This window comes from Aptenodytes forsteri, unplaced genomic scaffold (assembly GCF_000699145.1).
Source record: "Aptenodytes forsteri isolate BGI_AS27 unplaced genomic scaffold, ASM69914v1 Scaffold438, whole genome shotgun sequence".
Classification (NCBI taxonomy): domain Eukaryota; kingdom Metazoa; phylum Chordata; class Aves; order Sphenisciformes; family Spheniscidae; genus Aptenodytes; species Aptenodytes forsteri.
This window is the reverse complement of record NW_008795673.1, coordinates 763,996-832,544: the sequence shown is the minus strand read 5'-3', so window position 1 is coordinate 832,544 and position 68,549 is coordinate 763,996. Positions and strand designations below refer to the sequence as shown.

The 68,549-nt window shown below is 41.1% G+C and overlaps 1 protein-coding gene across 1 annotated transcript; it reads left to right on the top strand.

Moving 5' to 3' along the window:
• The first annotated feature begins 12,663 nt into the window (after nt 1–12,663).
• Nucleotides 12,664–63,578, top strand: FGD3 (FYVE, RhoGEF and PH domain containing 3). Its single transcript, XM_009282572.2, has 18 exons — nt 12,664–12,703; nt 18,214–18,382; nt 19,525–20,122; nt 27,932–28,021; nt 29,458–29,594; nt 31,324–31,480; nt 34,643–34,781; nt 35,631–35,689; nt 38,657–38,803; nt 39,347–39,439; nt 39,899–39,978; nt 40,412–40,442; nt 40,963–41,064; nt 45,068–45,130; nt 51,153–51,275; nt 53,257–53,409; nt 55,987–56,127; nt 62,597–63,578. The coding sequence occupies exons 1-18, from the start codon at nt 12,679–12,681 to the stop codon at nt 62,819–62,821; spliced, it is 2,532 nt and encodes an 843-aa protein (XP_009280847.1). The 5' UTR covers nt 12,664–12,678; the 3' UTR covers nt 62,822–63,578.
• The last annotated feature ends 4,971 nt before the right edge of the window (nt 63,579–68,549 follow it).

The window sequence follows — 68,549 nt, the reverse complement described above, 5'->3', positions numbered from 1 at the left end:
TCATAGTGAAAAACCTGTTACCCGTCAAGGGAAAAGAAAAAAAAAAAAAGAAAAAAAAAAGAAAAAAAAAAAAGCAAGCTCCGTGCTCATCCCAGAGGAAAGTCTCAGGAATTCTGAATAACGGTTCTGCCTGCATCCCTTCATCGGGGATCCAAGCTTGTGCATCTTCCCAGAGGAGAGGCCGTGTTGCAGGCATCTGGCGTCAGTGAGGGCTCTGAGGTTGTCAGATAGACAAAATGATAGCTTTAACTTAGGAAATCCATGGTGAAAATGCATTTATAGTTGCAGCTACATACTGCACTTCGCCCTCGGTGGCCTTTCAGCTGATATTTGAGGACACTGCGTATAGGAATCAAAGGCAGTGTTGTATGGGGTGTCCCTTCTGGGGGACCAGGGGTGGTCCCCGGGTAAGCATCCTCGTGTTGTGCAAGAAACATCCAGGCTAAATCTGGAGACCACAGCTAAAGTGAGTTAATAACCAGAAAAAGATGGGATGGGAAGCCAGTTTGAATTGTGAAGAGGAAGAGGGAGGGAAAGGTAAGCTGAAATTCTGCTGCTCTGCTGCAGGACACTGCAGTGGTGGTATGTGGGACTCAGCCTGTGAGTCAGAGAAATGCCCCTTCTTCTTGTCACCTTGCTAGAACGAGAACGGTAAAATTATGATAAGAAATGCTTGTCTATCAATAAGACTTCTTTATAGAGTGTTCTAGTCTGTGTCAAGTGCTTACCTTAATTTTTTTCTCCAGGCGTATTATCTGCCCAATACTATATAGTACCACTAAATGTTTTTGTAATAAGAAATCAGGAATAAATTAGGGAGAGGGGAGCATTATCTTCCATCTTTAACGACTCTTTTTGCAAAAGAGAAAAACAAAGCAAAACAAGGTTTTCTGAATTAATGAATTCTGGGTTTCATTATAATTGTAATGAAATATATGAATGAAAATCCACTTCTCCCTCCCTTTTCTAAATTAGGCACCTGCCACAACTTACGCAGGACTTTTGATATCTGGATGTTGCCTGCTGCAGGAATTAAGTCTGAAATCTAGTGCTGAAGTTAAGCAAGTTGCTTTGCACTTCAGAACACAAAAATAAGACAAGACTCGCATGCACCGAAGAGATGAGTCTGGCTGCTCTTCTCTTCTTGCCTACCTTTCTGTTGTAGAGGAACGGCGTTTGACATCCCGGCTTGATGGCCGCATCTCCTGATGTGCGCTGTGAGCAGCGCTACTGGCAGGGCTTTTGTCACCTGCAACGTCAGGCTGGCTGGCATCTGCCCCAGGCTGCTTCTCCGTTACTTTGTCACTCTTCATGCCTCAACCTTTATACATCATTTAACCTGCTTTCCTTACTAGATGGAAGAGTCTCAGGGTTTTTTTTCTTCTGCCTTTGATCTTGGTGTCACAGAAAGTTACTGTGCTTGCTATTTTAGCCTAGAGTATAAATTCAATTATGCCATTTGTGGTGAAAAGTCAGCCAAATGCTTCCTTCAGAAGAATGAGGTTTTCATAGCTTGTCCGTTTTACTTTGTTAAATCATAGAAGTTCATAACTTTGCCTTCCAGTTGTGGAGATTTGATATTCAGTATCCCCCAATGTTTACTTTCTCTATGCCTATATCAAAGCAGGCTGAGTGTAAATTTTGGGAAAATTATAGCTAAATTCAAGAATTGACTTACCTGTGAATAGTCTCCAACACTAGAGTGAGAGATTAAACATGTTCTTTTAAACTGAAAACCTATTTCCTGCCTCCCTTGCATGAATGTCACTTGAGGCTTGAAATTATATTGCCAGAGTTTGGGATCAGATCTGGTAAGATGCGTCCAAATTCTGAGATGTGATAGAAATGCTATTGCACTGAAAAGGTTACTGGCAGCCGCCTTTGTCGGAGGCAGCTGGGGAGATGAAAGCTCAGAGCAGACTGGTATTCTCCGGAGGGGTACAAAATATAACCAAATGAGCAAGAATTACTTTGGTACAGGTTTGTCATGAAACAGCAAGAAAGAGCTTGAGCGTTGCCACTTAGCTAACTCAAAGAAGCATGCATTTTAACGTTGGCATCGGTCAGGTCATTGGCTGCATAGTTCCTTATCGTAGCTCAGATAGCAGCATTACAGACACAGGAACAGAAATCAGAGCTAGAAATTAAAATGTTTCAATTAAGCCACAAGAGAGAACACACATGACTACTTAAAAAAAGCCCCAAAACCAAAAAAAATCCATCAGCCCCCACCTAAACTCCAGCAGAGCTTAAATTAAATTCACTTATAAGTTTATTAGCCAAGAGATAATTACATGTGGAGTTTTACACTCTCGGGACTTGCATCCACCCAGTGCTTGGATAACAGTGGTGCATGGTTAGGAGCTGCTTCTCCGTGACCCCTCGTCCTCTACGTGAGATGGGGTGAGGCTGGGAGGTGTCCCCGGGGCGTGAGCGTGGAAGAGTTGGGTGCCTTCCTACAGAGAGGTTTCGGTACGACCCTGACGTTTGGGGCTGGCTCTTGTGGCTGAAGGGAGGTTGGGGCCGTGCAGCGCGGCCAGCCGTGTCCTCAGTGTCTATGCGGGTGTTAACAGAGGGCTCAGTTTGGTTTAAAAAGACAACAGCTGTTTGGGTTTTTTTAATGTCACTAATAACCTCAGGAGATGACGGTGAGCAATTGCTGACTGCGATACCGCATCCTGTTTTGTACAGGAAAAGAAAATATTTTTGTTTCGGGACTTTAATGTGCCTATTGTTAGTCCTGACAGGGAACGTGTTCTGTGGTGCTTTACTTTGGTTTCTTTCTCATTTTCCTTTTAAGTGGGCATATTTTTATTCTGTTTAAGACTGTTCTCAGTATGGTTTTTCTGGTTGCTACTTCCAATCCTACAGCCCCCTTGGCATCGCCAGGGTCAGGAGCGGGTCCTTGCTCCCTTTCAGCTGCTGTTTTTTCCCTTTGCCTCATTTTCAGCAAGAATTGGCTTGGCAGCCTGCTATAAAATAATCATAAAATAATAAATATCACTTTTTTGCTAGGGAAAAATGACCTTCCGTACAGTTAATGCTAGATTCTGCCTTTTTGTCCTGGAAAGTAGTTTAAATTTTCTCTGTCAGCGGCAAGTTGAGTTGATCCTGTATTACATCTCAGCAGATATTGTCATTCCCACTTTGGTGGGAATGTGGAATATCTGAACGATCTTTTAAAGAGTCCTTGCTTTGTGTTGCCAGTGGATGGTGTGGTGGCCAGTTGTATTTGGAGGAACATAAAAAGCCTAAAACTAGAAGTGAGTGCCTTCTTGGTTTTTTGTCTGTTTTTTTTCCTTGCCCCACTGTGGGGTTGTGTGTAATGACTTTCTAGCAGCAGGATTTCTAAGATGTGCTTGTGTTTCTGCCTTTTCTTTACCTTGAACGTAGTAAGTATAAAGATCTCAGCAGGAATTTCGTTTACACGCCTATGTTGAGTAGTGCTGTAATACAGAATTTGATGTGAAGCTCCTCATTTCTGTCTCTCAGAGATCTTCTGGCTGTTGTACATTATATAAATATATGTCTCTCAGAGATCTTCTGGCTGCTGTACATTATATAAATATATATAAATTATATACATACATATAAATGTAGAGCAAATACTTAAGAATCACTTTTATAACCAATTTTTAATAGTGGTTTGCCAGCTAACCATGTCTAAGGGAGAAACCCTAGTGACCAAGCCGCGCCCAGCGATCCTGGGAGGTAAGAGAGCCCATGCTGACACCCACGGTCCTGCCTTCTGTGTTGAACTAACAATACCAGCAGTGTTTCTTGCTGGACAAATGTGGGTCTGGGTTGTGAGGTTTTTTTAATTTACATGCAGGATAGAAAATGAAGACTGTGCTGCCTGTCCGGGCAGCGTTGAGTGGGACAAGAAGTGTGCTTTAGTGTTGTGAGGAAAGGGCTGATGTAGGTCTGTTGAAAAGCTAATTCTTTAAATGAAATTAAATCAGGTTAAAAGAATCATTAAAATAGTGTAATGATTTCTTTAAAGCAGTTGCGGAGTAAGCCCTGGCTGTGTGTGAAATGTCCCAGAGGCAGAGGAGGGTTTGAGTGGCATTGCACAGGCACCTGGATTAGATGCTGTTCAGGATGGGGCAATAAAAACAAGATTGTAATGAGAGATAAAGGGATTGCACTGAAATGAGCTTGTAAAAGCAGAGAAGCTCTAGAAAGTTATAAATCAACAGTGAAATCTCAGCCCCCTCTAAAGACAGTAGGGAAATAGTCAGTGGTCAGACAAATATCCTTACTTTCAATGAAAGCTGTGTAGCTACCTCCCGTTTGCAGCTCTCCGGCACGAGCATGCGGTACAGCTGTATTTGGGGAGCTCACTGCGAGGAGCAATACTCAGCGGAGTGACAGGCCTTTGGGACCGGTTTCGAGAAGAACAGAAAAAAAAGTCAGAGCTGCAAACTGATTTCTCAAGAATATGTCAGTTGTGGTTCAGATGATGAGAGGCATAACGTGTGTACCAGTGCCGGTAAAGCATAGCCTGGTTAGCGTGCAGGAATTTGCTTTAAAAGCATCTGATGGGGTTAAAGGTGGGAAATCTTCATGCAAGTTTATGGAAAATACTATGCCAGTGATGTTCGGTAGTGACCCTCGGGACGCTATAGACATGTCTGTTAAAGGAAGCATCCTCACCTGAGGCATTTAAAAGTAGGCAGAATAGGATAGAAGTACATCAAATCCCAAAATCCCAAATCCTAGCAGTACAGGTCTGGGGAAGCTACTGGTCCTTCTTGTGCTTTATATGCACAAATTTGTTTATTTTAGCTATTTGATTATTTCTGTGAAAAATCCTCTTTTTTTCTGGATGTATTTCTGTGTTGTTGTAAGTGTGTTAAACTGAATTTACCAAATTTCTCGCAGCACTCCTCAGACTAAATGGTTTGGCGTGGTTTGCAGGCTTTGTGTTTTTCTCATAAGGACACAAACTAGCAGCCCTTCTGCTGCTCCCTGGGGACGGCGCTTGCCCTAAAATGAAGCGTTTCATTCGAAAAAGATAAATTTTACATTTTGTTTCCTCCTTTATCGTTTCCTGAGGTAGGATTCTGCTGAGAGAGCAGGAGGAGGGGAAGAAGGAGCGTTGAAAATTTTCAGGACTTTCGATGGAAATCTTTTAACCGGCTCCATCCCATGCCTGCTGAATTACATTTATTGTCACTTCTGCAGGCTGTTTCATAGCAGACTTAGTGCCTTTTCCTTCAGAAAGCTCTTTAGACACCCCAATCCAACCCTTTTGGGAAGCATACGTGTGGTTGCACTTGGGCCCTTCGTTTCCCAGAGGAGCTGTGAAGCAGTCTGAGAGTTTGAGTGCTGAGAACTGGGATTTTTTTTGGTTTCCATGGCATGTCACTGCTGTTACTGACCGTTCTTGCGTTAATATTGAACTGTATCCAAACAGAAAGCTTTTTAAAGAGATCTAGCTTTCTCTTCTTTCCTACTTTTAGAAAGATTCAGGCTTCTAAACCATCCGCATACTATGTATTGTGTTTCAGACGCATCTGAAACTTAAAACCAAAGAGCCTCTTTCTGCAGACTCGCAGCAATCTCCTGTAACTTCTGCTTAGTAAAGCTCCTCCGCTCGCGTTTGCCACGTTTATATTCTTTGAGTCACCTAACCGCACTGATGGTAGGAAGTGGGATGGGGGAGGTCAGTTCCTGTGAGCATGGCATTTTAAGCCATGAGATGAGAGCTGCAGCAGGAGCTGGTCTCCCTTATTTTTGGTTGTCTTATAGCTTGAGCAAATAAGAAAAAATGTGGGGGTCTCTGCTGGAACGCAAGTAAGTGATATACATCTCTTGTGATACAGAATTGCAATCCATGCCAGATTCTCACTTGCTTTCAAACATGTTTTCTTGATTGTATCTGTTCCTGAAAGCTTATGGTGATAACTTTGTTGTCACTGTTTTTACTGAAGCATACATTTTGGAATGCCAGAAAAACAGATGTTGTGTGAAATAACTGCTGTCAGTGTCATTGAGCTGGGTTTGATAGAAGGGCATGCGTACAGCCCCAGCGCACGCTGCTTTACACCCCTGCTAGGGGGTCTTATGGGCCATGGGCAGGAGAAAGAGGTGAGTTTTTAAGTGGGTTTGAGGAAAATGCTGGAGTTAATGAAGCAGTGTAAGAGGGAACGGAAGGGTATACCCGGTGGCAGGGTGGGAAAGGCTTTGCTCCCTCCTGCTCAGCAGGAGAGGGTTGGGAGCTAGCCTGGTGCAGGACAACATGTGAAATTGGAGAGATGAGGAAAAACGCAGGTTCCGGAGCTGTCGGTCATGGACCACTCTGAGGATGGTGGTGTGTGCTTTGTAATTGACTGTAACAAGCAGGATAACGTTGTGCCACTACTAGAGCTGACACCATGAGATAAATTTCATTGCAGCGTGTTGCAGGTAAGACTGTCGACACCGGGTTTTCCGACAGTGTAGTGAGTGCTGTAGCTTCTTTAAAGAAGTCCTTAGCCAGCTGTGTCTGTAACACAGCCTGAGCAGGAAGGACAGGGTATTATACCACTTGCCAGATTCCTGCTGACACAAGGAAGACATAATCAGCACCTTTTAATTTGTGTCAGAGTTCCTCTTAGCAGGGTTTTATTTTGTTCAGATACATACATTAGCTCTGCCCTTGAAGCCCTTTGCTTTCTAGCAGTAGGTTTCTGCCTTAAGAGCAACCTCTCCTCCTTGAAAGGCTTTTACTAAGGAGGAAGGGATGAAGAGAGAGGTAACTTTGCTGTCAGTGAGTGTTAGGGAATGCCCAAGTGGATGCTTCAGTTGAAAATACAGGGATGCTTGCACTGAGCATAATGAAAACCTGTTAGCGGAGGTTAGAGGTACATGGCACATGCTCAGTTTGTAGCCAAACTTTGGGAAGAGCTAAGTTCCTGTTAAGATGTCTATTAAGATGGCTAGGCAAGGAATAGCTTTCAAAATAGCTCTACGTGTTAACAGCTGAGGGGTTTTTTTTTGTTGTTGTTTTTAAATCTGGTCAGTTCTGCACACATGCTTAGTTGTCCGGACTCTTGTTAGCTGCAAAAATGTCTTTCACCATTACACAGAATCTAGTTCATTTATCTTTGTGTATTTTCCTGCAGACAGGTTTGTAATCAGACTGGTGATGGTTGCTTATCCATTTGATGTACGAGATGCATATTACAAAACAGCATTAGAAATGGAGACACCACTACTAGGTGCATTTCTGGATGCAACAGCCAGTTTCTATCTGGAATAGTTTCACTTTTAGATGCTTGAAGAAAGATTAGAGAATTATAATGTCTTCCCATGCTTAGAGTTGGACCTGATGGGTCACATTACACTGAGTTGCCTTTTGGAGCTGTTGACTTCACTGATGTTGCAGAGAGCCTAAATCAGCAAAGAATTAGGAAACTGGAAGCTCCCAGAGCTTGTTTTACTTGTGGGTGACAGCAATGGGTGATAGCAGTGATGGCAGGAGTAGGAAAGCCCTTCCACTGGTCGCTAAGGCTATTTTCTCTTCCCTCAAGATGGCAGGTCCATCCCGAGGAGGAGCAGTGGGAGCTCTGCGGCTGGGTCTGTGCTGCCTGCGGGGCAGGCGGGAGCCCTGGGGAGAGCCTCCCCTCTCCTGGGGTTCCCAGGTTTGCACATGGCAGAGGGCTTGAGAATTGCCCCTGGGCAAGCCTCCCTTGAGCAGGCACTCAGGTTATGCTATTAAAGTCAGGTTTGTCATTCTGGATGGATGGAGAAATCCCCCAATGGTACTAATTCTCGGTGAAAGCAAACTTCTAAAGTAGGTGTTGCTTATGATGCCTTTCCAGTGTGTCTAGTCTGTAGAGCCTTTTTCTGTTAGTCCAGCGTTTATCATCCCTTTTACTCCTTGTGCACTCTCCGTGCCTCATGTGGGGGCGCGGGAGGTGGGCTAGCCTGATGAGGTTTAGGCTTTGTTTTGGCTGAATACTGCAAAAATCTCTTCCTCCGAAAGAAGGCTGGGTGAGAAGTCCTTCTATTGGATCGGCAAACGTAGGATGTGCCAAACCAGTAGCTTGTCAAAACATTTCTGGTTCTTGCTGTTGTCTATCACAGGCCTCCAAGATATTTTTTATTTTAAACTGGGATTATTTTTGAACGCTGCTACCTGGGGACTAGGTGCCAAGCGCAAGATCTGAATCTGGCTTGTGCGCTGGGAGAAAAGCCTGCGACCTGAAGTTCAGCCGCTTGGGTTCAACTGGTCTCTTTAATACTACACTCAGCGGAGCACCCGAAATCCTTATATATTATCTTAGTCTAACAGAAAAATATGTCATAGCCTTCAAGTTTGCGACAGCATCTAAGAGAAATTTTTCAAAAATATGGGCTTTCTTCTGGGTGCAAACAGCTTAGTGAGGATAAGGGGAGATAATTAAGAAATTTCTCTGTGCCATGGAAGAGTTTCCCGGTGGCATTGAATTCTGTCAGAAAGACTGAAGTTATTTTTGCATTTTAGTGAAAATATAAATTGTACATTATCTTAGGCATTTTCAGAAGTTTCGTTTACATTTTACCTTAGGAGGAGCCTTATATATATATTATTTTCTTAATATAATACAAAAAATTATCTCTGGAAAGCATTATCTTTGACCCTTTCTGAGCGGATTGGTTTGGAACAGAGACATTGTAAGCAGCATTGTTCATGTGAGTAGAATTACAAATAAGCCATGAAATACTTGAGTTTAAATACGTTAGAGATGCAAGGACTGGGCATAGCAAAGCTGAGTTTTGCAGCAGTTTTATACGTTTGGAAGTGCACGCTCAGGTTTTCAGAGCTCTGCCTGTTGTGCGTGCTTGGGAGGCGCTGGCACGCTCCGCATCCAGGCGGGCTGTAACTTTCTGCCTGGAACTGCCGCAGGTAACCAGGGATCAGATGTGAAGTCAGCGTCAGCCGGGCTCTCTGGGAATAACAGTTTATTAGTAGTAGCCTTTTATAAGGTTTAGACACAAATAACCATTTTTTGTCAGTTTGCACATACCAGTACACCTCCCAAGTGCTCCCATGGCAGTTACGGCTAACCTGCTCTAGGGAGGGTTTGCACAATCCAGCGCTGGACCGGAGAGCAATGAGGAGTCGGTTTCTGCGCTGGGTCCTGCAGGTTTGGTGGATGCAGGAGGGCAGGCAATGGGGGGGCCCGTCACCCGCTCCCACCTCTGGAAGCATCTGGCAGAACCACGGACATCCGAGGAGGGGGGGCGGGGGGGCTACCTGGGCTACGCCTGGATCTTCTTTATGTTGTCCCTCTCGTTTTCCATTCCCAGGAGCACCCTGGAGCACACTCGGCAGACAGTGGGGTTTACTTTCTGAGAAGTCCGTGTGAAATAATCCAGTAAATCTTGTTTTCACAGATCATTTTATAGCACTTGAAAAAATATGTAAGGAAAGTGGATTTTTGTCTTGTGTGCAAAAAGCAGCCCTTAGGGGCCACATCAGAGATGAATAGAGAGAACCATCTTGGCTTAAATTAAATAAAAAAGAATGAAAGCCACTTCTGTGGTTTCACCCGTGCATATTTTTCTTGATTTAGGGCCAGCACTACATTTGGTGTTTAAGGCACTTGTGGCTTTCCAAGTTCCTCTTCTTTCTAACTACTTATCAATTTTATTTTGAGCAAGTTTGTGCCCACTTGCTCTTTGGATGTACTGTCAATAAACGTGTGGGTTAAGTGCGGGCAGTAGGTGAACAGTGATATATTTTCAGCAGTAACCTATATATGCAATATACAAGATGATATAAAATATTGTATGTTTAGCGGACGATGGATTTTTTTTTTTTAAATAATATCAGGTCTTTTTTAAAGGGAAGTAGCATAAGGCTTCGCTAAGTATTTACCCTGCAAACGCCTCTGAGCACAAGTCCTGGAGCATTCAAAGCCAAGTTCAGACCTTGTTTCAGGCAAGATGGACGCATTTGTTGAGTACTTACCAGTGGAGGATCTTGTGCCTTGATTGTTTGACAGGATTATACAGTAGAAGAGAAAAACTTATATGTGGATTTATAAAATAAGGATCAAAGCGCTTTACTTCTCAGTAACGTAAGCAGGTCATAAGAGCTTTTAGCCTAGACATAAGCGTCTGGTGGTGCCATGCACTTGAAAGCAAGCAAGTAACCACTAGCTCTTATTTTTATCAGTAAGAAAGAAAGGTTGCCGGACCTGCTTTCACAACGATGAATGGCAGTAGGAAAGAAAAAGGAACTGGGTTTTAGTTCCTTTTGAAACTTTACAAAATGATGCCAACAAGACAGTCCCGTTTTGTGGCAGTGGTTGAAGAGGAAGAGGGATGCTTAGGGCAACCGGTACCTTATCCCAAGTCAGCACAGGGGTAGCTGGGCTCGGCTTAGGATGCCTAGCTGAGGATACCCCGGGGATGTGGTACCTGAGGACAGGAGGAGCTGTGGCTCTCCTCCCTCAGCCGCAGCAGGGGACTGTGGTCACGTCCAGTATCTCCCGGGGGCTTCAGTGCTCGCCAGAGACGAGGCCGGTGCCATGCTTGTATGATCAAACGACATAGCATGGTTAGAGATGTTTTCTGGAAAGCTGTTGTAGGTACAGAGATTTGTCCACTGAGAACTGGATCATTAAAGTAATTTTTAGGAAAATACAACATTGCCGGATTGCCTTCCAGTCACAGGCATTGGTGAATGCCTGCTGAAACAGTCTTCGATATGCTGCCTTTTTATTTTCTTGAATTAGAGCTTTTCCCTTGTGCACTATTTTAATTTCTTGCTGTGCTGAGCTACCGTTAATAAGGAAGAAGTCTCAGTCCTTTCCCTAAAAAGCTGGCCTGTCGCAGCACTGCTGTTGCTGTCACAGGGAGCTCTTGGTACCCAGAGCTGAGGCATCTGCGTAAGCTCTTTCTGTGATGATGTGTTTGCAATAATCTGTTAATCTGCTCTAATAATCTACTCTACTTTCACTGCATTTTCCTGATAAGTGAAATTATATTTGAATAAAACCCAGTACTTATAAATTCCTGGTTTCAGCTGGAAGGATGTTTTAATAGCTGGTCTCAAATCTGCTGAAAAGCAGATTTTATGGTAGAAATGCTAATGAAGCTTTAACAGCAGCAACTGGCAGCCGTACCGAGGAATTCAGGGGTTCTATATTTGGGTGTCAGAGATTAGTAAATAGATTTGTGCCATCTGAATCTATTTTTGTCAGCAAAATTGACTTCAATATTTTATGCGTATTTTAAAAAAAAAAAAACAACCTGTATCGCTGTGAAAGTTTCTGCATTTTGAGGCCAGCTCTCGGCTAATCTTCCCAAGCAGTCTGTATGACTCAGATTTCGAAGTCTTTATTCAAAAGGTCACATCCTGATCTAATACCATTAGTATAAACCCAGGATAATTTAGTTGATGTGGATGGAGGTGCTTGTCACTTCAGTTTTTTGATCTTAATATAAATCTGGCCAAGAGTAGGTTGCGTTTGTGAAGCTAATGCCGTGTTCTTGAACACATCACAGGAAGGCGAAGATTGATTTTTCACATCTAGATGAATCCTTTCTACATGATGCAGGTCACCTCTCGCTCCAGCAAGATGCTGGTAATTTCAGCTAGTCCACTTTAAAACAGGAATATGGGAAGAATGTTTGTCATGTTTTCTTTGCCCTTTTTTTTATGGATTAGCGTTCAAATGTCTACATTTGATACATTTTCCGCTTCTCAGAACTGCCGGAAGCATATATATTCATGTGTTCATATGCAGCAATTTTAAACCGCAATCCTTTTTAAACTCCTTTTTTTGCCTTCTTTTGACACACTAGTAAAGCTGGCGTGAGGATCTCATGTAGCTGTAGGCTTGCCACACGTCCAAAAAAAACCCCCAAATCAAAAACTGCAGTATCCACTATGTGAAAGTGGATATATGGGTTTATTTCCACAGTGCCCACAGAAATGAATCAAGAATGTTAAATTAAAAGACAAACAAACATACTAATCACTTCTTTCTGTGTTTTCCCACTGGATCATATCTTAATGGCATCTTCTAGACTGGAGCCTTTTGGAGGAATGTTAATATTTTATGTAAGGAGGAATAATAAATAGCGGTAAAATGCAGCTTGAATGCTTAAATCTCCTGAAGGAATGGCACTCGTACCATTCCCCCCAGGTGGGACACATTTCTTATTCACCGTAATTTAGGTGTATTTTACCAAATAACATCATGTTGTATGCTGGAGCACTTGTAGTTCTGTTTGGATAAATCCTTTTGCAATGGTTTTTATCTTTTATATTTACTTTTTTTATTTTGGGTGTCCGTAGTAAAGAAGTAAGTAATTAATTAAAGATAGGATTACCGAAATTCTGGCTGTCTTCTCAGTCAGCTAGTTTGACATGATTATTAAGGCTGGATATATTGCTTGTAATAACTTGTGAGTGAATGGCTCACCCGTCTTGTACCCCCCTCCCTTTCCTCAGGAACTTGGATGAGTGATACGCTTCTAGAAGTAGCACAAATTTTCTTCAGGATTAATAGAACAAAATAAATACTGACTTTTTCCCCCCCACCCTCAGGTTGCCCTTGTTCTCCTTTTCAAATCAAATGTCACATTGACTCAAATCCGGCGTTGGAAGCATGCGGGGAACTGCAGCACATCAGCCCGGCGCAATGTATCCATCAAACTGGAAGGAAGCCCAAAACCAAAACTCCACTGGCCAAAATGCATCCTCTGCAGAAACCCCAAGGCAAGTGGCTTTGTCCTTCTAGCAATTGTACAAGCTTCTATCACACGTGAAGTGTAATATTTTTAAATGAATTGTTTTAATTTTAGTTCACAGCAAAATAGTTATTTTTATGTTCTAAGGTTCAGTACAGCCAATAGGGTTTTATTACCTTCATTTTTTCCAACGTTAGATAACCTCTTAGGGAAGCCTTCAAGAAGAAATTGATTCAGGAACAACAGATACTTTATTTGTCGATTTATATTTCTTGTACTGTTGTTATACCACATGCAGCTGTGAAGTGTAAGTTTAATTTAGCAATATTGTTTTCATTCTTATTGATTTTTTTAAAAAAAGTATTTAGGTAAGAATAGCTTATTGTTTAAACCTGGTCTGTTTTCTATTTATTGTAAGAACTATGCATAGCAACAGGAAATGCTTAAATGGAACGAATGTATTTTAAAAATGAGAAGGAGGTAAACCAGTCACATGCAGGGGTAGCATGTGGGCTGTGGTAATTCCACAGACCTGCCAGACTCATAGTAAAATAGGTGGCAATCCCAAAGTATGGTAGAAGAGAAGCCAGGAAGAAGCATGTTCCAGCTGGTCTCCAGGCAGGTCTTCTGGTCTCCCCAGGCTTTTCTTCCCTAAAACTTCTGAATGCTGAAAAAAGACTGCAGTAAATTTCTTTAAAGAGGATAAATTGTTTTCATGTTTCGCCATCAGTGAAATGACATGTGGTCTCTCTTTGTAATGTCAATTTGTCAAGTGCCTCCACTGCCACCACCTTCTGCTTTGTAGAATTGGTTAAAATACTGTATATAATGAGTGCTTGCCTTAAGGTAATTGGAGATGCAGAAAGCATATAGTTTGAGAAGCGTTTGGAACAAAGGAGGGTGAGCCCGAAGAAGATACTAAGTTCATAAACCAAATTTTTTTTAAGAAGCCTGTCCATGTGATAGACGGTCATTGTCATGTGAGAAAAAGAGAAAAGGTATTTTGGTCACCATTAGGGTGTGTTGTACAAACTGATATAGCCTGCTTTTTATATATAAGTATTTCAGAAAAGTTGGAGGGAGCCTACTTAGCTTGATTCAAATCATGCTTAAAAGTTACCCAAGTAGATTAGTACAATCTGTTTCCATCACTGAGATAGGTACTGCTTCTTCTTTCTGCTGCTCACACACATCCAAGCTCTCTCTCCCATTACAGCCATAAGCTTAGAACCAAAGAAGTCAGTGTATCTTACTGGCTGGTTAATGCTCTGAAAAGGATGGAAATTTGTTAATGAGGTGAAATTAACACCCAAAGGTAAAATGCTTTCTTGACTAGTTACTCTTGCTAATACTTTTTTTGACAGAACTCAGTTTCTTGGGCTTCTTGATGTCACTGTAAAAGTAGTCCAAGAAGAAACAGGAGTCCCAGTGAAAATTCCCATGAGAGACTGTTGTGTAGTACCCAATACTCGAAAATCTGACCAGCTAATGTCTCAGACTGAGCCAGGTTAGCCAAAGCTACAAATTGGCGTTACAAGTCTTGGTCATGGATGTGCCAGTCATCTTCCTGAAAGACACTTCTTTGTCATAAATTTTAAATAATGGTTTTATTATTTCACTTCACTTCTTTATAATAAAACTACTTTTAAAAAGTATCTGCAATTAGCTTACATATGACAGTAGAGAACAATGCGTACAATACTTTGCAAGGAAGGGAAGATGGTACAATTTTTTTCTCTTCACTTTTATTGACTTTGTAAATTTGAAATGGCTTTTCTCCCTTGTATAGTTATTAGTCTCCTGTTACTGTATGGGTTGTATACCCAGTAAAGAAAGGAAAACACTTCATGCCTCTCCAGGAAAATGAAATCGTCAAAATTTAGAAAAAAAAAGTTGTTTTTATTAAATTGACTGTATTGAAGTTGACCTTTTTCCTGCAAACCATACTTGCTTCCTCTTGGTGGCCATGTCCAAAAAAAGCAGTTGTGACAGTGTGGTGCATTTCCTTGCAGCAGACATAAATCTTTCCTCAGTTTTTTGTTGGTATTTTTATGGAAGAACCTTTCTTCCCAGGGCTTTCTCCCTAGAGCTACATGGATGCCTCATTAAGGCCTGTTTCTTATTGATTTGTTGGGTGGGATGTGCTGGCATCACCACCTGAGACCCTAGGAGCAGCTCTCTACTCCCACCCAAGGCTGTTGGGTCATTTATTCTTTCTTTGAGTGTATTCCCTTCCCAGGGGATAGCCCTTCATAATCTGCTTCATCATGTGTATTTTTTTAGGTCTCTTCTTGTCAAGGGACCTTAAGTGAAGTAAGTAAATCTGCAAGCGCGACTCACACCACTTGAGTTTCTCTTTATTAGGTCCTCCCAGCTTGCCCAGTGAGTTGTGACAGACCCACCACGGCTGGGATGATTGGTGGGAATGCCTCCATCAAGTCGCTAATAAACGCGTGTTGACTCTTTCCATATTACTGTAGAGGAGGCACTTGTGAGAGAGAAATTCATGGGCTGGGGGGGCTGAAGTAATGCAAAGGCTAAGATGCTCATTTTGCAGTGAGGGAAGGGTCCTTATTCCCTGCTGTTTTACACACCCAGGGCCAAGCCTGGACTGTACCTTCTCCCACATATTTAACCTTGTCTTTCCCTTTTCTAATTCTGTCCTGCTGCTTCTCGTTATTTCACTTGTTCCTTCTGCAACAAAGATTTTGTGTCTTCGTTTCTGCCTCCTCCAAATAGCCGTGGGCTGCTATGTAAAACCTTCAGGAGGAGGAGGACTGGGGAAATACCATTCCAGCGCATGGCTTCACCTGAAACATGCTCTATAATACTAAAATCTCTTCCGTGCAGCTGAGTTGCTTTCTCTACTCCACCAGTTTACCTGTCTGTGCGCACGATGGGCACTGGAACCTGCGTCCAAGGCGGTGCTGCTTTGTGGCTGGGACCCGGAGTGAGAAAATAGCAGCATTGGTTTCTGCGTGGGCCAGGACTCGTGGCAGGGGGCTTCAGAGCGTGAGCAGGAGTTTTGCTTGGGCTGCCACTTTGGGTCCTGGATCCCTACCTAAAAGCAGCACCTACTTTTTTCCTGGGGCTGACTGTTCATTTAGTACTTATGATGATAGCGCACATACCGATGAGCTCCTCTAGTGTTGTTTGTTCTTAGTGTGCAGATCTTTCATTCACTCTTTCATAGAAGTCTAAAATGGTTTTGAGTTTAAAAGTCTGTGTTGTGATATGTAACACCGCTTCCTTGTAAATTCTGAATGTAGGAGTTTTGTGTCAGCTCTGGAGCTGGACGGGGCTCTGAGCAACCCGATGTAGTTGAAGATGTCCCTGCTCATTGCAGGGGGGTTGGACTAGATGACCTTTAGAGGTGTCTTCCAACCCAAACCATTCTATGATTCTATGATCTTGTGTGCTTTAAATTTTGCTTCCTAAGTAGTGCTCGATAAGGTCAGCGGCTTTGCCTCCGTGCTGATGTCTCCATTTCTCAAAATTATTTCAGTAAATAAAAATTCAGAATTAACAGAAGTGTTTTCCTCCTTCCTTTTTGTCCAGCGCAGAGTGTGTTGTCTCAGGTGATTCAGGTGGAGTCCACTAACAGGAAAGACATAAAATGTTTACATGGGCAGCAGTGACACCCATTGCTATGAGTGTAAATGCTTTGGCAGTGAACTTCAGCTTTTGAGTGTTCTGGACTAGCCTGAAACTATGAAGGGCCTGATAGGGGATGTGGGGTAGGTTCTTGCCTGTCTGCCTGCTGCATTATGCACCTTCTGTAAAGAGCCTAGAGCTTGCCTTTTCTGTCTAGATGAGCCAGATGGTTGTGTGGATTCTTTTTTTTTAGGTTGTTTTGTTTTGTTTTTACAAGGAGAAATGTGGCCGGGCACTCACTGATCATGCGGTGCGCAAGTGAAAACCTGGTGAACAAAACACAGAGCTCCACCATCCCATTTTATATGCCAGATGATTTTCTTTTCCTGCTTACCTGTTATTCCTGTGTAAGATAGGTTTTGTGGTGGTGTTTCCAAAATTGACCTATAACACCTTTATTTTAAAACAGGAATTCCAGATGTTTTTGGAGACTGGGCAAATCAGTCCTTTTATAGGAAGCGTCCCATTGAAGCTCAAATCCTTAGAAGATTTGAATTTATTCTTTGGTGCTGAAATAAACTCAGTAATGTGGATAGTTTAAAATCTGACGTATACTCGGAGCTCAAAAATTCTTTAACAGTCCTTCGTCACTGACCTCAGACAACAACCGTCCATAGCTGGGGCAGGGAGGACATCTGGGCTGATGCAGACCTTAAAACAGATGCAGAGCCTTCTGCAGGGTAGGGACAACAGGAATTGGCTTTCTGGGTGCATATGCCTCCGTTTAGCCTCCTAAAGAAAGTAACCCTGAAATTACATTCAGAACAGTTGCCAATTAAAGCTCCATTACAGTGTTAACCACATTATGCTGATGTGCCATATGGACAATTTAAAAATTGGAAATGTTTGAAATAAATTGTTTTTGAAAATGTTGTTTAATAAAACAGGTATTTAGAGTTTCCTCATTTGATGTGTTAACTCTTTGGATAGTCTAGACCAGAGGGGATACTTGGCAGCACCACTCCAAGTAGCGTGTGCTTTGGGAGTAATTGCGCAGTCGGTTTTCCTACCTTCCAGTGTCAGGGCTGCCTGTGTGAGGTTGATTTCACTGTATGAAACTGTAACAGCATGTGAACCTGTTTCTGGGTTACTGCTTGCGTAATTCTAAAACCATTTACTCTGCAATCAATACAAGGTCTGAATAAATTTTTAAAAATTACATTACATTTAAATTACATTACATTTTTTTAAAATACTGTATTAAACTTTGTACCTTTGCCTCCTAGCGAATCCTTAAGCAGAATGTATACGTTCTTACAACATGTGCTTTATTTATATCGTATATAACTCAATGTAGAACCAAAAGAGGAAGGAAATTTATGAAGACTACACCACAGAAGAGATGGGGGAGGGAGAATGAAAGGAAGAAAAGCTATTATGTCTGTGGCGTTTTTGACCAAGCAAACACAAGGCACTGAAATCCATGGTGGGATTGTTTTTTGGTGGTTTGTTTTGGGTTGGGTTTTGGTTGTTTTTTTTTTTCCTTTTTTCCCAGTGTAAGAGAGTCAACAGAGTGCCTGAGTTTTGAAAAGCCATGGGAGGGGAAACTCGTTAGTGTGATTGAGATGGTGAGCACATTTGCAAAAACGAAGTGTGAGCTGTGCATCCTGTTTGGTAACAAGGAAGCGGTAAAGTTCTGCGACGGTTTGTTAACACGTCTGATACGGCTGTAGAAATACAAAATAGAAGCCCGTCATTTTTCTTCAGCGTACAGCGGTCTGCTTTGGTGTAAGAAATACTTCGGGACTGCACCTGTGCACTTTATAAAGGCTGGTGAAAGAATGGATACTCCTCGTTCTGCATTGAGCACTTGGATTTTGTTCCCAGTTTAGGCTAAAGAAGATGGAGATTTATCCTCCCATTTTTTCCCCTCTCTTTTATTAGTACCTCCTAAGCCTGTCCATCTCAAACCTGGGCAGGAAAGAATTCCTCCTGCACCTTCTCGGCCTTTGCCAGCTGATCCCAAGTCGTCGAGGAGCTTAGCGCCTGGAGAGGAAGAAATACCGATATCAGCAGGAGTCAACACGCTCATTGAGAAATTTGAAAGTATTAGGTAAATATGACTTTGTGAGATCTGCTCTAATCTCCCTGTTCTGCATTTTTTAACTTAGAATATAACAATAGAAAATACAAAATGTAATTGTCATGTAGAAAGTCCTCTTGGGATGATTTCTACTGGAAGTGCGAAACCTGAGTGACTACACAATGATTTATTAATTTTTTTTTTTATAAAAGCATGTATTCCAGCGACTTTTAGTTTGTAACATACAGCTGTTCTTATGGAGCTTAAGACTGCTGAATTTGGTAAGTGTTCCACAGGAAACAAGTAGCCCAGAGTCTGCTTTCAGTAAGTTGACTTGATATCGGGATTGGTTTTTGCATTATAGGAACTTGATTATTGTGAAATAAAATAATTGAATTTTCCATCTCAGATTCAATAAACGTCAGACATACTGTTAGCTTGCTTCTTGGAGGCAGGGGAGAGTTAAATCGCAATGTACTGTGAAACAACGTCAGGTAGAACAGCGTTTCCTCTGAAACTTTATATATAAGACATTAAATAGGATAAAATATATGTATTTTGCTGTAAAACCAGCTCGTTTTACAAACACATGAAAATTCTCTCTGAAGACCAAATTTGCCTGATGAAGTGAAGTGATTTTTTTCATAAAGAGGGAGATGGAGACAGAGACACTGTACTGTGCCTTGGAGTGTATTATCACCTGGGTGAATCTGGTAAGGTGTCTTTCGAAAAGAAAAAGTAGTGCTGCCTTGTGTTTCAAAAACATCCTCTCTCTGGCAGAAAATACCTTGCCCCAAAGGCTTTGTTCTGTTGAAGAACGTGAGTTCCTGTTTAAACGAACCCACAACCAAATGCTTCTTCTAAAGATGATTCCTTCTTCACCAAACCTTCAAACCAGACTTCTTCAAGGCAACGTGGGGAGTATTAAAGGTCCGGGATTCTAGTGGTGCTGTTCCAGTAAAACTTATGGCTAGGGGTGGTGTGTTTTTATCAGAAATTGCTGGGTGAATATTATTACAGCAATGTGCACACACTTGCCTCCTAGGATTAGCAGGGGTGTGCAAGAAATACAACTTGAATCAAATGATAATCAGGCCCTCTCTCCTTTGGGGCACTCTTGAAACCTCTGAGTGTTAATATGAATGACTGTGGTGCTTTCTCCTCACCTGCAGGCAACCTGTACATATTCTTCAAAGAAACCAGCTGAATTTAGCTCTTAAGATGGAACCTGGCCTGGACTCATCCAAACAACCGAGCTCGTGTGACTGTGACATGGTAGCTTCCAGCGGCTCTTCCACAAATGAAAAAAGTGAACCAGATGAAAATGAGCCAGACGTACCGTGCAGTGCAGATCTTTCTAACACAGACATAATGAAAATTAAAGAGCTAAGCATAGGCGATAACAAAAGCCATGAAGACTGTACTGCTGTGACTGTGAGCAAAGAGCCCTCTGGAGAGCTTGGCAACAAAGACTCAACTGCAGAACTGAACGGTAATGGTAAAATTCCCAACAGAGACAGTGGCATCGACAGCCCTTCTTGTAGCGTGGCAGGGGAAACCTTCCCTAGCGAAGAAGGCGCAGAGCAAAAGAAGGCCAGCGTGGCTGGGAACCCAGGGGAGATGGAACCTGACAAAAAGGGCACCAAACCTTCCTCTGTGGAGCAGAAGAGAGACTCCACGCAGGATGAAGACAGTGACATTGATGAAGGAAGCAGTGAGGAACAAGAGACAGCAGAAGTGCCAAAGTTAGAATATTTGGATGTAAACAAGGTAAGGTAGTTTGTTCATTACTGTTAAGTGCTCTGAAACCAGTTCCTGCCTCTGGCCAGAGAGCCCTTGCATCACTTTCATACATTGTTTGGGGTTTTTTGTTTGGTTGGTTTTATGTCAAAGGATCATGACAGTCATCATAATTTCCTGCTTGATGCAGGTCATAACTTGTTCCTGACCTAGATAGTATCTTTTAGAAAGGTTCCTAGTCTTGATTTAAAAGGTTTCATATAAGAGAATCCATCATAGCCAGAGGTAAGTGGTTAAAATTTAAGTGCTTTTGTAGGTAAAGACTCGCACCTTGTGTTTCTTGTTTGGATCTGTCTAGGTTCAGCTTCTAGCTGTTAGATCATGTTGTTTGCAGTGAGGCTCCGTGATAATGCAGGGGCTAATGGGATAGTGCATCTTGCAGGGTCAGGGCCTTGCATCCTAGAAGGACGTGCTTGATGGAAATCTCTTCTAACAGTAATTTTTTTTTTGTTTTTACACAAAGCCCGTGCTTCTATTGGTGCGACTACTTTTGAGTGCAAAGAAGTTGTTTTGAGGGTAGTTATATCAAATTACTCTTCAGGAAAGTGTAGCTAGAAGAGATTTTCCTTGAATCCAGAGTAATGTAGTCCAGGCTGTTGTGTATTTGCTGCAGCTGTATAAGATTAATGACAGATTCCTTTGATTATCTGTTTATCCGGACAGTTATTTTTAGAAATAGTGATGATAGAATGGGTTAGATTTTTCCAGAAAAAGAAAACAGAAGATGCTTTGAGCAAAATGTCTGCAAAGTATTCCACTTTTTGTTTGGTGGGTTTTTTTGTTTGTGTTTGGGGGTGTGTTGGGTTTTTTTCTTTTTTCCCCCTCAGCCATCATGACAGTAAAGTTTAATATACTGGATTTTTGGGGTTTTTTTAAAGAATATGATGAGCACTAGCAACTAATGAACTGTAGCTGGTGAACTGTAGCGTTCACACCTCAGTTTGTGCAAATCGGGTGGTTCTGTTGAAATCGCCAAATCTGTCCTGATTTGTGTATGTCAAGAGCTTGTCCCTTGGGAAATGTGGCAGTTGAAACTCATTCAGTAGCTTCTGGGTCAAATCAGCCAGTGACTATTGAAGAGTGATGAAAATTGCATGCGGGTATGTGGTGTGCAAGAAGTTCTGTCTCTCAGAGCTGACAAGTAACAGTTTCAGAGTACAACTAATGCTCTGTGGTGTCCCCTTTTTTTCCAAGAATAGAAGACAGCCTGATGAGGCAAACATACCAACAGGAAGGTATGAAAAAGCCCCAGACTTTCTCTCGCGAGTGCATTGCTTTATGCTGCCGTTCTTCCTGCTGCTTTATCTCAAGCTCAGCCTGGTGTGACTGGACTCACCTTCCATTCATGCCGTTCAGACGCTGCCTTTGTAGCCTGGGACTCTCCAGTACTCCATTGCTGTGCTGCTGCTTCTGCAGATTCGGTGAATGTCAAACCTGCCAGGTGCTAGAGCAAGGTTAAGTCAGAGGGAAGTGGAAAGGACCCAGCAGACTAGGAAGCAGTGAGGGCTGCATGAACCAGGTCTGTTTGGCCAAACCCAACTGCTTTCTGTAGATGGGGAAGATGTGACCTCCTTCTCCTCTCTGCCAGTCTGCAGCCCCACCTGGCAGCTGGTGCGGATTCAGGAGGACAGACCCGTCGGCCTGTCCCATCTCCTTGAGAGCCAGGGAGGACACCCTTGCCTTGGCACTGCGTACATCGGACATGACTGTCTGGGCATGGAAGGCTGTGGTGCAGATTGCCTTGGGCTTGCACAGGAGTAAATCCATGGCAATATGAGTCAGGGGATCCAGCAGGACTGCAGGGTCTCGTACTGCCGAGGGAGACCTCTGTCTTTTATCTTGTATGCAAGAATTTAATGGGGCGGTCAGCAGGAAACATCTTAGTGATGGAGACTCCAATTAACATCTATCTATTAGCATCTATTAACACAACATCTAATGCATCCATTGACATCTGGTATCTCTTCAGTAGTCTGCAGGTGAAAGCTTGTTTACATCTCAGATGTGCAGCATCACCATCACGGTGCAAGGCTTCTCGCCTGCTGCTGTTGGTTTTCCCTCGTGTGTGTGTTTATACATACACACGCATATTGTGAAATACTTCAATTACTTTATATTCATAATATATATGTATGTGCATGTTTGCAACTGAAATATTATTTAAAAGATTGTTTATTAGTTGCAACACTCCAGCAAGAAAATAATACATTAAACTAAAAAATCTTTAATCTGGTAATAAAATTTACTGTTTGGACTAGGAATGTAGTATCAAACCAACTGTGGCAAACCCAAGCAGAAGACTTTACCCTATCAGTAAGAAGTGCCTTGCTGACAAATACCAATGTTTTGTAAGACATCAGAGTTTTGATGGCTGTTTTTTAAGTCTTGTTCCTTAGGTTAAGTATCCATATAGTATGAAATAATGCTGATAAAACACAGAGTTACGAGGTCATACTTCTCTAGCATGCTTGGTGAATTTATAAAAGAGAGAGATCTCTAGAGGAAGATTTTTTTTGGTTTGTTTTTCTTGTGCTGCTCTTCTTCTGGAAGTGCATTTATGTGATGCGCTTCAGGTTCTCCCTTGGATTTTGTGTTGATTTCACCTTCAAAAAGGCATTTTTGATACTGACCAAGCCACACTAAGTTAGCTTGTTTTTGCAGCCACGTGGAGGGGGAAGGCTTAGAGATTTGCTGCCTCTTCTGTAGTGTAAGGATTGTGCCCTCTTCTGGGGATGAGGCGCGTGAAGCCAATTTGTGTGTTAGGTGTCCACATCATCCTCCCAGTCTCCCCTTTGATTCCGTGGCAGATTTGGGGCACTGTGGACTAAGGGTTAGGGTAAAGGGCCATGGCTTCCAGCGAGGAGAGCCAGCACGATTTGAAGTTGACTTGTTCAGTGGTTATTCTTAAGCTGGAAGTTCACACCACCCTTAACAAAACTAGTAATTTTCCAGAAAACAAGGTACCTGCCCCGCTGGAAGGAAGAGAGGAGGGTTCAGTCGGCAGCAGCTGTTGGCGTGAGAGCTGGGGAGACCCCAGCTCCTCCAGAAAGCTTTGTCTTGGGAGCCAGCATCTTTTTCCTGCTTCCCCCTTCCTACCCCTAGTACCAGGCTTTGCAGCTGCACGACAGAGGTAACCAGCACTCTCATTAAATATGCAAGTTTCCAGAAAGCTTTGTTATAGTTGGAGGAGGATGCATAAGAAGTACAGCTGCAGAATGATTTAATGACGGCTCAGTAACTCCTAGGATATCAAGTTAAGTGAAGCTCATGAATAAACATAAGTAGGAAAAAAAAATCAGATTTGCTTTTTTCTTCTCTAATTTTCTGCTTCAGATATCTCTCCATCCACCACCCAAGCTTTCACACATCCCGTGGCTGGTGAAGTAACATTGCCTGATATGACTCGTATTGTTTTATGTAGTCTAGGTTTAGCTCTGCAGTGTGATGTGGCTTCCTTTGGGAGTCTGCAGCACAGTCTAACAGGTCTCACTATTAGCACACAATTATTGGAAAATGTTTTAAAATCTCAGGAGTGACTTACTGGGATTTCCAGTTATCTTTTATCAAAATGAAAATGAACAAGGAGAGCTTATTAGTTTTGATAATGTCCCAGAAAATGTCAGGAGCTCCAAGAACTGAGGCATGTTAGCCTTGATGGTTACAAAAAAAAGAAATGACATAAAAGTGAGACCGAGGGGCTGTCATGCTCTGTAGTCATATACCCAAGGCTTTTGCTGACTGCCTGGGAGCAGTGGAGTAATGCTTCTGAGATGGCTAACACTGCTTCATATCTTTTTATTTAGATATTTTTCACTAAGAGTAATATGTGCTTGTTAGTAATCACCAAAAAATGTCTTTCTCCATCTGTCCTGCTTCCTGCTGGGTAAAATAGTAATAATGAAGTCCCACGTGGGCCTCATACAGTCACTGACACACACTTCCATTCTGCCTGTACATAGCTGGAATTTCACTTCTGATTTCATTGTACAGTTTGTGTTGAAAAATTTGGCCTGCAGTCCTGCAAGTCAGACCTTTGGGTAAGATTATCTCCATGTATATTCTGAAAAAAAATTGCATAGGTCAATGTTTTAGTCATAATGCTGGTTAAGAAATATGAGGTATGTTCTCATAATTATTTTTTTTCTAAATACCCTAAGGAAAATGAGATCTCAACACAACAAAGAAGAAGTCCAAGCATAGGATAACTTTTCCATATTGTTTTCAGCATTTTTGAGTAGGAAGTTGTCTATAATCTTTCTGGGACTTTCTGCATTCTTTGTAGGGGTGACTGGTGGGGTTTTAAAGCATAACCGTATGTGATTTTAACCTAAGCTGTATCCCAGCAGCTTTCTTTGCAAGGTTCACCGAAAGCCTCTTGTGATAGAGATGCTAACTGGATATGGTTGCGCCCAACCAATTCTATGAAAAATGGTTGCTGCAGGGTATTGCCCAAGTTTTCTCATATCAAGCCTTTGGTTTTTACTTTAAATTTTCATTTCAAATTTGCTTTTCATGATAGCCAGGTCAGTCTTTGCATCCATGAATCCGTGGCCCAGGCGTGCTCGGCGGGCGCCCAGCCGGGTCGGTGGGTGGGTTCGCAGGAAACGGCGATGCACTTGTGGCCACTTGGTTGCACAAATCAGCTCAGCATGTGCCATTCCCCAGTTTGTATCTGGGATTGGGGTATTTGGGGTGCAAATATATTCCCACCACAGGTGTGGATCTGACCTTTATGAGAAGCTGGTTCTGTTTGTTTTCAGGCTGGCGTTTCCTTTTTTTTTTTAAATGTTTTATGGACAGTTACGGCTGGAAATGAATTTTTGAACCTTCTGCAAAGAAGTGAAAGAGCATCGTGTGACTGCTGCTTCGAGCACCGGAGTGAGCTTCCTGTGTTGTGAAGTCAACACCTACCGCTTCCCTTTTCTCGTCTTTCTTGTCACCCCGCCAGCTAAACTGTTTTAACAAGGCTCTGCAGTAGATGTACGGTTGTAGTGTATGGCTGTGGAGGACAGTCACAACGTGCCGTGGCCGTGCCAAGCAGTCAGCCAGCAAGCGCATTGGGCAAAGCAGGAGTGAAATATATTTGCAAGAATCGAACAGCCTAAAATCTGTGTAGGGTGGAAGACTACGAGTATTTTACGTTTCTGTGTCATTTATGTGCCTTGTAAATGGCACGTTGTTTTTCCAGGGCTTCATTAGTAAGGTTAAATATGCTTCACTGGTGTGACTTAAAGACTTAAATAAGACTGTTACGTAAGGAATATAATCCACATTTAAGTTTTTCAAATTTGTTTTACTTTTCCTTTAGAAACATAGACCATGAAATATCTCATTCATAGTGGACTGAATTACGGCTCAGGCTTTGTTAAAGCTGTCCTGCCGTGGCACAAAACAAGGTTAGAAAAATGGGACTGCCTCACATTTAATTTATCTACTATTTCATTTAAAATGTTATGTCCACTGAAAGGCAAATATGTTGCAAGTTAGTCCGAAAAACATGCCTCTCTCTGCCACTAGCAGACAGCAACTGAAGATAGAGTCGCTCTTTAAAACTGAGCTCAAGCTGAGAGTCTGTTCAGCCGTTGTTTGGTATTTAAGCAGATGTCAGCAAGTTTTTTGGAAATATAAACTGAGTTGCAGATGGTGAAGGTCAGGAGGTTAAAAAGTGCCTGCGCTATGTAAAGATTTACTTCTGAGAACAAATGTAGTTGGTTGGAAATAATTATTTTTCAAATTCTGAATTCAAACAAATCAAAGGATGCTCTTGGTGGCTGGCGTGCCGGCCTGATTACGTCACCGCCTTTCATTCAGGCGCTCTTCTGCGCCCAGCAAAACTGGCAAATAAATTCTTTCTCAGTGAGAGCTCCTCATAGTTACTGGAATTTGAATGGCCAGCAATGCATTTCATTATAAGCTGTAATATGTTGTATTTGCTTGTAACAAGTTCAAAGCTTTGTTGTGCTGTGATTTTTTTTTTCTTTCCCCCTAAATATTAATATAGATCACATGAATGAATGGAGCAGGATGTTGTGTAGCGTATTAGAGTAGCTTTAAAGGGTGTTTTGAGTTTGCTTGAAATAATTTGAGTAGCGGGGTAGGCAGAGTATGTGTCAAAGCTTTATTCATGGTGTGGTTGCCCCTCTCCATGTTTGTGCCTAGAAAGAGAGGGATTGCTTTGAAGGAAGACTGGTGCTGTTTCAAATGCAGAAAAGCTATTCACCTTCCTTCAATTAATACTTATGTCACAGAACTGTGGGTACTTCATGCTAAGTGGTACCTCATTTCATGTAGGATAACTGTGGGTCTGGTTTGTTTGAATTCACGGCTAGCTTTGAAAAGTCTTCGAGGTCTTTCAGTTGTGTTGCAGTTTGCCTAAATGTGTGTGTGGGGTATTTAAATTTTTCTCATCAACTTTGTTTAGAAACAAAGCAAGATGATGTTGAAGAAGCTTAAGGAGAACATTTAACTGACATTTTCTAACAGTATGATGGTGGTCAGCAGGGTTATGTCTAGAAATGCCTGCCACAAATGCTAGCGAGCGCGCAGAGATAGGCATTTGGGATGGAAAGCGCTGTTGCTGGTGAGGGGCCCAGGTGCTTCCTGAACTGGAAACAGCCCTGCGTGTTTAATAGAATTCAGCTGGACTTTTACTCCATGGATTTGTCTGGTCCTTTTGTGAACCTGCGTGAAGGTTTACTGTCTGCAGTGACATGTTGTTCGAGGAAGCGGCTCTTGGTCTTGAAGCAGCACCTCAGTAATTTTAATTTATGTTCTTTAGTTTTCCCATGGAAGAAATAGTGAATAATTGAATCCAGTTGATGCTCTCTGTTCCGTTAATCATTTATACATCTCTCTTACCTTCCTTGCAGTTGTCTTTTCTTTCCAGATCCAGCCCAGTAAAATTTCCCTACTTTGATCATCCTTGCTGCCCCTTTTGGGCGTTCATATTCCTGAACACAAACCAGCCAGCTCTCAGTTCTGGACCCTAGTTTTGGTTTGGTTATATGTAAGCATGGTGTTTAAAGTCTAGACCCTTAAAAAGGTATCTAGAGTTTGTCAGAAAGCTAAAGCCTGTATCCTAATAATTCAAGTATTTTTAAGCACTTAGAGAGCGAAGAGTCTGTGTAGCTTTTGGCTAAGCTGTGAGTAAAGTCAGTGCTTCATAGCTGCATTCAAGTTTTTTAATTAGCCCTTTCTCATTTTATTTTTTTAAATGAGCTTAATGAAAGACTTCACTGAGTGACTTGGGTTACATTGCTGAAAATTCTTTCCAGGGAATTGGCCGGTGTTTAAAGCTGCACAAAAATCTTAGAAATATGCCATAGAGAGTAGTGCTGCGCTGGCCAGGGAGAGAAGTCTGTGGCCAAACAGGTCTGGTTTCTAGTTTTCTTTTTCGTCACAGGACCTGAATCCAAAAAGGAGAATGGTTGATTTGGAGTCTAGTGCCTTAGTTACCAAATAGACTAGACATATTTCTAGATTTGGAGGATGTTTCTGGTTCTTTACAGAAAACCATAATGAACTAAAGTGATATCCTGACCAGCCATTGACTGCATTACTAATTGCTCTTTCAGCAAATAGCTTTAAAAATGTCTCTGGAGCAAACTGATCCTTTTGTGAGGGATGCGGAGCAGATTCTGAAATGTGTTAACCTCTTTCACTTCAAGCTTCTCTACTGGCAGGGAATTTGGCCCACTGAGAAAATGGAAAAGAGAACAGTTGATGAAACTTAGGTTTGTAGGTGCAGATGGATTGTGTTATTTGTAACTTTTTTTTCAGTGTACAGAGCCCCAAAAGCTATTCAACATCGCAAATGAACTGCTCCATACAGAAGAAGCGTATGTTAAAAGACTCCATCTGTTGGACCAGGTAATTCAATTTTGAATAAACTCTGCTTTTTTTTCTGTGAGCAGCAATGATGTCTCCTGTTCATCCCCTAACCTATAGCCCGATAGTGTGAAAACGCTGTTTATAGGTGGGAGATGGAGTTTGCTTGCCAGACTGCGTGCCGTGGGTCCCAGAGGTGAGCTTTTGGCACGTGGGTTCCCTGAGCTGGAACCCGAGTATTAGGATGTCGGAAAGAGGAATGGGAAAGCAGCAGCCCAAGATACAGACACCATCAGCGTTCGGTTCCTCCCTGGAGTGTACATGGAGGGGAAATCACGGGGATGCTGAAGGCACTGAGAAATGATGAAATCCATGATTGCTCTGTAATGTGCAAGAGGCTTGAGTTTTACTAAAATCACATGGGTCAGCCCCGCGCTCACAGTGAATTATTTTTTATTTTACCCACTGTGTTTCCTAATTGCTGTCCATCATGTTTACACGTGGGGATAAAGTAAAACTGGTGTGATGAGTCTGAACTTTATTCCACGTAAACACTGAGGTGAGTCTACATGGTTCAGGCATTTCTATAATTATCTCAAAGAAAAAAAAAAAGAGAATGTGCAGGAAAGAAGTAAAAATGAGGATGAGTCACACTGCTAACCAAGTGCTTTTTAAAATTGAGTTTAAAAAAAAAAAAAAAAAAAAAAAAAAAAAAAAAAAAAAAAAAAAAAAAAAAAAAAAAAAAAAAAAAAAAAAAAAAAAAAAAAAAAAAAAAAAAAAAAAAAAAAAAAAAAAAAAAAAAAAAAAAAAAAAAAAAAAAAAAAAAAAAAAAAAAAAAAAAAAAAAAAAAAAAAAAAAAAAAAAAAAAAAAAAAAAAAAAAAAAAAAAAAAAAAAAAAAAAAAGAAAAGAAAATTGTCACCTTGCTAGAAATCTTGTTAGAAGCGGTAACTTGCAGAGCCCTCTACCCTCCGACTCTAGGACCTCTGTGGAAGACTTTCCAGTGTTTGCTTTGGATCAGTAGAGACTGAGACTGTTTCAAGACCTTAGAAATCTAGGGAGTGTCTTTCCCTTTTGTTTAGTACAGTGTAATTTTTCCCACAGAGAAACAAAATAATCATATGGTTTATTTTGCTTCACGTAAATAGGAGTAAGTGCTTTTCAGGGACTGGTTGTTCTTTGCAACTTGCACTCCCAAATACAAGATGTCTGATCTTCTCAGTAGTTTCAATTTTTTTCGACTTACCCCTCGCATTTTTCTAATTTACATCCATGGCCCATAGTCATAAATCTAACCCTCATTGACAGTGGGCTTACATTTTGTGAACCTCCCGAAAGACCCCAAGGACTGACTACCAGAAGTCAAAAATTGTAGCTCTGTTCTAAGGCAGTCAGCTTTGTAATATTGCAGTCTAAAGCCAGTGTGTCTAGGATAGTTTTTTGTAAATATATATTGGTACTGTCTTGTTGTTTCATGCAGGTTTTTTGCACTAAGTTGTCAGAAGCAGGTATTTCATCTGAAGTGATAACGGGCATCTTTTCAAATATTTCTTCCATCTATTGTTTCCATGGACAATTTCTTCTTCCTGAGCTCAAAACAAGAATTACACAAGAATGGTGGGTAACTGTCATTACAATTATTTTAAAACTATGTTTCCAAGAAACTATAGCAACCATAAGGCCTAGTCTAATTCCAGAGTTTTTAATTGTTTAATGCAGTAGTTCACTTGTTACTTAACACATTGGTATGGAGTCTCTTAAGCGTTTCTGAACACAGGAATAGACCTGAGCACTCAAAATTTCTAGAGTACATTGTAAGAATTTTTTCAGTCCAAAGTATTGCCAGAGCTGTTTTCCGTACTGTATTTCCACTCTCCTATTATTGCAGTACTATGAAATTGCAGTACTAGGAAGGAAGGAAATTGCTTATTTTGGCCCCACTGTGACGTATTAAAAAAACGCAGTTACTTCCCGAAGAAGGAAAATGCATCATCATGTTACAGTCTGGACTTTGCGTGCCATGTTGGAGGCTTCAGTAGAAGCATCCATTTTATATTTTTAATGAATTTTGTTATGGTTATATAAAATTTAATTTTATGTTAAAATTAGCATTATAGCAGCAAACCAATGGAAAATCTGGACAGATAAGATAGATGACTTTATACCTATAAATCTGCTTATGTCTGTTATGTAACCACTTTGGTTGTTGAGTACCACAGCATTGCACGGTTTTTTACCCCAGAATTTGTCTTCCTTCTGTTCTAGGAGATAATAAATATTATTGCTTACAATGTATATGCGCTTTCTTTAAGAAAATAGATGTGGGTTGGTTGGGTTGTTTTTTTTTTTTCAATGAGTAATAATGGTCGAATACCAATTAAAATTTGGCAACTGTAATAAGTTGTAGATGATGCAGAAATGCAGCGCTAGGTAGAAAGGTTAATTGTAAGGCAGATCTAGGAAACGTGATTTGAGATGACACACTGGCTGCAAAGAGTGTCCTGCAGCGGAAGGTGCAGATAGTGCTGACACTGCACCTTTCCAAGTACCCTAAATGATGAAGACAAGACCAGAGTTCACATCTGTCTTGGCTGAGTCCAGTCTTCAAATAGTTCATCAATGACCAGGAGGAATAAATGAGTCTCAGCACCTTTGCACCTGACTTGCATTTACAGGGACAGCTGTAATAAAAGGGGAGGAAAACTGGAGAGTCTGGAAGTCAGAAGAGGACAGAAGCTTGTTAAACGGCTGAAGGGGCTCTAGTGCAGTCAGACTGCAAGTCGCGAGTTCAGCGGGAAAGAAAAGCTGGGGGAAAAATGGCTGGCGCTCTGCCTGGCCGTAAATTTGGAGGAGACAAAACAGGTTGTGTGGCTCCCGCTGCTGCCAGCCTGGGGGGGTCTCTAGGCGGCCGTGTGTCCGGCCCCCTGGGACTATGCAGCTGAACCGAGCGATCTCTTTGCATTAAAACCTCTTCAGATGTTTGGCTATGGTGGAAAAGATGATTTTTAAAACATAAAAGTTTCCCACAAGATTTTGTGCTGGACAGCAGAGATATATAGATGTTTGTTTAACAACGTGTAGTCAGTTTGAATCTGATTCACTTAAGGGAGTGATGGTGGGGGCAGAAATACCACCCTTTGTACGTCTAGATTAATGTTTAAGGTTTCATCTAAGGTACCATATAGATTACTTTAAACTAAACTTAGCCTGAAATATCTTGATTGCATATGTGTGTCAGTGCTTGTGCATGTGGGAGACCACTGTGAAAGTCTTACAGTTGTGTTTTCTCTCTGAAGATAGTATTGATTTCCAGAGATTTCGATACTTACCTGTCTCTTTCCCATAGGAATGTCAACCCACGGCTAGGAGATATCCTACAGAAACTTGCTCCTTTTCTGAAGATGTATGGAGAGTATGTAAAGAACTTTGACAGGGCAATGGACATGGTGAACACATGTATGCAGAGGTCCTCTCCATTCAAAGATGTTGTTCAGAACATACAGGTATGTTGTTAATTGGCATAATATGGTGTGGAGATCCTCATTTATTTGTGTGAGTTTATTTTTTTTCCAGTGCATGACACACAGTGTTTAGCTACAAGATAATACTGCTCTAATACTAAAAATACACAATTTTAGTGGCAGTCCTTTCTGTTTTGCTGCGTGACAGAGATTTTTTACATAGGTAGCTTTTTCTCCGTTCACGTATTTAAGAGGAGTATCAGAAGTCACAGAATGAAACTTCACCATTGGCCATTCTGACTGTGAACGTGTCCATTTATAAACTGTTTTCTATTTCTCTTCCTCATTACTAATTTTAATTGCTTTTTAATAAATACGTTTTCATTCTGAGGTGGGTGTACTTGAGTTTGGGCATGTCACTGGCAGCATCGGCTGTGGGTCTGATTTTTCTGAGGCTCACAAAGTGGCACGCAGCTCTCGGGGACCACAGCTCTGCAGGAGGATGCTCAGCATGGATTTTCATGTGTTTTCTCTTAATTATACAAAAAGCTGTGTGGGGAGGGGGGAAGAGCTCTGCTTATGCTGGCGTAGCCGTAAAACCTCTCTCTTTCCCTCAGGCCCTGGGCCAGCTGAAGGGATGCAGCAGGCTCCAGCACGCTTGGAAGCATCCCTCCGCCGGTGCTGGGAAGGCAGATACCGTCCTTTGGGAGGGGAGGGCTGGCAGGGAGCGGGTTAAGCTGAGGAGGGAGCACAGCTGCCTGCCCTAAATGGGAGGATTGTGGCTGGGCCAGCTGTCGGGAATCAAGTAATCCCCCAGCAAGCCGGGAGAGGAGAGGCCCTGAGGAGAGGCCCTGCGCGGAGGGTCAGGGCTGCCGGCCGGTGACTCAGACAGAAGCTTGGAGAAGCAGGAACTGGGGAAGGTCCTCTCCTACCAGGCTCTCACTCCACGTGGCCTTTTCTTAACCTTTTTCTGTCTGAACCCAGCCTGCTCTCGCCGAGGTTCTGTGCAGCAAGCACTGTAAAAAAAAAAAAAAAGCACACAGGCATTTTGCTGTCTTCAGTTTGTGCCAAGCCACTGACATCGCTTTCTGAAGTGTAAATCAGTTTGTGACTGTTTTCCCTACAGCACAGGCATCTGCCTACCCTAAAATTCATCTGTCTCTTCTCACCACCAAGCTACCAACACAAACGATCTGTGTTAGCCGTCAGTCTGCAAAACTGGTCTGCAGCTGTCTGAGACCCTGGGTATTTCTGCTGTTGCTTGAGCAAAACTTTGACAGGCAGTATGAACGCGGGCAATGCATATAGGAGATGCAATTCTGAAGCCTACTGATGACAGTATTTTGCTGTAGGTTATTTTAGCAGCAACATCACAGCAACTTTTGCTTCTGTCAATGACTGTAGCTGCAGGAGGCAAAGATTTGACCCAGAATACTTAGTCCACTCATCTGACCTATCTCTGTGCTATCAAAAGCCACAGTTACTTTTCAAAATACAGCTTAAGGCATTAACAATTATTAATTATGCTAAACTAGGGAAAACAGAAAACAAAAATCAAATGGTACTTATAAGTGAATGACTGACTTATCAAGCTTACTTTAGCTGACCTTGAAGATAAACATACTTCCTATTTGGTTCACATGCACCTACTGGGGCCAAAACTTGATAGCTGGTGAGTTTATTAGGACTTTTCTTTTGTCAACTTTCTCCTTATGCCATCACATAAGTACTTTTTAATGTATGTGTTTTGGATTGTCACATGAATTAAACACAGAGTAAACATTTATCCTTCCTCTGGTAAAGTCATTTGAATTGCAGTGTAAACTCTGTAAACTTTTAAAAATTGCATAGCATTAAACTTTTCCTATTTGGAACAGTTTATTTTGTCACTGCTGACTTTTTAGAGACGATAAACTTGGCATGTGAATACAACTGATGTGAGCCTTGAAGCGACTTCCTCTTCTGCTTCCCTATTGCTGTTCAGTGTTAAGGTTCATCCCATTGCAGGAGTAAAAAGACAATGGAGAAGGTTATAGTAAGTGGATTTGGGAATATAAACCAAGCGCTAATATGCAGTAGTGCAGTTCTGTGCCCCTTTTAGTTCTCCCCAGAATCCCTGACTCTTTCCGTCCCAGTTGTATTTTCTGGGAAACGTGGTGCTGTAAAACTCTGAGAGATAATAAATTCACTTCATCTCCTATAAACAGAAATATTGTTCACCCTGCTACACTGTGACAAGATATTTTTAAAAGCAAATTTATGTCTTTGAATTTCTGGAAGGATAGTTAATATTTTTCTATCAGACATTCATCTCATTATCTCCAGGCTTTGCTTTGAGAATCGGGCAAGTCAGCAGTGTGTCATGGGCTGTAATATTTATGAGGAAAATTGCAAATACCTGAAACAAGCACCTTTCTCTGAGAAAAGCATACTGAAACTAGTGTGGTTGTTGAGGGGTTGCTTACGCTAGAACAGACCAAGACGTGGCATTAGTGAGCTGACATAAAAATAATGCTATGGAGAAGAGCGTGTGTGTGTACATATGTGGTTAACATGCTGATGTGGGATTCAGGAGTCAGACTACATCACTAACAGAAACTTACTGTGTGCTTTAAAACAAGTTGCTTACTCTTACTGTGTTTCTCATTTCTCCTCCCCCCTTTTAAATAGCAGTATCCCATCACTTCATAGGGATCCTATGAAAATAAGTACACTGCAACAAACAGTACCATTGCAAGCAGAGCAGATCGGTGCCTTATCGGGTAATATTTAGTGTAATCGGTCTCAAACCTACCCCCCCTTCTTGGTCAAGTGAAAAAAAGAGAATTTGAGGCAGCTCCTTCTTCAGAGGGGAGGTTTAGGTTGGATATTAGGAAACATTTCTTCACCGAAAGGGCTGTCAAGCACTGGAACAGGCTGCACAGGGAAGTGGTGGCGTCACCATCCCTGGAGGTATTTAAAAGACGTGTAGATGTGGTGTTTAGGGACATGGTCTTGTGGTGGACTTGGCAGTGCTAGGTTAACGGTTGGACTCAATGATCTTAAGGGTGTTTTGTAACCTAATGAGTCTATGATTCTATGATAGCTTGAGAAGTTGTTTTACGCTCCTCTAACTGTATGTGAATGGTCATTTTTCATTGCTGTTTAACACCAAAGGCAGGAACAAAACCAAACCCTTTTGTTCTTGTTTTCTCTCCATTACAGAAACAGGAGGTGTGTGGAAACCTGACATTACAGCATCACATGCTTGAGCCAGTGCAAAGGATTCCTCGTTATGAGCTTCTCCTAAAGGACTATTTAAAGAAACTTCCAGAAGAGTCTCCAGACAGGAAAGATGCTGAAAGTACATGTAAACTCCTCTCTGTCTAATGAGCGCAATAAAATCTTGGAGAGTTTTTTCTTCACATGTTCAGATACTTTCAACTAGGGCTATGGTAGAAATGGAGATTTTAATTAATCAAATTATTGCCAAACATAGCACAAAGGGATTTTGAATGCTCTTAGAGCAGAGAAGAAAAGGGTTGATATATCAGCTCTAGGAATGAAGGAAGCTTTGGCAAATAAACAATGATAAAATATTGAAGTTTGTAATGGTAGAACATCTGGCATTTTTATTTAATCCATTGTATGGCCAAGGACAAATACAAGAGGACATCCTTGCAGTAGCCGGAGGAAGAAAATAAGAATGGTCTTAAATGTACATGCTTGCCTAGGAAAGCAGGTTAGGCTCTGTTAACACAAAGAAACAGGAGAAATGGACTTCTGCTGGTTTCTAGGAGTTTGTGATCTTGAACAGAACAGTGTCATGTTACCGTAAGCACACAAGCCCTGTTTTAGGAAAACATTCTTAAAAGCATGCTTGTGAAGACTTAAGTGAGACTTAAGTTAACTTCTAGTAGGTTGATTCCTAGGTGATTTTTTTTGTCACTGTGTGCTTTGGCTCACCTAGACTTTCAGGAGAGAAAGATGAAACATTTAGATGCACATGGACCAGCTGAACATGCAGAAGTGATTATGTGTATGACTGCTTATAAGCGTTCCTTTTACTTTATGGAAGGAAAAAATACAGTCCTTGCTTTTGCAACAGCAGTTTTGCAGGAAAAACACTAATCAGGGAGGTGAAAAAAAAACCCAAGGTGCTATTAACAGATATAATCCAGAGAATGCATGACTGTTGCTACCTTTATTGCAGAGTCACTGGAGCTCATATCTACAGCAGCGAACCATTCGAATGCAGCCATCCGAAAGATGGTGAGTAGAAATTGCATAATGGAATTGTAATCTGACTGAAACACTTGGTTGAACCACTGGTCCTCCTTTGCAGTAGGCTCAGTAAAGTAGGCTGGGGAGAGAATTTTCAAATACAGCGAGTCAGGCTTTAAACATTAGTTGGATATCTGAGTTCTCTTTATCATAAATGATCCTATTGCGGTTACCATGGGTTGTTGGGCCTAAATTTCACTTTCCCTGTTCTTGAGGACCCAATGGGTTGAAAAAGAAGGTCTTCATAAAACTCATTATTTACTTTTCATTGAAAAATGTTGAAAGTATTCCAATTAGGTCCATTCATAAGGTGTCCTTGCAGGTTTTCACACTATTTTTTTAGTCCTACAGGTCTTCACCAGACCAGAGGTTGTTTTGCTTTGATTTTGGCTCATCTTAAATGCACAGAATGTGCATTTAGCGTGTGTCAGTAGCTTTGGTAAGCTACACTTCTAAAGCTGGGCAGTCTGAGGCTGAGATTTTGAACATTGGCGCGTGCTTTACATACTGAAGAGATAGTGCATTACCATTAAAGTAAATGGACTTAGTAGTTACAGATGTTATCCCTTTTGTGCACCCAAGTGCCTCAGGAGCTTTTGTATCTAACAGATCTGAAATGCTACGTATCCGGCTTAACACTCACTGACCATTTGTGGGTACAGGGTTTACGTCCCCGTCCGTATCAGACCCTTACTTCCTTCTCCCGGCTGGCAGGGACACCATGAGACCACGTTTCCTGTGGCTGCTACGGGGAAGTAACCAGCTGATGTCTGTGTACTTTCAGTATGTCTCAGTGAAAACCAGTTTTGAAACCATCTATTTCTATTTGAGTCTAGCTTGTTCTCTTGATAAGGATCTATTTCGGTGGAAGTTTTTCTGGTTTGGGGCCTTGAACAACTATTTTGTTGGGGACTGCGTACAGTATCTCCACAGACAGCAGGAATATGAAGCCACCCGCTAGTTGCTTTCTGTGTTGGATGCTTTTTCCGTTAGTACACAAAAACCTATTAGAAAAGGCTGCTATAATAATTTTGTACCCCCCGTTTATTTGCTGATAAGAACCTGAAGCCTCTAATCAGGGCTTCTTATTGCATTGAATTCTTCTGTAATTAATAGGTTTTGCCTGAGCAGAGACTTGAAGGAAAAATACCTGAGTAAGAATTTCGGGTTTGACACCGTGGTTTCCCAGCTCACAGGTCCCAGCAGAGGGTGCCGCGGGTGCGCTGGGGCAGTCGGTGAGGGTTGGTGGGGAGCGATGCAGCGCGAGAGCAGTGCCGTCCTGCACGTGCGCCTCTGCAGAGCCCTGCGGGATGGTGCGAACGGCTGCGCGAGGTCAGAGCCAAACCGAAAGAAAAGCAAGGGCTGTAGCAAAATCCCCGAAAGTTTGTGGAGATTTGTGGAAACCTAGTGGAGGTTTGAATTAATTGTTGGCTGCTTCCTCCTGTTGTGGTGTAGTAGAAGAAATAAATCATGCTTCCAAAGCTGACTTTTCCTAGAAGTGCAGATGTCCCTCAGGTTTTGGATCTGCTCTTAGCGTTCTAGTTTCTCCTTTAAAAAAAAAAGCTTGATAAGTTCACTGTTTTTTGTTTGCTTGTTTGTTTTTTAAATTAGTGGGATCTCTTGCTCATCTTCCCATTTGGTGGGAAAAATCTCCTGCCTTTAGGCGATTTGCTTATTTGTTTTTAGTCCACAGCCCCCTGCCTTCCATTTTGTTTTGCAGTGTGTTTATTTTAACGGTTTGGTTTTGTTTGGGTTTTTTTGGTGGGGTTTTTTGGTTCTTTGTTTGTTTGATCATTGGTCAGAAGAATTGATTAGGACAGGAACTGGTGTGATGTATATTTGTGGTGAAAATTCTCAAGACAAATGGGGGTAAACAAAGTGTGTAAAGATCTGAAATTCCAGCTTAATCCATAGATAGGTAGAGGTATGATTTAGAGATGTGTTCTGGCATATATTTGGGTGTAATTGCATAGATCTCTGTCCTCACTTTCTGACCGTTTGCTGACAGTGCCATTTGGAGCACATCAGTCCAGCTTGTGGTTGAAAGCCAAACCTTTCCAGATGCTATAACTCAGTAGCAAGATTTACACACCTTTCTTATTTTGACTTGTTAAAGCTGCTGCAGTGCTTAATATAGCAGCTGCGAGTGGGTGAACTAGTTACCTTTATCCATTTGAATACTGTGTAGAGGAACTTCAATATTTCGATCACTTAATATAAAGGAGAAACAGTGCTTTGCTGAAAAGGAAAAAGTAATACCTTCATAAAGAATTTTGACCAAGACATAAGGATGCCTGAATGACATTAAAACTATATTTTAAGCATTTTGTCCTGGCCTATTTCTGAGGTACTTTTTGCCATGGAGGCCCCTGCGTAGGATTGCAGCATTCCCCGTACAGCTGAGGTTTTAGACTTAGCTTAGAAATGCAGAATATGACTGTGCTTCCTGATGGAGACCTACCTGCCATTGTATCAGCAACGATACAAGAGGTTAAACTTCTCAGAAGCTGAGAAACGATCATGCTGTAGTAGAAATCTTAGTCTGAGATGTGGGGTGGAAGCTGAGTTAATAAATTCAAACTTGGAAACAATTTGGTAACGTACTAGTCACCAACTTGGCCACTGATTTTACTGGACCCGATGCCATTGCTTCCAAAGATACGTATTTATTGTTGAATAGGAATATCTAAAAATATCAAACAGATTGATCTCAAAATGTCATTAAAATGGTACAATCCAAGTATGACTCCTGAGTGACTAATACAGAGTGGGGAAGGGCACTGAAGAGTATGGAACAGGTATTCATTAATTTTTGAAAATGCAAAGCTATAGCAGAAGTGAAAGACTATTTTCTTTCCTACTTATTTACACTGACCACAGAAATGATACTGTGGGTAATAGATCAAGTGGAATAATTTTTTTTTATTTAAATTGCTGGGTTTTTTGTGCTTGCAGGAAAAGATGCACAAGCTTTTGGAAGTCTACGAGCGACTCGGTGGTGAAGAGGATATTGTTAACCCAGCCAATGAGCTCATTAAAGAAGGACACATTCAGAAACTTTCAGCAAAGAACGGCACAGCGCAGGATAGGTATTTATTCCTGGTGAGTTTTTTTTGTTGCTCTCTTGTTTTCAGAGTTGTGCTGTGAAATGGTACTTTTCCATCTTCCTAATCTCAAATACAAAAAGCATTCACCAACTGAGCCCAGCTACTCCTTCCTCTGAGCAGCAGTTTTCTCTTGGTGCTTTTTCCTTGAGGGTTTCCTTCCTTCTTGCACGCTCGTGCCTTTGCCGATGGCTTGTCAGGCCCAAAGGGGTCAGGCTGCGTTTTTGCTAAGTGCCCGAGGAGGTGTGTTTCCAGCTGTACCACCTTGCTGTGTAAGATGGCCAGCTCTCGCTGACACTGAGAGAATAGCTCTCGTTTGCTTTCTAGGCAGTCGAATTGGTACCGGAGAGAGGGGGAGAAGGGGGAAGTGACTGGCTGACATGTTTCTGTCCGCTTCTTTCAAGTAATGATGTGTGAGCCTAGCTTGCTCCTTAAAGCTCTTCTTGAGAACTGCATCTTAGAGTAGAATACACCTAAACTGTCAAAATGCAGACTCTGTCCAGCACGTAATCCCTTAACTTAAAATCTTCCCTTGTTACAGTTCAACAGCATGGTGCTATACTGTGTGCCAAAACTGAGGCTGATAGGCCAGAAGTTCAGTGTTCGAGAGAAGATGGACATTGCAGGGCTGCAGGTTTGCATCTCTTCTTTTCCCCCATTTTAATGCTTCCCCACTCGACAGCATCAGATCCCCTCTGAATCCAAAAATATAACAATATATGTATATAGAAATATAATAAAATTCTAAAATCCAGCTTTGGATGTCTTTTTTTTGGAATTATTATGAGGTAATCATCCAAAGGTGGGTAAGAAAATGGTGACTCTGCACATGCTTTGATTGAAAGCCTTCCCCTGTCACCTAGCTGACACAGGAGCCACCTTTTCCCCCTGCTGCTGTAGGGGACTGGTTGCTGATACAGATTCAGAAGTTTTGTAACAAGGCGAGTAATTACGGAGACAATCCTTTGTTTTTTCTACCTCTGTACTGTATCCTTTCAACTTAGTATTTCAAAGAATGAATATATTTGTAAGTCATTAAAAATGATGGAAAGACAATGGAGGCTAGTAAGAAGCTGACATGTTCTTTTTACAGGTCCAAGAAATTGGCAAGCAAAACGTGGCTCATACATTTTCAATAACAGGAAAAAAGAGATCGCTGGAACTACAAGCCAGGTATGGTGCTTGTTCTGTCTTTCGAGGTTTGTGAATATTTATGTAGAAATTTATCATCTAGGGGATATGGCTGTGCTAGTATGACATAGCTTTAAACCAGGAGATGAGCACGAGAGCTGCGTAACTTACATATGCAAGAGAATGTGTTGGTCCCAAGTCAGAGTGTGTTAAAGTGCTCTGTTGATTTGCTTTATTGAATGCTTACGGTGTTTATAATAGTGCTTGTAGGTTCCACTGTATTAATAATTCAAACATTTTTGGCATTTTTTTGGTAATAATTGAGGTCAATAATTATTAATAATGTTTATAAAACAGTGGATAGCAAAGCTAAAATCTTGATGGATTTTAAAGCTGTGAAGATGTGAATTGAGTTTACTGAAAATATTGGAAGTAGAATGACGATGTTTTTTGTACTTTTCTTTTGTTTTAACAGGACAGAAGAGGAGAAGAGGGAATGGATTCAGGTTAATACAAAACCATTATGATACGGGTGGAAATCACCGTGCAGTCAGCACCTTCTGGTTTTAAAATTATCTTTTTGGGGTTCTGAATGAATGCGGCTGTGCGAGGAAGCTGGGTAGTCCAGTCTGGCGAAGCTGCTTATGGAGAAATGTGGAGCTGCAGTCAGGGTCCCGCTGCTGACCCACTGTCTCCAGGCAGTGCACGTGGGCTTCGAGTGGGTTGCCAATTCCTGCAGTCCTCAAGCCCAGTGAGAGAAGAGACTGAGGCATCAGAGATTAGCCTTGTATATTCTTGCAGTCTGACTTGTAGAGACACTGTCTGATAGCAGTCTTAGTTTTTAACTTAAACAGTAGTGGGTTAACCACACCACTGGTAGTTATTAAGGCTTTTAAGTTTCCATTTCATTTACGCAAGTGTAAGGGTTTTTCACTAAAATGATAATCCTAACCATCTTCCTATGAGAGAATTTTTCCAGGGCTCCTTTTGTGACGCTTCTCATCTTTGCTGGAATTTTTGTCTCAGGTCATTCAAGCAACAATTGAAAAGCACAAACAGAACAGTGAGACATTTAGAGCTTTCAATAGCTCTTTTTCTCAAGAGGAGGAGCATCTTCCTGATTCCTCAGTAAGTATGAGTGCTTAATTCTCCTTCTTTGCTATAACAGTTTTACCAACAGTTAAACTAGACTCACACAGCTAACTTTAAAATAGTGTAGTCTTGTTCTTGATTTTTTATATTACATTACGGTACAGTCAGCTCCACTTCTCTGGCTCTCAAATGCATATCAGTCATAGTTATTCAACCATGCAAGTATGGAATAAATTACCCAGGGTAATTCAGTGCAAGAGACCTATCAGTCATGGTTTCCAGACTAGTGGCTCATTTAGCATAACAGGTGTAATTCTTCAATGTTATGAGTGGTTGGCTGTCTGGAATGATGTTTGTGTGCCTGGGAGGTTTTGTTCATTACCTTTCCCCATCTTCTCAGATATGCATTTTGGGATTATTTTTTTTTCCTTATTTTATTATTATTTCAAAAGTTTTAAAGAGTTGAAAGGAAATTGATGCATTTTAAAAGGATCTTAAAAATACTCTTACAGATAATAAATATATTTCAGAAAGAATACTCTTCCACTAAATATGCAAAATAGTCTTGAAAGTTTATTCTGTTTCTCTGCAACTGTAATGTATTACTCTATGCTGTGTTTGCTAGGAATTTTATTTTGGAAGTATTCAGGTGAGGGTGATAACAATATCTCTCAAGTAATTCGACTTGAAAACTATGGTGATAACCTTAGCCAAAGTCATTTGCTACAAGCTAAAGAGGAGAGGGCTTGGGAAGGGGAAATTTGTAGGAATTTCGTGCAGAGCTGCCTGTGTGTTGATGATGTCGGTGGTCAAACATGGTAGATCTCAGAGCACAGGCAGAGAAGGTCCATCTGCAGAGATTAAACTTGGGGATCTTTTTATCTTCCCCCTCCCCTGCCCTCCTAAACTTTGTTGTTGTTGTTGGTACCTAACCATTTTTGAAACCTCTCCTTTCCCAGATCTGATTCAGTGACTCAATAATGTTGGATTTTTATCTGACTGATTTCCCAGGAGGCTCAGGAGAGATGTTAGATATTCCTTTCATCCCAGCATTAATCAGACTGACATCAGAGATCTTCACAAACCTCTGCAGATCTAGGATCCTGTTGCTGATAGCAGCCAGCAATGAGCCATTTTCAGAATATGGCATAGCTTACTGATTATGAACTATTCATCAGCTGAAAATACTCGGGGAAAAAATTGGAAAATAATCAATTCATGCCTATATTTTTAAGTTAACTCATGGCTGCCTTCAGAACCAGGATGCTCTGATGGAAAAAAATCTTTTGCTAAATAAGCAAACTAATAAGCACACTTCTTTCTATCCAATTAAGACGCTGTGTCTGTTCAACTTCATTATTATTATCTTGCTTTGTAAATTCCATTTTCTTTTGCTTCTGTGTTAATGGTGTAGCCACATGTTTATACTCTACTAGTTCATAAAAGTCAAGCAGAGCAGAAGTCTAGTTTATCTCCTGGCTGTGATATTAATGCAGTATGCACCTTAATTTCTTTTATGCCAGAATGCTAACCTGCATTTGTAGGAGATTAGCTTATCTAGATAATCAGCTTTGAAAACTGATGTCACGGCTAAATGTGGCAGAAATTGCTGTCAGTTAAAAAGAGCTGAAGGTAGTTCTGTAATGAAAACTGGACAAATACTGAGAGTGTTCTTAGTAGCAATACGCTGCTATAGGCAGCATCCACCATACATATCTCATCATCTTTATGGAATATTGGGCAGCGTGCTTTAGAGGAAAAAATGACAATAATCTTCCTTTTTTGCACTCATGAGTCAAGAAATATGCACTCATGGATTCCAGGCTGGATCTGTAACAGTTACTAGAAATTGGACTCTGGTTCTAATAAGCCCGAAGAAAAATAGCCAAAGTGCTTTTCTCCCATCCTTGGCCATACATTTGATATGTTACAGTGCTTATGATTGATTTCAGTTGCATGACCAGCGCATGCCTTTGCACACAATTCTTACCATGCTTTTGTTTTCCCTGCTCATACAAGCATTAAGGGTTGATCTTCAGCCTGTGATTTGCCTACAGAAGACTTGCGGTTTCTTGGAGGTGCAGAGATCTGACATTTGACCTGATTTCTTAAGATTATGCCTGTGCAATAACCTGCAGCAATTAATAAACTCCAGTCTGTCAGGAGGTGAATATTCAGAGTCATTGCCAGTCAGTCCCCTGCAGGGTTGACTGTAGCAGTGGTCTTTTAAAGAAGTCTTTTCAGAAAGCTTTGGCGTCCCTTTGTGGCTTGGTTCCTTCAGAAAGAGTACACTCATTTCCCTGTTTTCCATTTTCATCTGCAGCATTTCAAGGCTATGTGAAGGGTTTTTTTAAAGCCATCTAAAAATGTTCCCAAGGAAAAGGACCTCTTTTACCGCTGCTTGATCTCAGAAGAGTTGGAGGCTCGTGGTGTGGGGGAAGGACCCAGGTTGTGCATTACTAGAAGGCTGGCAAGGAGAAGTGCCGCGGAGAGCTGAGCTCTGTGGAAGTGGCATCCCTAAGACTTGAGAGTTGGGAGTGCTTCTGTTAGTTAAATCATGATTTTTAGATCCTGTTAAATCATCATTATTTCCCACCCCCGTTTCTGTTCCTCCCCCTAGCTCTGGGGTAGTTCTGACTAACGTGAATAACTGTCTTCCTCCATACCAAATCCTACAGACTTTGAGTGGTAATGGTAATGTAAGGGGGAGAGAAGCCCTTTTGAATTCTTTTCCAGGTTAAGAGTAGAGGGTATTTGATTTTTAGCACATTATTCCAAATAAATTTTAAAAGGGCATGGGGATCTGAACAGGCAACTAGAGAAATTTACTCTTTTCGCTAAACTTGCTGGGGGATTTCTCGATCTCTCCTTCAGACCCCATTTTCTCTCCACATTTTTCATTTCCTTTCCCGAGTCCCGTGTCACGGCACACAGATGTCCTTTTACTAGGCAGAGGGATCTAAATACCTGGGTTGATTAGGATTCCGGCGGAAAGAAACCCCTTTCCACAGGACTGGGGAATAGATGGTGTGAAGACCCTAGGGTTGCTGGGTTTTTGCGGAGGCAGAAATAGTTGGCTAGAGTTGAGTACATGATGCTTCCCTTTAATTAAGTTGTGTTCCCTGAGGAAGTGCTCCAGGGGTGGCACAGCCCTAGCCCCAGGGGATGCATTTGCTCGTTTGCTTGTTCTCAAGAGTTGATTGATTGCATTAGTCTATAAATAGATACAACTAGGTATCAGAATGAATAGCTCTTCAATTTGGCTGCTTACTCAAAGCTACAGTTCAGGTTGTTTCTAATAACAGAGATTAAACATTTTTGCTTTCAAATGGAATGAAGCTAGAGTGCAAAAATGCACTGGAGATTTGGGTAACCTCGAAATATGAGATGTTGTCTAATTGGCAAAGGAAGAATGATCTATGGGAATAACGGGAGAATTTATCATAAGGAGTCTAATATTTTGAGAACCCCCTGTAAATTTGCAAACTCCCTGTAAATTAATGACAGATGAGATGGTTTTCCTTTTAGGATGTAGCCTATGATTTTGGTGTACATAAGCTTGTTATTTGCCCTCTATATGTATTGAATACATATAGATGCTAGTTTGCATTTGTTAAGAGATTAAGAGATGTATTACAATTAAGAAAAACTTAACTGAGTACTATTTGAATGGAGTAAATATTCTTCCTCCTCAGAATCCACTGACTGCACAAAGCACTTGCTCGTTTGGCTTGCAGGGCTCAAATGGAGTGGTGTAATTCAAAAGCTGCCCGTTTGCTTTCTGCAGTGCTTATGGGGGATAGGCACACGCTGCAGCGAAAAGCAGGCTTGGCAATGCAGTGCCATCGGTAGAATCACCCACTTCATAGTCAACCCAGTATTTGAGGGTGGCTGAGTACATGTGCAATTAAAGTGTAGTCACAAGCAAATGGTTGAGGGGCTAAAAGCAAATGGTGCTATGTTTTCCTTTTCAATGTTTAATATATTTTAGGAAGAATGTCCATGTTGAAATTGTTCTGTGTCATTCTGTTGCCCTCAGATAGCAAGCACCAGCTCGGTGGAATCGATGCCAGGAGCAGATGGTGGTGGTGCATTTGGAGGGGTAAGTAATCTGAAGCTAATACTTTCAGTAGAGCAAGGGGGGGGTGTTATATTTCTTTTGTAGCAGGAAAAAAAATCCGAGATACTTCAGGATATTGGTTTATATTCTGCTGTCTGTTGCTGCAGCTGTGCTGTCCTTAACTTCTTGGCTAAGTTACACCCACAGCTACTTGCAGAGTTTGCACCATCAGTGAATTTAAATCCTCCTGTTCCAGATACATGCTGCACACGTGTGTGAACCTAGTTATGGGGAACCTAGCTGGAGGGAAGTTGACTGTTACAATTGTAGCATTGGGGGATTTTTTTTGTGGGGTTTTTTGTTTGTTTTTAAATTCTAATAGGGAGCTCCACTGAATGCTTGAGGGGAGGAGGGCAAAGAGAGACAAGGAAACCTGGCTGGTTAATACTGTCATATTGTGTAACTCAGGATTTCATCTCCAGAACGAAATTTTGATTAACACTTCTTTCATAGTGTGCTTTTCATGTTTCTGCCAATACAGAGGAGGAGATGATAGTACTTTCATACATCTCTAGCCTGTAAGTGATTGGCTGCTGCAAAAGCAAAATATACTTTTAAAGATACTTTTCATTTTGCTCTGTACAACGTCTGTGACGGCTGCTGAGTCAAACCAGAGGTTTTGAGTCCTTAATAAGGTCTATTTTTTAGCATTCTTATCTCTCCCTTCTAAAATGTCTTCTGAGAATAACAGGTTTTCAGGAAATGCCTTAGGGTCAGCTGAGTTTACTGAAAAAAGCCCCAACAAGAAGAAACAACAACAACCAAAAAAAACCCCTGTCTGCTGAGACATACTATAGGATATTATGTATTAGCATGACCTGTTTAATAACAAAGGAGCCACTTAGTAGGCTCTTCCAGACCTCTGGCGAAGCTTGTAACCTACTTGGTAGAGTTTAGAGTATCAATGAAAAGCTGTTAAATAAGCCAGCAACCTGACCTATACAAACAAGAGCTTATTAAAAATAAGTGTTTGTCATTAGTGTACTCCTTGCTGTTTATTGTTTGTTCACAGTTCATATTTTCCCTAAGCAATTTTTTATTTATTTGTAGTCAGTTTTGCGATTAGTGCCCCTGTTCCTTGAGTTACAGATGCTATAATGAGCTAGCTACTTAATGAAAAGATGCTTTATATAGTATTTAAAAACAAACACAAAAAAAATCTCTGTTGGTCTTAAATTTCTTAGGGAAATGTAAATTTTAGTTGTAGTAAAATAAAAAAAAATTAGATCTTTTTAGTTGATTATAACTAGTTGTGTCAGTGATTTGCATAGTATATCTTGACACATTAAGTAATTTTCCCTAAGTTGTGTATTTAAAGAAAAATTTAATTCCTGAGATAGAAATAAAAATGGAGTTGATCAAAAACACAAAGCTAAAAATATCCAAAATTGTGTATTACTGATTCTGGGATCTCGTTCTGCTGTATTGTAGCAAATGGATAACATCAGCGTGAGCAATGAATTCAGATGTTAGTTGCAGCTTTAGAAAATACTAATTTTTAATGATGACATCCCTTTAGAAACATCTCAGTGAGTGCATGAGCAAGTACAGTCTGTGCTTAACAGCTTCCACATGCAAACCACTTGGTGGTAGTGGTGGTCAGCAAACTAAGATCTCCTTCTGGCGGTTCTGCTGAGTCTCCTGAAGAGTCTGCCGGGGTTTTCTTCAGTGTTGCACATTAGCATAACCAGACAGCGAAAACCTACTGTAGGAAGTATAATCTGCTTGCTGTACAGCATTGTGGTAACTGTGTGCTGCACTGCACTGCTAGCACAGTTGATGCTCAGCCATCTGCGTGCACGAGGAAAGTACAAGCCAGTGGAAGATGGTCTTGCATGTAACCTTGCATGTATGACGTTGGCATATAGAGAAACAAACTAAACAGTTTTGCTGCATTACAAAGTACAAAATGTACTATATAATTTAAATTAATTTCTCACATAGATTCAGCATTTCCAGAAGCACCTGCTGATGTTCTGCCCCACTGCGGGTGTCTCCAGATATATAATTTGTAAATGGAAAAATACGCAGCTGTATAAGCATAACGAGAAGAAAAAGATTTGAAACCCCTTCGTTGCTCATGCGTCTGCCCATATAAGAGTCTCGTCAGGCTGTGTATATATTGCATGTACAGCATTGAGGCTTAATTTCTACCTACTGGGCCAGACAGAGTGAAATATATAGCAAGTAATAAATAACAGAACAACAGTCTCCTGAGCCCATTGGTTTTCTTGCTGTTCCTACCAGCTCTTTGGTGTTTCTTCCCTGCTTTTCAGAAGCAAATGGAGGTTCCAGTGGTTCGCTAATGATGTGATGTCTGCTTTCCTAAGCAGTCCAGCCACAGGCCTTCACCTTGCAGTCACTTAGTTCTAGGCATGAGTTGTACCTCTCGCTGGGGTATACGCTCTTTTTCCACCAAAATTTTAAAGTCGGAGGAAACTGTCAAGATTTAGAGAGTTAAATGCAGCTGTAGAGTAAAAGCAAATTAGTGGTCAAAACAGCCCAGTCTGAAAGAAGTTATTGTAGATCCTGGCTCTGAACAGATTTGGTGCAAGCGTTTTTTCCTGTCAGACTCACCAGCTTCAAAACAGAGCTGGGTACACCAAGAAAGATGAGAAATATGATAATTATTCAAGTGCATTAGTATCAAGATATTCCAGTTGAAGCTAGGGCAGCTTTGTATTGGCTTCCCTCTTAACATACATCAACAGTGAATAACGTAGCTTGTGTAATAAAGGACACAGTTGCAAAGTGACTGTTAAATTTATCTTTGATGAACAAGGTTTGTGAATTACAATGCATGTCCTTGTTTTCTACAAAAACCTCTCTGTTCAGATGGTGTATAGTTAAGAGTACGTGGCAAGGTCAACTTCCTGAGCCATCTCTGGGTGGGGTGGGGGGACTGCCTGTGCCGCACAGTCTCGTGGTTTTCACAGGGATGGAAAGCAAAGGGCTTCTTAATTTTTTCCCAATGTCAGCAGTTAAATAACATAATATTGAATAAGTCTTTCTCCTATAATTGCTCATTGGAATTTGCCAAGTCGTAAAGAAAATACATTTTCATTTTTATTATCTTTTCTAAAGCTGCAACAGCAATGTTTCAAACTCTTGTGTTCTCACTGTATTCTCATAATGCTGAGAAATATTATGAAACATTGCTGGTATTCGTCAAACACTTAAAGACCTCTTTATAGAGGACCCTTTTTGATTAGTGAAGTTAGTATTAAATGCTTGTTGTATGCTACAGCGCAACTTAAAATGTAATGGTCTAAAATAAATATAATGGTCTAAAATAAAAGCTCATGCGTAACTGTCATAACAAATCTTGCCCAGTATATGGGTCATGTATTTCTGGAAGTGAACACTGTCCAGACTGTTTCACATTGAGGAGGAAGTCAAATACGAGATCCGTTAGAGGAAGTATTCAACTTGAGTCTTATCTGTGTTATAGAAACATGCATGTGGGTGATGATGTATATTCCTATTGAAGTACAAATCAAATTAACCAATTTCCACATGAAGCAGTCCATTCAATTCATGTTAGAGGAACTTCAGCATTTTTCCTATGCAGGCACGTGTAGGTTCAACTGAAAGTCAAAAACTGGTTTTGTTTAGCATTCGTCAAGATTATCTTCCAGTCACAGCTCACAAGGCTAAATGGTGCCTTCATTTATGCTCTTGCCATTCCAGTAACACTAGTGAAATTGTTGTTAACATAAGAATCAAAAGGCTTGTTATGCTATATGCAATTGAAAAAATAAGGTTGACCAGTGAGGAAATGCTCTGATCTAACAACTTAAAGGGAATCCATCCCTAGCCAGTGGAAGGAAAATCAGCCTTCTAAAAAATTAAATAGCATTAGCATCAAAATCAGTGAGAAATGGCTGACTTTAGCCAACATATGTGATACAAATAAAAGAGTTACTCTGTAGTTTGCTGCTGATCAGTAAAAGCTTTTCGAATCGCCTTAATTATACGCCTTACTTGAAGGGGTCTAACAGAGTCTGAAAGGAACGTTTTTGCCAATGATTCATCCGAGGCATTGTTCGGTTGCTGTAATTCAATGTCATACTGGTTACATCTGGTTCTTCACAAGAAAAGTTAAATACTGCACTCCGCTTGTGTGTGGGGGAGGACTTGGATTTGCAGGCATGCTGTTTCGCTGAGCAATTAATATGTATGTATATGGGGATATAGTGATTTTCCTGAATGAACAAATACGTATGACTGTGCTTCGCCAAGCTGAACTGCAAAATACCCTGTGTACTTGTATACAAGTTTGAAACATTGCTATTGCAGCTATAGAAAAGATAATAAAAATGAAAAGATCCAATCCAATTAGAAGTAATTAGTTGTGGTTTTGTTGTGTAATGCCATTACAAGGCAGGGTGGTTTCAATAGCTCTGCTGAAAGACAGTGTGCTTTCCTCGGTAACCAGGGAATGGCAGGGCGGAGACTCAAGAAGGCTGAAAGATGGGAGAGTGGTGTCAGCTTATAAAATTTGATATTTTTTTTTTTTTAATTGGCCTGAAAACCTGTATTAGTGATTTCTGCAGGTTAGTCGTAACCACTAAGGTGAGACCTTAGGGCAAATGGCAGAATTTCCCTGGGGCTGGTGACACCTGCCTGGTGATCCGTGGGCAGCCTCTGCTAATTGTAATTGCCGCTGCCTTTCCTCCCACCCCCACACGCTCACATCTTTGTGTTAAATAAAGGCTTTGAAGAAGGGGAGATTTGTTCAGCCAATTGTTCTCTCTCAAATGGACTTAAGTTGTGACTTAGTATGCACTCAGTTTAAAGGGAAGGGGGACTTGTCAAGGAGTCCAGAACCTGTGTAACATACAATGGGCCTGATCTTCACCTGGTTGATTTTCACAAAAAATGTAAAATAACTCTGCTCTTTTGATTTAGAGAAATGTTTCTTGTCCCAGTAGTTTGTTAAATGATTGTGTCAAGCAAACGAAAATGAAGAGAGTTACCAAACCTCTTGTCACGAAAGAGCTGCACTGGAGGAACGTGATGCAGCCACCTCTTCAGGCTGGGATCTCCATGCGGATGCTGCCTGGCTGGGGGTGCCCCAGGCTTGCCCCCGGGGAGCTGCTGTTCCCTTGCACGTAGCCATCCTGACTGGGAAGGAGGAACAGTATTTATTTCTTTAAAAAGGAAAACAAAACAGGGGGTCTACTTGAAGTTCTGTGTGAAGCTGTATTTTTATGAACTGCACGTTGTCATGTTAATGTTCTTCAGTTTATCTGAAAATTTTACAATTGGGTTTAATTATACCGAGTGACTTCATGTACCAGCTTAGGTGCTTAGCTTAAGAGGCTAAACTTGCCTGGCTATCTAGACAGCTGATAGAAAGTGTCTTCTGCCAAGAGCAGTTGATAGCAGGTCCCTGGTGTAGGTGTCCCTGTCTTCCTGAGGAGCTTTATGTTTCATCATGGCCTGGGAGGGAGCATAAGGAAACTCCTAAATTAAGCATTTGAAGTTGGGTGGTGCAAAAATCCACTGCCAGCACCGTTCACTTCTTCAGTCAAGCCATTTTTCCCAAAACCTTCGCATCTCTTCCCCACAAACAGAAGAGTTTACAACGCACTCATGAAGTCAACAACATTTGCCTTAATCAAGTCACGTTGCAGCAGGGAGGAAGAGGTGAGTGCCAGAAGGAAAGCTCTTCTTGACAAGCCCACATTGCCAGTTCCTCTTCCTCCTTACCAACAGACCGGTGAGATGAGGTCGCTCAGTGGCTGTAAGGGCACAAGTGGGCAGAGAGGGACTTGAAGAATTGGCTCGAGCAATCTGAGATCACGTAACACCACACCAGAAACACCCGATGGCTGAGCCAGCCATCCAACCGTAGGCCATTAGCAGAGTTGGCTTGAATTCTTTTCTAAAATGGTGTGAAACCCAAAGACGATCTTTGTCAGTAGGAGAACTCTATGAATTGTTTTGCAATCTTTTTTTTTTTAAAAACAAAATGACATAATTGTACTTTTAATTTCAGAGTGATTCCTGTAGGAAATCTTCTAAATCCAAGCGAGACAAGGAGAAACAGGCTTGCAAGAGCTGCAGCGAAAGCTTTAACTCCATCACTAAAAGGCGGCACCACTGTAAGCAGTGTGGGGCAGTAAGTATCAGAATGCACTGAGCTTTTTAGCTTCTTCTGCAGAGACTGTTGAAGAGAGTTTATTTTTTCAGTGCAGGAACTAAAAGATGTGCTGGTTCATGGCAGGTCATTGACAGAGCAGATTTTTCCACTTGCTTTACCCCCTGGGAATCAGGGGGAAAAAAGAGCAAAACTCTGGTGCAAGGGGCCTAGTCTGTGATGTTTTAAAGGCAAATACAGCACCTCAGTGGATAAAAAGAAAGGTGGTGCCTTCTCTGGGGATGTGCATGTATCTGGGGAGGGGGTTGTCCCCTATATTTTGTTTGCAGAAACAGAATGGCCTTCTGACAGCCTTCCTTCACACAGGAGCTCTTTCTAGGATGAACAGCTGAACATACAATGTTAAAGATGGATGGGTTCTTCTTTCCCTAAAGCAGAGTTGTCAAGAATTGCTTGCGCCAAAGTGGTTCCCTCCTGCTTGAAAAGTCCAAAAAAATCAGTCCTCAAGATTCAAGGCCAGGTTCCTGAAGGCCCTTAGCCACCCTTCCCCAGTGCCATTCACTGACAGCTTAATTCTCAGGGTTTTTTCTGAAAATCACAACCACGGCCAAGATGAGAGTGATTTCTGTAATATGAGTTGAAACCTGCCTTCTGTGACTTGAGTTTCACGGTTCAGTGTTCCTAATGTAACTAGTACAGAATAATGTTATTTAAATACCATCATTCATTTGAAGTGGAGATAAATTTTCAGCTGAAGAGAGACCTAAATGTATAGTTAAGATGTTTGAAGAAACCTCAGTCTCAGCAATTGAAATAAAATTACGGAGACTTCTGCACCAGAGTTGGGATTTTCAACCTTCTGGGTTTGTTTTTATTAATAATTACTAAAATCATTAAGTACATTTCCGGAGGTTTAAAATGTTATATTGCAAAGCTCAGTATTATTAAAGAAATGAAATAAGAGCTTTCCCCATGGTCAGAGAGATAACAAGAATTTCATTATTAATAATATATTGTTAAACAGTTGTTGGTTGTGTGATGTTTTGTGATGTGGCAATAGCATTCAAATTAAAGAAGTCAGTTCATCTCAAGGAAAGACTATCATGCTTCTAAAAATGCTAGCTTGCTTTTGTTTATGTAACTTGGCAGAATGGTGCTTCACTTAACACTTGCTGAATTGAGGCAGTTACCTTCATATAGTAATTAACATCTTGCAGTGAAGCATATAATAACATATACTTGTACCTGAAGAGCGTTTGTGTGTTTTATTGTACAGTCAGTTCAGAATGGATGTTGAATCCGGCTGACTGTCCCTGCCTTGCACCCCGGGGGACAGTTTCTCTCCCTGGAGCAGCTGTGCAACAGCAAGTGGTAGAGTCAGATTTTAAGCGTGAAAACAGGTTCCAGAGCTGCAGATCCATCGCTCTTCGCAAGCACTGGTTTCGTGGGACTGATGTGTCATCGTGTGCTCTTGGCAGCTGAGGAAAGGAATCGAAAGTTTTTAATTTGGCATCAGACAAATAGTTTTTAATGGATAATATATTGGACTATGTTCTTAAAATGGTCAGTGATTTTTTGATTCCTCGGTTTTATCAGGCTGAACTGCCTAATTGAAGAAGAAGCGTCAGCCACCTTTACTCTGAAAATCAGTCTTTCCTAGACCATTTTATGACCGGCATTAAAAAGCACTAATTACTTTGTCAACCTAAGCCTTTTTTGACCCATAAAGGCTTATAAGAAGAGAAAGGCAAACTTGCATGATGTTAATCATAAAGCATTTCCCAAAAAGTATGTGTTTTCTTTAATTAGGTATATTGGTACACAGCATGGGATCACAAAAATGTTAATTATTAATGGAGGTAAATAAATATTATATTGGTCGCTCTATCTTACGCTTACATTAGTTTTCCGGACTTTAATAACAACCGTTCTGCAAGTCACTTTCTTTGGAGAAGGGTTATGTTTTAATGATGGTTAATAAAGCACCTTCTTTCTGATACAGGTGATCTGTGCAAAATGCTCCGAGTTTAAACCACTTGCAGATAATAGCCGCCATAATCGAGTGTGTAAAGAGTGTTTTCTGCAGTTACCAGCAAGCCCATGCATCCCTGGAGTGGAAGCAGTCGGAGAACAAAGGAAAAGACTAGCTGCAGAGGTACAGTATTTAGCTAAGAAAATTTTGGTGTGCTAGCCGCCCTTGTGAGTCTCTCTCTCTCTTTTTTTTTTTTTTTAATGTATTTATTTAAAACAAATAAAACTGTTTGGTTATCTTTTCTCCTCCACCATGATATTTGACTGTCTGGCCTATAACTTGTATTGAATGTGCACGCAGCCTGAATGCTGTTTGTAAATGGCAAGTGTTCATCGTAGGGTGCTGATCATACAGAGATGCACACAGGTTTTGCAGCTAAACTTCAGCTTTCAAAGTAACGAAAAAAAGAGGAAAAACTTCTGGCTTCTTTTTATTATGGTGCGTTTCCAATCTTGAGTTGTGCACAATAACTATTGGCAAAACTTGGCAAAATAAGATTCATTTTTTCACTTCTAACTCCATATAAAAGATACTTTTGCACTCCTTATTTCACATCCTGTCAAAATATCATTGAAACGAGTTTTTTCTTAGTTGATCATGCAAAAGCATGGCATCCTTCTGAAAGACTATCAGGATTCACTGAAACTTTCTCAAACCTGCTATCATGCAGACTCTTTTCTCCAAGACGTGACTTCCACAAATTACACTGCGTAAACTACTGCTTCACTGTTGCCACAGATGTCACCAAGCTTTATACCATGATAGCGGCACATCCTGCCCTTATTTTTTACAAGAACAAGAAACGTATTGGCAAACTGATTTGTTTTATCCTCACCCACAACTGAACCTTCTCTTACCAATGCTTTTTTTAGACCACGGGCAGAGCTGTGAGTACCATTACGTGCCACGCTTTTCACGGGCCACCTTGAAGAACAGTTTTTTATTTATTTTACCTGTGAAATACAGCCAGAAGTCACTGCGTGTGTAAAAGAGGACATTCATCTCAATTGAAAGCGGACCCACAGGGACATCAGATTCTTGAAAGAGCCACTGACACACTGAGAACTTAACTTCATTGTAAATCATCCTTCCCCCTGATACGCTGACCTTCACCATCCTGCTTTCAGCACTACGTGGAAAACTGGGGAACAGTTGCAGCCTATACCGAAAAACATCCTACCTTGAAAAAGGTCTTTCTGGAAGCCGCCCCTCAGAGCCATCAGACTGCCTTTCAGCCTTATTAATACCCCTCATCAGAACCAAACTACGTGGAAAAGAGCTAGACTCTGAGCAAGAAACGTAAACCTGCCAGTGCATATCCAGAGCTCCTGTAATAAATGCTTCCTCAAATAGTCTTCTTAGACCCTGCCCTGCTCTGCTTCCCAGCATGTCATATTTCTTTCCAGGCTACTAAATGTACCTACCCAGGTAAAATTACAGCAGCACGGTGTCCCAGAGTGAACTCTGCTGCTCAGATGCTTTGTCAGCTTTGTACCCAAACACGTCCAGAATCTCACAAATACAAGGTGGGGTAAAGCTACAAATGCACGTTGTCCTTCCCTGAACTACCACGTCTGCAGAGCGCAGAGAAGATTCTGGATCCGGAGCTTGATACCATCAAAAACTTCAGATATACACGACAGCTATGCCTACAGATGATGAGCACTTAATATCGAATAGAATCATAGAATCATAGAATAAAATAATTTGGGTTGGACCAGCACTTAATATAGAATAGAATCATAGAATCATAGAATAAAATAATTTGGGTTGGACCTTTAAAGTATGCATCGGTATAGTCTGTGGTATCTCATGATAAACTTTCTAGCACTGTTTCAGCAGAGCTGTTTGTCAGTAAAGTGAAAACCTACACCTACCCAGCCTGTTAATCTGCAAAGCCAAAAAGCGAACCAGTGAAATGTGACCTATGGCTTTACTTTAGAAAGCAGATTACAGCAGAAAGCTGTAAAAACTCAAGGAAAAGAGTCATTTTTCTTTCATATGCTCAGGCTTCTAGCCTTCTGCTAAATCTTCAAAGGATCAGGTAAAATGCAAGAAAGTAGGTGTATAAAAAAGAAAGATCAGAGCCGGTCTTTTTCTTTCCCTCCTATTTACATGAAACTTTCTTAACAAGCTTAATAGCAGCTGAGGAGATTGCCACTTTACAAACGTTATTAGCAGATGCCAGTAATCCCCAGGAGACTTCTGTGCAAAGTCTAATGTGAACAGGAATTTTGTTTTTCTTTGCTTTCTATCAGAAGACAAAAATTTCTTTCAATCCTTTCTTGCCCTAGTGCGCTCTCATTTGGCTCACATCTCTGTGCATCCATGCACGAGAGTGTCTGTTAATATACCTTTTGCATTAATTTGAAATCATCTCCCAGCCTACTTTGCTAAGCAAGAAACTAGCTGCATCATCTTAATGGCCATTCTCAATTTACTTGGTAGAGGTGGAATTTAATTTCATGTCTGCTGGGAACAGTAGTTCAGCATCTCCCTCTATTACATGGGATTGTGCTATTTCTTGATGGTATATAATAATGATTAAACTTTTGTTCAGTTATGGGCTATCCAGTGTTTGCCCTACAGTATTATCTGACTCTGGACAACTTAAATTAAGTATATTTTATACTTTGCCCACGTAAGCATCGATGGAAACAGCTCTTTTTTTCTTCTTTTTTTTTTTTTTCCTTCATCCAGAAGCAAAGCATCTTAGCAGCTGAAAACAGCCTCTTCAGCAGCTACCTCCAGTTCCTTGAAAAAGGGAAGACTTGGTACAAAATGTGGGTGACCATCCCCAAGACTGAACCTCTTGTTCTGTATCTGCAAGGAAGTAGCCAGGTAAAATTACATTCATGAGGGTTAACACACAGCAAAAAAAAAAAGGATAAGTTTAAATCTGTCAAGCTGAGAAGTAGGTCAAAGGATTTGGCTTGGTTTCAACAACAAAAATGAACTTGGTATTCTGAATATAGCACAAAGCCTCAGAGATTCCTTGTTATCTGTAGTTACTGCTGATATGGTTGTGAGCAAATGTTTAAGCTCATAGCTTTTCTGTTCCATTTTTTTAACAAAAAAAGACAAAACAAGGATAATTTGATTATGTTTTGGGTTTTTTAGAGGTTTCAGACAGGTATATTCAAAGGTTTTATTACCCTGTCATTAGGGAAAGTGCTTTCCTGTAAAATGTATAGAGCTGTGAAGCAGACTGAACATTGCAATTGCTGGTTCAAGCTTTTGGTTTTTTTTTTTTTAAACCTAGTTCTGGGTTGAGAGGGGGGGGGGGTTTGGGGAAATGTAGGTGTTCTTCAGCCTGAAAAATGGACTGTGTTTGGTAAAGCTCCTTGTCATAGCATCATGTGATTTTATCTTTACTTGAAATAATTACTGTGGTAAGTATTTTTTTTTTTTTTAAACCTAGTTCTGGGTTGAGAGGGTGGAGGAGTTTGTGGAAATGTAGGTGTTCTTCAGCCTGAAAAATGGACTGTGTTTGGTAAAGCTCCTTGTCATAGCATCATGTGATTTTATCTTTACTTGAAATAACTACAGTGGTAAGCATTTTTTTTTTTTTTAAAGTGTGCTGTTGGAACTAACTAGTATTTGTGTGCAGTGAAAGTCAAGTGATAGAAATATCTATCTCTAAGATAGAATATCCAAAATAGAAATACCAGTCATGCTTCCTTAGTGCTGAAGATAAAGAATGACAATGCTGAAATGAGATCCCCCATATCCAATTTTGTATTTGGTGTTTGACGCGTTTATATACAGCTTTGTTTTATCTCCTGGGTGAGATGGAAGAAGAAATGGGTCTGAATTCAGCCTACCATTACCCTGCTGTAATTCTGGTGATATGAAGGGTTTGCTTTTTATTAGCATCAGTTTGTATGGCTGTAGCTAGGAACAGTCCGGGAACTAAATATTACCCATGATTTTATAAAGCTATTCGCAGGAAAGCTTGCCCCATAGCAAATGTTCAACAAGAAGTACACGTTGTCCTTAGAAGTGTGTTCATTTTGCTGCTTGTCAGCAAGAACACCTCTGGTTTTGCACAAGTGTGTGTAATGTTTTAAGCATAGTGCTCGAGAGACTGAAAGCTTGAATTTGGAGCTCCAGACACAGCCCACTTGGCTTCGTCTGGGATTCAAACCCCACACCGGGGAAGCTTCCAATTCATGCCACGGGCGGCGAGCTGCCTGGCTTCCCTCCTACTCAACAGGAGATGCATGACTGAAATTACAAGTTGAGAAAGCAAACGGCCTCAGACAAAGCGCTAAAACGAATGCAACAAAACCAATCTTTACATCTCTCTGGAGTCAGAGTCTGGGAAGAGGAAAAAAGCTTTAAAAAGCAAAGCAGAGAGAATGGCTTCGCTGCGAAACTTTTCAACTGATGTGAAAGCTGTGCCTCAGCAAAGGACCAGTGCAAGTCCTGTATCCCATACAAAGCAAGCCAGAGTGTCTCGCACAGGCAAGCTTGGGGAAGGAGAGTGGGAATAGGGGGAGAAGGGTCTAAATTCTTTGGCCTTCCTCACCCAGGAGCAACGTATGTCATCTAAGAGATGACCGCAGCGAGGAGTAGAGAGGAAGCAACACCTCTTACATGGTATGACCTAGAAAGAGAATTTCTCCCAGTGCCCAACCGATTGTCTCAGGACAGCACAAGTAATAACCCATGGGACATAAACCAGCTGTATTTAGTGCACAGCAGAATGATGCTCGATTCTCCAGGCCCCCTCCTGACAGTCGTGCAAAGCCAGGGTTGGAAGCTGGAGGAGCTTCTGTGCTTCAGATGCTACGTTCTTTGCTCCGTGTCCTGCCAAATTTGATCTTGAGCCTCTGTTGATACTATTAGTAAGATCCTATTTTTTTAAGGGAAAAGGGTGACTTTGACACTGATTGTCAATTTTATGACAGTTAAATTTAGTGGTTAGTGTCCTCAACTATTTCAGGTGTGAGATAAATCTCCCAATAAAGCAGCAAGAAAGCATACAGGACAAGGTTGATCTATCTTACATTCAGTAACCACGCCAGGATTTACTATCAGGAATGACCAGTTGCAGGCTGAGACTGTAAACAACAAAAATGAGTCCTTTCTTCACGGGCCTACCATTCCCACTCACACACTTTCTTCAATTTGCATCCAACTGAAGGAAAAAATTACAAAGCAAATCCCATTCCTTGATACTAACCCAACGTTCTTGTTAGTTCTGGTTTACACAGCATACACTAGGCTTCTGAGAAAGATCTCTTCCAGATCTTCTTTCCATGGTGGCTGAGTGTCTGGAATCAGTTGGGAACCACTCACGTGCTTGAATGTTATTTTCCCAGGCATTGTTTTGTTCTGTACAACAACCTTGATGCATCTCACAAACCTCTTTAGGCCTGCAAAGAAGCGTTTCAGTGCCTAAAAGAAGAGGTGCCTTTTGGGAATAATATTGCCAACAGTGGTATTAAAGGTCTTGAAACACAGACCAAGTGAAGCATGATCATAGGAGTTTGAAAGTTTGGGGATTATTTTTAAAGAGAACAGAAAGAATAGCTGCCTCTTGGGAAGAAGGAGTAAACCAGGCTGAATCTGGAGCTTCTGATACAGTAAAAGCCCTGACAGCTTTCGTCCTCTGCACCTTCGGCTCTCACACCGAAGAAGGGATGCCAGTGCAAATGGAAATACGGTTCGCAGGCTTTAAAATAGCAGGAAAACTGCTCTTCTGCTTTAGATCCTTGTTCCAGGAGAATGAATTAATCCCCTGAGTGTTCACAGTTTAAGTCTTGCATAAGGCTTTATGCATGAGGATAAAATTCACAGCTTATTTAGGTATGGAAATCATACCAATTTTATCTGTCCTCAAACTGAGACAGAATTTGTGCAGCTGTTTGTCATGTTTATCTGAGTGGAATTGCAAGAGTTTGCTTATAAGCAAAGACCACCTCAAGCTTAAGGATCAGCGGTTTTATAGAAATTAGTCTGTCTTTCCAAGGGCTCCACCTGAAGTTTCTGCCCCTGTTGGCCTTGTAAAATGCGCAACTACCTCCAGAGCTCTGACATTAACTTACACCTGATTGAGAAATGCAGAATTAAGGAGTCCCAGCTAACCAGAGAAGTAATGAATTTTGGAGAAGTATGGAGGGTAAATCTAGTATAGCAAGAGCTAGTGTGTATAGTAATTATTGGGTTTGATCCAAGAGAAAATTTTGCTTTATGAATTCTGAAGAAAAATCTTTTATTCGTCATGTAAAAGTGACTTACTCCTAGAAAATAAGGGAGTAGCTGAGTTTGAAGTTGAGCTCAGGGTTTTTAGAGAAGTATTTTTGTGGCTTGTCTGTTGACCCTGTTTAGGTGAAGCTTTAATTGGCCCTGCACGAAACTCTGCCTGTCCTTTTTCCTGGTCCTGCAGAGCTTTGCCGCTTGGCACGCCATCGCGTCACGGGAGTCTCTCAACAATTTGTGCAAGGTTGGGATTAGATCGTAAGTGGGTAGAGAGCAGAGTTTGGATGGAAAAACAAGGCTTTTCTAAGCCTACTCAAAAGTAGTAGGGGAAGATGATAGTGGTCCATCAGTGGGTAACTGTTGTTCTGTGTATTTGTGTAAGAGCTTATATGCTGCAAAGAGATGTGCAGTGCAAGAGGGATGTCTGTATGGAGGGGTGCATGAAATACAGCTGCATGTATGGTGGAATTGAGCTAGCCGTTCCCAAATGTTAAACCCTGGGTGTTGTAATGGCTGTCATAGAGCAATAAATAGATGCTGCTGTAATTACCTAGGTAAATAACGCATTGGTAGTATGCTGCTTAGAGTCAGGATGAGTGCACAATGCGTGTGATTACTAACAGTATTACACATCCAGTAGATTTTTGTGTATCACTCGCTATCTCAGGAAAATGATTGAAATCAGCCCTAAAGCAAAGGTCTTCTCAGCACTAGGTAGTTTGGTTTGATGAAATACTGATGTCATGCAACCCTAGTATGTTGCATACAGAAATATTAAAAAAACCACCAATTCAACCAGCCAAATCCAGTAGGCTCTTAAAAATGGAGTACGACATTTATCTCTCTGTAAGGCCTGTAAATCCTACTTACGTGCTCGGTGTAGGGCCCAAATTCCTCGTGGGTGCTGAACAGCCCCTGGATTTGTTGGACTCCAGTTAGGAGGGGAAGGGCTCAGTGCCGAAGGAAATCCAGAGAATCTCATGGTCCCGCAGAGGGATCTTGTTTGGGCGTTTGGTATGACTGGAGGCTGAGTGCTTCACCTTTACCTGCCAGTACTGCAGCTTTTCAGAGATAATTTAAATCCCTTCCTTTTGGATCAGGCAGGTACAGAGAAAGTGACAAAGGCATCATATTAAGAAAAGGGAGGAAGCAAGACCAAAGGCAGTCTGCTTAGTTTGCCTGTGTCTGCACGTGTTGGGTAGGTGTAACATGTACAATTCAAATGTCAATTTGCTCTTACACTGCACTTTTTGGCTACAAACGATAATCATTTTTCATTGTCACGGGCAACCTCCAATTTTACGTGTGACAAGTCTTAGTGTCTATTTTTCTAAAACAAGATCAGTGAAGCAGGCATGGTCGAGCTTGCCTGCGCTCTTGTGCATTTTGTGTTCATCAGTTCCGTATTTGCCGGCTTCAGCACTGCCACGTATGCAGGTCTAGAGCTGCTCTGTACACGCCAGTTCAAACTTCTGCATCTGGGAGACCTCCCTGTTTATACGGATGCAGCTGTGGTGTCAGGATCTAGAAATTGTATGCTGCTTTTAACACAATTACTTGCACTCAAATAGGAATTGAATTCTTTAGTGTTTGACCCAAAGTCGCTGTACATCTTGACTAGTGCTTGGTCTTGAAGCAGATGGACTCTGGCGTTTTTGCATAACAATAACAAGTAGTAGATTAATAAATCAGGAAGCTTGTATTGATTTAATAAAATGTGTAGACATGTTTTTGACTGTGTATTTTTTGCCCCTTTAGTTAATGTATGTGTTTGCATTGATGTGAGCAGTTCTGAAACTTGAATTACTTTAGTCTAAGTATTAGAAAAGTAGATTTTTTTGCGATTGTTCTCAGAGCTGTGGTCCCCTTCCAGATTTACTAAGCTGCCTGCACTCAGTATGGGGTGACAAAAGAATGACTTTGCCACCTCTTTGTGGGATGCCTTGTTAACTTTGGTATGAGGCATTGAACTTGAGTAGGCTGCTACACAAGTAGCTGCTACAAGAGGCGATGGCTTCTTACAGATGCTCGATGCCTGTGTGGTTTAGACTTCAGTTTGGGGACTCACCTTTGAAAATGCTTTAATGGCATCAGCTGAAACGAGTTGCTTGGTCATGGCACACCCTGCCTTGCCAAAGTACGCCTTTCCTGAGAGCTTAGGGGAGGAGTTGGTTGATGCTCAAGATGTGACTGTTAGAGAGCTGTATCACTCCTTAGATCTGAGTTAATCTGGCCTTTAAAGGATGTTCAAGAATCTGAGCTTCAACTTCCTTGACAACTCTGAAAGTTATCATAAATAACCCAAGACCTTCTGAGAAGATTCACTGATTGATTTAAAATCTGAAATTCTCTTTTATTTCAAAGTCTCTTCCCTGGTAGTTGTCTTTGTGTCTCTCAGTGTCCAGCTCTTATTTGTCTCCTTTAAACCAATCTTACCAATGTCCCGTGAGGTCCAAAAAGGACTACACCGAACTATTCTCAGCTGGATCTGATTGCCTGTACCTAATGCAGAGGGGTTTTTTGTAAAAGACAACATGCCTAAGTTATGTGAAATTACATGCAAATCCCCAGCCACGCCACTGCTGGATCTCTATTCTTACTGCAAAAGGGAATCTGTTAAATAAGAAGAATAAAGCCCCAACAAGTCATCACCTTTTATTGTTTTAAGTTAAGCAGTCGCTATCGCCTCTTCTCTAAGTACAGTACTGACCAAGGAGCCGAATGCACGTGTACTCTGGAACTGCGTTCATGTGCTTATTTAAGCACGTGGGTGCGTGTTCGCTCTGTGGGCAGGGATGGCAGGCTACGGCTCTAGCACGGAGGGGTTGTCAGCCGGCGGCACACACCAAGACACTCTGGTTTGGTGAGAGCTGTGGTGTAGCTGCCTAGCCTGAGCGTGTGCCTGGTGACCATGTCTCGGGTGTAAGGTAATGCATCTCCAATCACATCTTACTACTTCAAAGTGAGTTTTAAACTGTTTGAAACAGGCGTTTCTTTAACCCCATTGAGAGGAAATCTTTCATCCCCGCACAGTATACCCCTGCTCCTCCCATTTCAAATACCATTTGTTGCTGAATTTTTACATTTGTTCTTTCTTCTTTAGGATGGACGGAGCCCACGTCCTATTCCTCTGCCTGGATACGAAGTCACTTTACCAGGTTCTGGTGAGAAGTTTGACGTGAAGCATGTTTTTAAGCTTTGCCAGTCCCAGCAAACTCTATATTTCAGTGCAGAAGACGAAGAACTGCAGATGAAATGGATGGAAATCCTCACCAAAGCAGCCAAAGGGGAAACTGAAGATGCAGCTGAAGGGCTCAGCAACCCATAGAGCAAGTTCCATTTAGTTTCTTTCCTACATGCTATAAACCATCACTTGAATTTGGTATTCATGGCACTTTGGAATCTGTATGGCTTTATATTTTCACGTGTCTGCATAGGAAATTCAGTGGTTACTCTCCTTTTATTGTACATTTCTCACGTACAGTAGTTACCTGGCATATATTATGTTAAAGGAAAAGGTAGTTGTAGTTGTTGGTGGTGTCGATGCTGGTTTTAAAACAAAAGACAAGGAGAAAAGCATTAATTTTAACAACGGTAATGGAAAACCATCAGTCTCTTGTTTTCCTAAATGTATATTTTCCAGTCCTTTTGATTGCTGTTCAGTGCAGGATGTGTATAGTCTGTGATTAGTTCTATAAATGCTGCCTTTTAAGTTAAATGTTGTAAAGGCTTGTGCTGGCCACTGACATTCCGTTCTCTGTCCTTTCCCTCCTGGTAAAAGGTCTTTGTGACGTGTGAGCAATGTACTGAATATTTTCCCTTTGCTAAAACTATGTCTCTGCTATTTTGAGATGACCTGTTCACAAGACAAATACTGTAGAAGGGACTTCTAAAAATGACTGCAAACTGTGCAGAAAAGAACATTAAGAAGCCTCATTGATTTTAAGCATTTATAATATTGTTTTGTTTTCTTTTGAAACCAATACCTTCCTTCCTTCTATTTGAACCCATTTTGATGTAAGTGAACAAACGTTTTATACTGCAAACTGGGTAATGATCAATAAACAAGAACATTTTTAGTACACGCAGTACAAAAAGGTGACTTTTTTGTTGTATTGGTTAATTTAAAAGTGACCTAGGATTTATTTATATAATTTGTAAATAATTTTTAATAAGTATTTTAAGAATTTTTAAAAGATCTCAGCTAATTAACAGCATTTAGTGCATAGAATAAGAGATATTTGTATGAACTGAATTTGTAATTTAATTTTCCTGTTCACCTGTATTTGTCTTATTTTCAAACTTAAGTGCTTATCTATTTAAATAAAAATTCATGCAGTTAACACCTGAGCCAGATCTCCAAGGCACAGCAAGCTTTAGGTCAACATTTAATATAGGTTTTAAAAAAACAAAACAAAAACCCAAAACAAACAAAAAGAAAAGGCATGTCTGTTCCTAGTGGTAGTAAGCATGTAGTACTGATAAAAATGAAATAAAATCTGTCACAGTACTGTATTTTTAAATGGTTTGGTTTAACTTTTGTTTCCTCTTCAGCCTTCTACATTTTCTGATATTAGTGGAAAGAAAGAGCTGCTCCGTACAGCCAGAGTTTGTTAGGATTGTTGAAAATTAGTGATCTGCATCAGTGAATGTTTTTCTTACCTACAGAAAAGGATTTGTTTTTTTCCTTGTTTGCGGTTTGGTTTGGTTTTTTTTTTTTACATTGGTGTAACAAATCATATATCTGAAGTTCACAATGCTAAAAATGAGAAGCCATGTATTTAATTAGCTACAGGTAAAGTTTCATGAGACTTGCATCTTCCCTCTCCTCCCTAACCCCCCCTCCGATCAGTTAGGATGAAAAAGGTTTCTGGCAGAACAATTTTTATCATATAGTTCATGAAAAGGAACTCTTTTCAGTGTGTGTTATTTCCTCCCCCAAGCTTCCCTGAAAACGTAATGATGTAGAATGCTTGCCTTGAAAATTTACTCATTTTGTAATATTTCTGGTTTGGGGTTGGGTTTTTTTGATTGGGTTTGGTTTGGTTTTAAAGTTTTTCCTTTATTACTCAGCTTGCTTGGTTCTTTTTCTTTGTTACCAAGAGAGAAATGGGAAGGGAGAATGGTAAACCGAAACAAAATTAATGCATCTTAATACGTCTTTCCTTTTCTATTTTTATTAACCAAGAAAAAAACTTTAGCACACGTTTTTTGCAATTTTTCTCCATTTTGTTCTTTTTTTATAAATAAGTATATCAAAATACACATCTAATCATTTTATATTCCTCAGTTCGCCTTCTTTTTTTTAAAAAGTAAAAAATTGTAAGAAGTATTTGTAGTGTACCTGCAATGATAACACACGATGGCACCTGTGGGCATTTGTGCCACGGTTCTCATGCAGCAACTTCGTTTCCAGCATGTCTTTTCACTTGCAGGGGACGTGGCCAGGAACCTGCCTGGGGAATCTCTGCTTTATGACTAAGCCCCAAATCATCAAGAGCTTTTATAGTTTAAAGCCAGCAACTTAAACCTCGTCTGGAAAACTGATACAAGCCCATTGCGGATCCCAGAGCTCTGCTCTTGTTCAAGGCAGCATGAAAATGCTCAGCCTAGAGCCTAAAATGAAGCAGCTAGTGGTGTTACAGCTCGGAATCTCATTCCCTCAGTCATGGTCAGCAATATGACCGTTGTCCAAATCAGTGGTACTTCTCCAATAGACAGTATTGCCTGCTTTCAAAGCCTGATTTAGCTCCTGGTGAAGCCGAAGGAACAGTCTCCGTTGACCACAGTTGGAGTTGCATTGTACTGGAGTGAGCTCTCTCTCATCCTTTTTGAGGCGTTTTTCAGGCTTTGGATTATTCTTTCCTGTTCTTGGGACACACGTGTGTCGTTTACATAAATGAATTCAGTGATATGAAGGTTGAGAACACGATCCTGGGAGATGAATCTTTCAAAGCATCTGAATGCACATCTTTTAAGAATACAGGGAGTAATCACTTCAGACTTCCCTGAATCCTGGTTAATTCACGTATCCTGCCACATCAAGGAAATGAGCTGCTTTTTTCTTTGTTTTTTGTTTTTTTTTTTTAAAACGTATGAACGCAAAAGAAGGCCTGAGATGATGGCAATCTAGTTCACATGATGATAAACAGGCATGCCAAAATTGCAATCAGCTAAGCCAAGCAGGGGTCCCTGAGCTTCCAGAATCTGCATTCTTCCCATTTAGTTTTATAGCTGTGCACTTAAATTCTAAACCTCATTTGGTCCCTGGCTGGCAAATTGATGGGGCTTGGGAGTGCTCTGGGGAAAGCATCGGTAAATGTTTCCTCTCGTGCAATGCTCTTCCCTAGGCACACGGGTTTGATTACTGTCAGAGTCAGGGTGCTGGCTGTATGAAGCTGTAGTCAGCCTCATTCTTATTTTCTGTTGATGAAACTAGAATATTTTATTTCAATGACCTGTTGAATGATGAGTTGCAACTGAGAAATTCATGATGTTGGTCGGTGGGATGAGGGAGATGTTGATCGCTCTTTAGTGTTGGAAAGCAAAAGATCCTGCAAAGACGGATGCATGTGCTTAACTTAATATTATGGAATGGAATATCTCCATTGCTGTCTATAGAACAAGGCAAAGCGTGTGTAAAAACCTACACAGTGTTGGGGCTAGGATAAGAAGCAATTCAAATAAACTTTACAGGCATTTGGCTATAAAGAGCTTACTTCTTAGTTTTAACCTTTACTTTTTGTACCATCATTTCTGTCTGTAATATCTTACAGATCTATTAGATGTGTACTTACTCCCACAAATAATTGCACAGGCAAAAGAGGGGAAATCTTATTGTGTGTTAGTTATTGTGTTCATATAGAACAGATGGATATAGTACAGCAACCTCCCAACCCTTTCTCCGATCATTGCATGGGGCTTTTGTGGAATTTGCATAGTTTTTGAAAATAACGTGTCAGTTCAGTCCAACCTTCTATACAAACGCATTTTGCATGAACCCAGAGGCGTAGCTGGCATATTTGTCTCCGAGAGCCACATGAAATATAAAGAAAGGTTTCTTACATCTATGAAGTTTTGTTGCTCCAGTCGTCCTTCCAGTAAATCAGCTACACGAATGGCTCGATCGTCCGTAACTGAGTAGCTCGGAGGAGGGCGATACAAATGTCAGGATTTTTTTTTTTAATGGTTTAGGAAAGGAGAAGGAGATCCCTTGCTTCTTGTACAGGACACTGGATTTCCAGCAGTTTGGCTGTTGATGGAAAGGAACTTCTGTCAAATGATAAAGCTAAAAGTATTATTTTATTCTGAAAGAACTCTGTTACGTTGTTTTTGATCCAGCTCTGAAATTAATAGAATATCTTTTTTCATTTATTTGGTTTGTTCAAAAAAAGACAATCAAGTCATCAGTTTAACAGGTATTTATCAAGGCACAAAGTGAGCTCCAAGACATGAAGAAATAAATATTACCTTTTAGTGGATCTTATTCATACGAAAGGCAGGAATACTTGTTCTTTAGGACGAGGTAACAAACGATTAGGGGTTTTCTCACCTATTTTGCATCCTAGCATAATTTCCCAGAAACAACTGCCCAGCAATACTGAAACTGTAGATTAAAGTTGGTGGTTAACCTATCTGACAGCCGCTTTACTTCCCTCATTGTCTTTCACCAGCAGCATGGAACATTTAGCTGCTAAATATAAATGACTGCATATCCTGTAAACAAGCACCTTCCCTTTTTACATACCTACCATTTCTCTTTTTCTGTTCTTCAACCCATGTGGGGCACTTGCGCTTTTGTCTGGGTTTTCACTTGGCTGGGCACTCTGGAGGCCCAGGGAAGCTTGGCGGAGTTGAGTGATTGCGTTTTGCTATAAAATGAAATAGTGATAAAACAGGCTTTTCGGAAAGCAGTTGCTGGCTGTCCTCGCAGATACTGTGTGATCTATGATCACAGGAGATTATAGAGGAAGAATTCTGTTTGGAGTCTCTGAAATAGAGTTTTGGGCAGCTGTAGCCAGCTTACGTGGATGACTTGCTCAAATGCAGCAAAATAAACTTAGCCTTCTTAGGATTGCTGCTAGCATCAACAGTGTAAAAGACTGTTACTTAGACACGTCTTATCAAAGTGGTTCAAAATTCAAACCACAAATCCTCACCTGGGATAAATTATATTAACTTCACTGATGCATTTAAATGAACCTAGGATCTGGCCTGCAATGTTGATTCGGTTTGGACTGGCAGTAGATTTCAAGCAAGCTTTCCCTCTTCTCCATGATTTTGCCCCCCCTGCACTGTCTACACTGTCCCGCCCCAAAGAAAGCTTATTTAAAAGCTGGTTTCAGAGCAGCGTGTGCATGTGGTGTGCACTGATCGATGATGAGTCGTGTTCAGCTTGATAAGGAAACGAACGGAATCCCAACAATTTAAAGAGACTCCGTGTTCCTGTGTCTAGGCTACGCATGCCGCGTGGGAAAGCTCTAATTCCCAGGTTCCAAAATTTGTCAGGTGGACCTGTTTTCCTTGTACATGTCGAGTAACTTCCCTTTGTTTCAGGAAGATGCTCTGCAGACATGGGAGATTTTTAGTTCCCTAGTCAGATCAAAGAGATTTCATACGCTCTGTAGCTAGTGTATTTAAGTCTGAAAAGGAATAATCAGTTATCCCAGCATCGCAGAATGGGCAAGAATCTGTCCAGACTTTTACACTGTGTTATAAGAATTAGCCATTTGCTCTATAAGGTCTTGCACCGTAGTGGTCTGTAACTTGCAAGAAGAGGCTAAACTGGAAAATACAATGTTGTCCCACTTCCAGTGCTGAAGAAGATGCTTTCAAATTCCAAGCTGAAGATAGCAATGTGTGGCGTGAAACTGGGGACAGCAAGTACCAGCTGACTTCTGAATTGGGTAAGAATAATTAAACACTGTGTATTGGCCTTGTCCATGCAGTATTAATTTCACTCTCGGCATTGGGCAGCACATTTTTGGTTTGATAAAAGGTCCACTATCGACTCAGATTATACTGAAGCTGTAAAGGGATGTCGGGAAGTTTTAATG

Excerpts from the sequence above, each read along its gene's own strand:
- FGD3 (XM_009282572.2), top strand. The coding sequence starts at position 12,679 with ATGCATCCTCTGCAGAAACCCCAAG. Across the intron at positions 38,804-39,346 it reads AGGATAGGTATTTATTCCTG|TTCAACAGCATGGTGCTATA; the intron begins GTGAGTTTTTTT and ends CCCTTGTTACAG. Across the intron at positions 56,128-62,596 it reads ATCTGCAAGGAAGTAGCCAG|GATGGACGGAGCCCACGTCC; the intron begins GTAAAATTACAT and ends TTTCTTCTTTAG.